Below are 72089 nucleotides of genomic sequence, written 5' to 3'. Positions count from 1 at the left end.
TGTGCCTGCTACAAAGAACATGTACCATGCAGATCACAAAGTGCAAATAATGTAAAGAAATCAGTGGGTTACTGCTTTTGAAAGACAGATCTTTGCTTTCTTGTAGTTTAGAAGTTAAAATCTTAACATAGAACAGTGCGTTACTGTCATCTAAGAGCTGCATGCGAACTGCAAAGTACAAATTAGAGCATTATCTTTTTTTCCTCCAGTCTTTGATTATCCTAATGTTGCAAAAAGTGTTCATTTGGATAGAAATCAATTCTGATTATTAAAGAGAACCCAAACCATGGTATTACGTTTTAAATTCTGAGTTTGTGTTTGTCCAGACCAATCACTATTAAACTTTACTGCCCACTAGTATGGTTGGCATGTGACTTCTAAACTTTTAGTCCTTTGTCTTATGTCACATTTCCTATACAGTGATTTACACATGTATAATTGTCTCTGTGTAGTCTGTGTGATGTAAAGTGCTCTGAAACTCTACACTGGATTGAGTGGCGCTGTCAATCAAATTAAATGCATCTGAGAGAGAGTGTGGGTATGGAGACTTGAGGGGCGCTGTTAAGGGTGGAATTGAGGGACTGTAACGGAGGTTGTCATTGGGGGTTACCAACAAACACTGTTGTACAGGGCACCACCAGCACTAAAGCCGGCCCTGCCCTCGAGGTCAGTCCGCCTCAACCCATTGATATCACTGTTGGCCCTGTTTCAGCAGTAGTAGCTGGAACTCACCATGGATTGGCAATGCAGGATTTGCACGCACACTAAAATAAGTTCCCAAACTTCACATTCTTTCTGCTTCATGCAGAAGCACTTTTAAAATGTGCTGCCAGCTTTGGGGCAAATGGAATTATGCAGCAAAAGAAGACAAAATTATACCGCAGTGATGACTAAATTATGTGAAATAAATGGCTGCAACGTAATGCAGTATATTTCCTTACACTTCATTATTTTGAAATTTTACACATGCTAACAATCTCTGGAAAGACTTTGCCTTGTTAGTACCAGAGTAACATACAAATACAGCAGTGAGAAAGGTGATTAGTCAACCTTTGCAAAGGGCCGTCCACTTCGCAGCAACACAAGTCACATTTTTTAGTAACTTGATCAGTTTGAGTTAAAAACAATTTATTAGTTAAAATTGTCAGATAATGTGACAGATGTTGTATTATGTGGCAAATATGGCAGAGTCATAAATATATTGAAAACTTTTGCAAACGAGGATATTTTTCCCATTTATGTTTGAACTGCTCTTGTGGAAAAAGGGAGAAGTGCTGATAACAGACTCTCCAAGGATCACAGACAAATGGCTTGCGATTTAATTTTTAAGCGTATTTGGAACATTCTGTGATTGGAAATAGGTCTATATACATATTGATGTGTATGCGCACAGTGCGGATGAAAGTAACATTGTAAAAGGGCTGAGTGGTGCTTTAATTAGAAGAGTGATGTAAAGAACTGGACTAGTGACTTAATTAGAGTCATATGTAGACAAAATAATAACAGAGAAGCTCAAAGTTGTGTGGTCATAATCAGCAATAACAGACTGGGCTTGAAAAAAGAGTCCCCATAATGAACACTGCTAATTTGAAAAGAAAATGTGCCCTCAAAGTGCAAGTGCCCTTTGACAATTGAGCGTTGCGTCCTAGTCATGTGTCACCCGCCACTTCACCACTTTCTCCATCGATCGATCAGTACATAGTGTTTGGCTTCTCCAGTGATCCCTCGCTTTGAGTGGAACACATGCTTTCTTTTGTTATTCTTCAGGCTTCAAAAGAGTCCTCTTTAAATGGCATTTCTGTTGTTGATCGCATCTTCCAAGAACTTGCAATGCAAGAAGACTCTATACTAGAGACAGTCACGTAGCCGTAAACACGTCTGGCCCTTTAAGAAGGGAGCTTCCACATGTTCCAGGGCTTTCTACTTCATGATTTGGTGCGAAACCTCTGGGTGCATCCTCTTGTTAGTAATTACCGTACAACCCCCCCCCACCATACTTCCTCCCAAGTTCTGGTTTAGTGTTATCCGATGGCCTATTCATGTCTAGCTGAACCTGAGCAATACTGTAGGCGATTGCTCCTTTCTCAAAACTGTGCCCCAACTGTCCTGAAAATGAGCGTGCACCTAGAGCCAAGTCTTTGTTAAATACGGTACAAGGGGGTGCAAGCGTGTGCCCTTGTTTACAGTATTAGAAAATCACTATTGGGGTACGCAGCAGAGGTGCTTTGCTACGGCAGGACACATGAAACTACTCCGCCACACCCCTGTTGAAATTAAAGAGGAAAGCTTCTAAATCAAGATAATCTTCACGATTGACATCAGACCATATTCCCTTCAGGCAAAAAATATTAGAAAAAAAAGTAAAAACCTTTCTAAAGGGGGGGGGGGGGTGCTGTGGCTCTACACATACCACGTTTGCATCTAATCCCAGAGAAAATACATCATTCCTCTTATGAGGAATTTGATGCTACTGTGTTTCATAGTATCTCTCCAAGGAAACAGAATGACGAAACACCTTTTAAAGTTTCTCGAGACATCAGCTTCTCTCATGTGGGAGACAGTCCTCCTTTTTCAAGATGACTGGCGGATCCTTCAAACCTCTGGAGGAGATCGATGATGTTCTGCAGCCTCTGAGTCCTAACGCGATTCCTCCTGGTGGAAGTGTGGTCAGAGAGTGAAGAAGTATTGAGAGCTAATGAAACCAGGGAACCCGGGGTCTGCTATAAAGGGAATGTCTGAACAATTAATCTAAAGTTTTTGTTTTTGTGTTCACTGATGCCACTGAAAGCATTATACTACCCAAAAGCTTGTGGCATTGGTGTTTTCTCTGCTGTGGTCGCGTTTTGCAGACATACTCGCACATTTGTATTTGCTGTTGTTACCAATTGAGATTTTTGGGACGTGTGCATCGTAGATACAACTTGAGCACAACTCCTATCACGCACAGCAAGGTATTTCGCAATCTCTGACATGCAGTCCTTGTAATATTTTTATTTAAATATTAGCGAATCATGCATGGCAACCGCACCTGCCCAGCAGCTCTGCATTGTTTATATCTGCGTGCACCAACATGTGGAGGCCTTCAAAAATGCACAGATTCTCAGGCATGCCAGAAGTTGTCGTGGGTCCGGGGGCCACAATGGGTAACCTGGTGCTCTTTAAGGTCATCATCTACTATTTATTGTGCTTTGAAAGTTCAAACAATTGAATATGTAATGAAAAATGGGCTTTAAAATTCACCATTTTGGTCTGTTGTTTTCCAAAATTTTCTTGGGGTGAGAAGCAGTCGGTGAGCTTGCTGGGCTCGCTCGCTACGCACTGGACTGGCAAATTTTGCCAGGGCTGCTTTCATCTCCCAGTTCTGCCCTGACACGTTATATTTAGCCCAGAATTCAATTGGACTGTATAATCACAGGAAATGAGATAAAAAAGATGCAAAAAGTAATGCCCCCTATGGCGAGAAAGGCAGTTCTGGCCGAAACGCGTCGGTGAGACAGACTGCGCTCTGTTAATAAATCCTAAAAACTTCTAAGTTCCAGAGTGCGGTTCCCTTTGATATAAAATTGATTTCCAGCCATTGGTTTGGCCAACACCTGCACCCGCTGTTAAGCGATACGGCTAAAACCACATTGCAAGAAAAATATGTATATATATGTATACCTTCCAGCACAAAAAAAGCAAAAGAAGCAATTTCCTTTTTCGATGTGTGATGCAAAATGCATCACGAATTGAAAGAGTAAATAACAAGGATCCATATATTTATGCTCATTGCACCATGGTTGATTGGCGTACCATTTGAGTGTAATCCCGGGGGCATATTAACAAGGGATGGCGATAAATAATGCAAAGTGTGCTTAGCGCTTTTTATTTATCGCTGTTTCTCTCTGGAATTTATCGCCCTGGTAGCGTGTTATTAACACGTTTCCCCAGGGCGATAAAAATTCCAGCGTTAGCGGAGAAATCGCAGTTTTGCAGGGAACATCTCTGGTTTTCCATCTATGTTCCCTGCAAAACGGCACTAACCTTGCTGATAAGACCCTGTGGTCGTATTAGCATTTTTCACCCCAATTCTAGGGATAGGTAAGTCTGCATTTTAGCAGACGTAAGTTTTTGGCGAAAACAGCGGTTTTCTCCAAAAACTAACGTCTGCTTAAATGCTGGGGTATCCTTGTAGATATCGCAATGTGCACATCAGCGATATTTTCAAGGTTGTACTACCCAGTGATGCCCACTTTGCATCTCATTAGAGATGCAAAGGGAGGCATTGGGCAAAAGGGTGTTAACATGCGCTAATGCATGACAGCACCCACTTGTAAATAGGGTGAAAATATTACCTCCGCTTTTTTGGCTTTAAAGCCAAAAAAGCGGAGGTAATGCCCTTGTTATTATGGCCGCAGGTTTTCTGATTTCAGTAAATCTAGGATTGCATCAAACATAGTAGATGCACAGGAATACTCATGCTTCACGAGGATGCACACGAACACCAATACACACATGGATGCACAGGAATACTTGTACTTCACGTGGATGCACAGGAACGCCAATGCTTCACGTGGATGCACAGGAAAGCCAATGCTTCACATGGATGCACAGGAATATTCATACTTTACTTGGATGCACAGGAACGCCAATGCTTCAGGTGGATGCATAGGAACTCCAATGTTTCACGTGGATGCACAGGGATGCCAATGCTTCACGTGGATGCACAGGAACACCAATGCTTCACGTAGATGCACAGGAATACTCATGGGTTATGTGGATGCACAGGAACACCAATGCTTCACATGGATGCACAGGAATGCCAATTGTTCAAGTGGATGCACAGGAATACTCATAATTCACGTGGAGGCACAGGAACGCCAATGCTTCACGTGATGCACAGGAATACTCATTCTTCACGTGAATGCACAGAAACGCCAATGCTTCACATGGATGCACAGAAATACTCATGCTTCACTTGGAAGCACAGGAATGCCAATGCTGGACGTGGATGCACAGGAATAACCAGTGCTTCACGTGGATTCACAGGAATACTCATGCTTGACGTGGATGCACAGGAATGCCAATGCTTCACGTGGATGCACATGAATACTCATGCTTCACATTGATGCACAGGAACACCAATGCTTCATATTGATACACAGGAATATTCATGCTTCACGTGGATGCACAGGAATGCCAATGCTTCACGTGTATGCACAGGAATGCCAATGCTTCACGTGGATACACAGGAACGCCAATGTTTCACGTGGATGTACATGAATACTCATGCTTCCCCTGGAGGCACAGGAACTCCAATGCTTCACTTGGATGCACAGGAATACTCATGCTTCACATGGATGCACAGGAATGCCAAAGATTAATGTGGATGCACAGGAACCCCAATGCTTCAAGTGGATGCACAGGAAGCCCAATGCTTCAAGTGGATGCACAGGAATACTCATGCTTTACGTGGATGCACAGGAATGCCAATTCTTAACATGGAGCCACAGGAATGCTAATTATTCACGTGGATGCACAGGAACGCCAATGCTTAAGGTGGATGCACAGGAACGCCAATGCTTTACATGGATGCACAGGAATGCTCATGCTTCACATTGATACACTGGAACGCCTATGCTTCGTGTGGATGCACAGGAACGCCAATGTTTCACGTGGATGCACAGGAACGCCAACGCTTAAAATGGATGCAAAGGAACACCAATGCATCACGTTGATGTACAGTAATACTCATGCTTCAAGTGGATGCACAGAAATACTCATGCTTCACGTGGATGTACATGAACACCAATGCTTCACATGGATGCACAGAAACACCAATTCTTCACGTGGATGCACAGGAAAACCAATGCTTAACATGGACGCAAAGGAACCCCAATGCATCACGTGGATGTACAGGAATACTCATGCTTCACGTGGATGCACAGGAATACTCATGCCTAAAATGGATGTACAGGAATACTCATGCTTCACTTGGATGCCCGGGAATGCCAATGCTTCATGGGGATGTACAGAAATACTCATGCTTCATGGGGATACAGAGGAATACTCATGCTTCACGAGGATCCACAGGAACGCCAATGCTTCACATGGATGCACAGGAAGGCCAATGCTTCACGTGGATGCACAGGAACGCCAGTGATTCACGTGGATACACAGGAATACTCATGCTTCACCTAGATGCACAGGAATGCCAATGCTCCAAATGGTGCACAGGAATGCCTATTCGTGGATGTACAGAGATACTCATGCTTCATGTGAATGCACAGGAATGCCAATGCTTCACATGGATGTACAGGAATACTCCTGCTTCACCTGGATGCACAGGAACGCCAATGATTCATGTGGATGCACAAGAATACTCATGCTACACGGGGATGTACAGGAATGTAAATGCTTCACGTGGATGCACAGGAATGCCAATTATTAACGTGGATGCACAGGAATGCCAATGTTTCATGTGGATGCACAGGATTGCCAATGCTTCACGTGAAAACACAGTAATACTCATGCTTCACGTGGATGCACAGGAATGCCAATGCTTCAAATGGATGCACAGGAATGCCAATGCTTCACGTGGATGCACATGAATGCCAGTGCTTCACGTGAAAACACAGGAATACTCATGCTTCACCTGGAGGCACAGGAATGCCAATGCTCCACTTGGTTGCACAGGAATGCTCATCCTTCCCATGGATGCACAGGAACGCCAATGCTTCATGTTGATGCACAGGAATACTCATGCTTTACGTAAATGCACAGGAATGTCAATGCTTTACATGGATAGACAGGAATATTCATGCTTCACATGGATGCACAGGAATGCCAATGCTTCATGTGGATGCACAAGAATACTCATGCTACACAGGGATGCAAAGGAATGCCAATACTTCAAGTGGATGCACAGGAATGCCAATGATTAATGTGGATGCACAGGAATGCCAATGCTTCATGTGGATGCACAGGAACACCAATGCTTCACGTGGATGCACTGGAACACCAATTCTTCATGTGGATGCACAGGAACGCCAACGCTTAACATGGATGCAAAGGAACACCAATGCATCACGTTGATGTACAGTAATACTCATGCTTCAAATGGATGCACAGAAATACCCATGCTTCACGTGGATGTACAGGAATGCCAATGCTTCTCGTGGATGTACAGGAATACTCATGCTTGACGTGGACGCACAGGAATGCTAATGCTTCACATGGATGCACAGGAATGCAAATGCTTCACGTGGATGCACATGAATGCCAGTGCTTCACGTGGAAACACAGGCATACTCATGCTTCACCTGGATGCACAGGAATGCCAATGCTCCACGTGGTTGCACAGGAATGCTCATCCTTCACATGGATGCACAGGAACGCCAATGCTTCACATGGATGCACAGGAATACTCATGCTTTACGTAAATGCACAGGAATGTCAATGCTTTACGTGGATGCACAGGAATATTCATGCTTCACGTGGATGAACAGGAATGCCAATGCTTCATGTGGATGCACAGGAATATTCATGCTTCACGTGGATGCACAGGAATGCCAATGCTTCACGTGTATGCACAGGAATGCCAATGCTTCAAGTGGATACACAGGAACGCCAATGTTTCACGTGGATGTACATGAATACTCATGCTTCCCCTGGAGGCACAGGAACTCCAATGCTTTACTTGGATGCACAGGAATACTCATGCTTCACATGGATGCACAGGAATGCCAAAGATTAACGTGGATGCACAGGAACCCCAATGCTTCAAGTGGATGCACAGGAACCCCAATGCTTCAAGTGGATGCACAGGAATACTCATGCTTTATGTGGATGCACAGGAATGCCAATTCTTAACATGGAGCCACAGGAATGCTAATTATTCACGTGGATGCACAGAAACGCCAATGCTTTACATGGATGCACAGGAATGCTCATGCTTCACATTGATACACAGGAACGCCTATGCTTCGTGTGGATGCACAGGAACGCCAATGTTTCACGTGGATGCACAGGAACGCCAACGCTTAACATGGATGCAAAGGAACACCAATGCATCACGTTGATGTACAGTAATACTCATGCTTCAAGTGGATGCACAGAAATACTCATGCTTCACGTGGATGTACATGAACACCAATGCTTCACATGGATGCACAGAAACACCAATTCTTCACGTGGATGCACAGGAAAACCAATGCTTAACATGGACGCAAAGGAACCCCAATGCATCACGTGGATGTACAGGAATACTCATGCTTCACGTGGATGCACAGGAATACTCATGCCTAAAATGGATGTACAGGAATACTCATGCTTCACTTGGATGCCCGGGAATGCCAATGCTTCATGGGGATGTACAGAAATACTCATGCTTCATGGGGATACAGAGGAATACTCATGCTTCACGAGGATCCACAGGAACGCCAATGCTTCACATGGATGCACAGGAAGGCCAATGCTTCACGTGGATGCACAGGAACGCCAGTGATTCACGTGGATACACAGGAATACTCATGCTTCACCTAGATGCACAGGAATGCCAATGCTCCAAATGGTGCACAGGAATGCCTATTCGTGGATGTACAGAGATACTCATGCTTCATGTGAATGCACAGGAATGCCAATGCTTCACATGGATGTACAGGAATACTCCTGCTTCACCTGGATGCACAGGAACGCCAATGATTCATGTGGATGCACAAGAATACTCATGCTACACGGGGATGTACAGGAATGTAAATGCTTCACGTGGATGCACAGGAATGCCAATTATTAACGTGGATGCACAGGAATGCCAATGTTTCATGTGGATGCACAGGATTGCCAATGCTTCACGTGAAAACACAGTAATACTCATGCTTCACGTGGATGCACAGGAATGCCAATGCTTCAAATGGATGCACAGGAATGCCAATGCTTCACGTGGATGCACATGAATGCCAGTGCTTCACGTGAAAACACAGGAATACTCATGCTTCACCTGGAGGCACAGGAATGCCAATGCTCCACTTGGTTGCACAGGAATGCTCATCCTTCCCATGGATGCACAGGAACGCCAATGCTTCATGTTGATGCACAGGAATACTCATGCTTTACGTAAATGCACAGGAATGTCAATGCTTTACATGGATAGACAGGAATATTCATGCTTCACATGGATGCACAGGAATGCCAATGCTTCATGTGGATGCACAAGAATACTCATGCTACACAGGGATGCAAAGGAATGCCAATACTTCAAGTGGATGCACAGGAATACCAATGATTAATGTGGATGCACAGGAATGCCAATGCTTCATGTGGATGCACAGGAACACCAATGCTTCACGTGGATGCACTGGAACACCAATTCTTCATGTGGATGCACAGGAACGCCAACGCTTAACATGGATGCAAAGGAACACCAATGCATCACGTTGATGTACAGTAATACTCATGCTTCAAATGGATGCACAGAAATACCCATGCTTCACGTGGATGTACAGGAATGCCAATGCTTCTCGTGGATGTACAGGAATACTCATGCTTGACGTGGACGCACAGGAATGCTAATGCTTCACATGGATGCACAGGAATGCAAATGCTTCACGTGGATGCACATGAATGCCAGTGCTTCACGTGGAAACACAGGCATACTCATGCTTCACCTGGATGCACAGGAATGCCAATGCTCCACGTGGTTGCACAGGAATGCTCATCCTTCACATGGATGCACAGGAACGCCAATGCTTCACATGGATGCACAGGAATACTCATGCTTTACGTAAATGCACAGGAATGTCAATGCTTTACGTGGATGCACAGGAATATTCATGCTTCACGTGGATGAACAGGAATGCCAATGCTTCATGTGGATGCACAGGAATATTCATGCTTCACGTGGATGCACAGGAATGCCAATGCTTCACGTGTATGCACAGGAATGCCAATGCTTCAAGTGGATACACAGGAACGCCAATGTTTCACGTGGATGTACATGAATACTCATGCTTCCCCTGGAGGCACAGGAACTCCAATGCTTTACTTGGATGCACAGGAATACTCATGCTTCACATGGATGCACAGGAATGCCAAAGATTAACGTGGATGCACAGGAACCCCAATGCTTCAAGTGGATGCACAGGAACCCCAATGCTTCAAGTGGATGCACAGGAATACTCATGCTTTACGTGGATGCACAGGAATGCCAATTCTTAACATGGAGCCACAGGAATGCTAATTATTCACGTGGATGCACAGAAACGCCAATGCTTTACATGGATGCACAGGAATGCTCATGCTTCACATTGATACACAGGAACGCCTATGCTTCGTGTGGATGCACAGGAACGCCAATGTTTCACGTGGATGCACAGGAACGCCAACGCTTAACATGGATGCAAAGGAACACCAATGCATCACGTTGATGTACAGTAATACTCATGCTTCAAGTGGATGCACAGAAATACTCATGCTTCACGTGGATGTACATGAACACCAATGCTTCACATGGATGCACAGAAACACCAATTCTTCACGTGGATGCACAGGAAAACCAATGCTTAACATGGACTCAAAGGAACCCCAATGCATCACGTGGATGTACAGGAATACTCATGCTTCACGTGGATGCACAGGAATACTCATGCCTAAAATGGATGTACAGGAATACTCATGCTTCACTTGGATGCCCGGGAATGCCAATGCTTCATGGGGATGTACAGAAATACTCATGCTTCATGGGGATACAGAGAAATACTCATGCTTCACGAGGATCCACAGGAACGCCAATGCTTCACATGGATGCATAGGAAGGCCAATGCATTACGTGGATGCACAGGAACGCCAGTGATTCACGTGGATACACAGGAATACTCATGCTTCACCTGGATGCACAGGAATGCCAATGCTCCACATGGTGCACAGGAATGCCTATTCTTCACGTGGATGTACAGAGATACTCATGCTTCATGTGAATGCACAGGAATGCCAATGCTTCACATGGATGTACAGGAATACTCCTGCTTCACCTGGATGCACAGGAACGCCAATGATTCATGTGGATGCACAAGAATACTCATGCTACACGGGGATGTACAGGAATGTAAATGCTTCACGTGGATGCACAGGAATGCCAATTATTAACGTGGATGCACAGGAATGCCAATGCTTCATGTGGATGCACAAGAATACTCATGCTACACAGGGATGTACAGGAATACTCATGCTACACAGGGATGTACAGGAATACTCATGCTTCACGTGGATGCACAGGAACGCCAATGCTTCACGTGGATACACAGGAACACCAATGCTTCACGTGGTTGCACAGGAATGCTCATGCTTCTCATGGAGGCACAGGAACACCAATGCTTCAGGTGGATGCACAGGAATGCCAATGCTTCACGTGAAAACACAGTAATACTCATGCTTCACGTGGATGCACAGGAATGCCAATGCTTCAAATGGATGCACAGGAATGCCAATGCTTCACGTGGATGCACATGAATGCCAGTGCTTCACGTGAAAACACAGGAATACTCATGCTTCACCTGGAGGCACAGGAATGCCAATGCTCCACTTGGTTGCACAGGAATGCTCATCCTTCCCATGGATGCACAGGAACGCCAATGCTTCACGTTGATGCACAGGAATACTCATGCTTTACGTAAATGCACAGGAATGTCAATGCTTTACATGGATAGACAGGAATATTCATGCTTCACATGGATGCACAGAAATGCCAATGCTTCATGTGGATGCACAAGAATACTCATGCTACACAGGGATGCAAAGGAATGCCAATACTTCAAGTGGATGCACAGGAATGCCAATGATTAATGTGGATGCACAGGAATGCCAATGCTTCATGTGGATGCACAGGAACACCAATGCTTCACGTGGATGCACTGGAACACCAATTCTTCATGTGGATGCACAGGAATGCCAACGCTTAACATGGATGCAAAGGAACACCAATGCATCACGTTGATGTACAGTAATACTCATGCTTCAAGTGGATGCACAGAAATACTCATGCTTCACGTGGATGTACAGGAATGCCAATGCTTCTCGTGGATGTACAGGAATACTCATGCTTGACGTGGATGCACAGGAATGCTAATGCTTCACATGGATGCACAGGAATGCAAATGCTTCACGTGGATGCACATGAATGCCAGTGCTTCACGTGGAAACACAGGCATACTCATGCTTCACCTGGATGCACAGGAATGCCAATGCTCCACGTGGTTGCACAGGAATGCTCATCCTTCACATGGATGCACAGGAACGCCAATGCTTCACATGGATGCACAGGAATACTCATGCTTTACGTAAATGCACAGGAATGTCAATGCTTTACGTGGATGCACAGGAATATTCATGCTTCACGTGGATGAACAGGAATGCCAATGCTTCATGTGGATGCACAGGAAAGCCAATGCTTCACGTGGATGCACAGAAATGCCAAAGCTTCACGTGGATGCACGGGAACGCTCTTGCTTCACGTGGATGCACAGGAATACTCATGCTTCACGTGGATGCACAGAAATGTCAATTCTTCACATGGATGTACAGGAATACTCCTGCTTCGCGTGGAGGCACAGGAATATCCATGCTTCAACTTGATGCACAGGAACGCCAATGCTTCTTGTGGATGCACAGTAATACTCATGCTTAATGTCGATGCATAGGAACACCAATGCTTCAAGTGGATGTACAGGAATACTCCTGCTTCGCGTGGATGCACAGCAATACTCATGCTTCAACTTGATGCACAGGAACGCCAATGCTTCTTGTGGATGCACAGTAATACCCATGATTCACGTGGATGCAAACGAATGCCAATGCTTAACGTGGATGCACAGGATCGCCAATGCTTCTTGTGGATGCACAGTAATACTCATGATTCACATGGATGCACAGGAATGCAAATGCTTAACGTGGATGCACAGGATCGCCAGTGCTTCAAGTGGATGCACAGGAATACTCATGCTTCACATGGATGCACAGGAATGGCAATTCTTCACATGGAGCCACAGGAACGACAATGATTAACGTGGATGCACAGGAAGGCCAATGCTTCAGGTGGATGCACAGACACACCAATACTTCACATGGATCCACAGGAACTCCAATGCTTCACGTGGATGCACAGGAATTCCAATGCTGGACGTGGATGCACACGAATAACCAGTGCTTCACGTGGATTCACAGGAATACTCATGCTTGACGTGGATGCACAGGAATACCAATGCTCCACGTGGATGCATATGAATACTCATGCTTCACATTGATGCACAGGAACACCAATGCTTCATATGGATACATAGGAATATTCATGCTTCACGTGGATGCACAGGAATGCCAATACTTCACGTGTATGCACAGGAACGCCAATGCTTCACTTGGATACACAGGAATGCCAATGTTTCACGTGGATGTACAGGAATACTCATGCTTCCCCTGGAGGCACAGGAACACCAATGCTTCACTTGGATGCACAGAAATACTCATGCTTCACATGGATGCACAGGAACCCCAATGCTTCAAGTGCATACACAGGAATACTCATGCTTTACGTGGATGCACAGGAATGCCAATTCTTAACATGGAGCCACAGGAATGCACAGGAATGCCAATTCTTAACATGGAGCCACAGGAATGCTAATTATTCACGTGGATGCACAGGAAGGCCAATGCTTAAGGTGGATGCACAGGAACGCCAATGCTTTACGTGGATGCACAGGAATGCTCATGCTTCACATTGATACACAGGAACGCCTATGCTTCGTGTGGATGCACAGGAACGCCAATGTTTCACGTGGATGCACAGGAACGCCAACGCTTAACATGGATGCAAAGGAACACCAATGCATCACGTTGATGTACAGTAATACTCATGCTTCAAGTGGATGCAAAGAAATACTCATGCTTCTCGTGGATGTACAGTAATACTCATGCTTGACGTGAATGCACAGGAATACTCATGCTTCTCGTGGATGTACAGGAATACTCATGCTTCACGTGGATGCACAGGAATGTCAATTCTTCACATTGATGTACAGGAATACTCGTGCTTCATGTGGATGCACAGGAACACTCATTCTTCATGTGGATGTACAAGAATACTCATGCTTCATGTTGATGCATAGGAACACCAATGCTTCAAGTGGATGTATAGGAATACTCCTGCTTCGCGTGGATGCACAGGAATACTCATGCTTCAACTTGATGCACTGGAACGCCAATGCTTCTTGTGGATGCACAGTAATACTCATGATTCACGTGGATGCAAACTAATGCCAATGCTTAACGTGGATGCACAGGATCGCCAATGCTTCTTGTGGATGCACAGTAATACTCATGATTCACATGGATGCACAGGAATGCAAATGCTTAACGTGGATGCACAGGATCGCCAATGCTTCAAGTGGATGCACAGGAATACTCATGCTTCACATGGATGCACAGGAATGGCAATTCTTCACATGGAGCCACATGAGCGACAATGATTCACGTGGATGCACAGGAAGGCTAATGCTTCAGGTGGATGCACAGACACACCAATACTTCACATGGATCCACAGGAACTCCAATGCTTCACGTGGATGCACAGGAATGCCAATGCTGGACGTGGATGCACAGGAATACCCAGTGCTTCAAGTGGATTCACAGGAATACTCATGCTTGAAGTGGATGCACAGGAATGCCAATGCTCCACTTGGATGCACATGAATACTCATGCTTCACATTGATGCACAGGAATGCCAATGCTTCATATGGATACACAGGAATATTCATGCTTCACGTGGATGCACAGGAATGCCAATGCTTCACGTGTATGCACAGGAACGCCAATGCTTCACGTGGATACACAGGAACACCAATGTTTCACGTGGATGTACAGGAATACTCATGCTTCCCCTGGAGGCACAGGAACGCCAATGGTTCACTTGGATGCACAGGAATACTCATGCTTCACATGGATGCACAGGAATGCCAAAGATTAACGTGGATGCACAGGAACCCCAATGCTTTAAGTGGATGCACAGGAATAATCATGTTTTACGTGGATGCACAGAAATGCCAATTCTTAACATGGAGCCACAGGAATGCTAATTATTCACGTGGATGCACAGGAACGCCAATGCTTAAGGTGGATGCACAGGAACGCCAATGCTTTACGTGGATGCACAGGAATGCTCATGCTTCACATTGATACACAGGAATGCCTATGCTTCGTGTGGATGCACAGGAACGCCAATGTTTCACGTGGATGCACAGGAATGCCAATGCTTCATGTGGATACACAGAAATACTCTTGCTTCACGAGGATGCACAGGAACGCCAATGCTTCACATGGATGCACAGGAATGCCAATGCTTCATGTGAATGCACAGGAACGCCAGTGCTTCACGTGGATACACAGGAATACTCATGCTTCACCTGGATGCACAGGAATGCCAATGCTCCACGTGGCTGCACAGGAATACTCATCCTTCACATGTATGCAAAGGAACGCTCTTGCTTCACGTGGATGCATAGGGATACTCATGCTTCACGTGGATGCACAGGAACGTCAATGCTTCATGTGGATGCACAGGAATGCCAATGCTTCAGATGGATGTACAGGAATACTCGTGCTTCATGTGGATGCACAGGAACACTCTTGCTTCACGTGGATTCACAGGAATACTCATGCTTCACTTGGATGCACAGGAACGCCAATGCTTCACGTGGATGCACAGGAATGCCAATGCTTGACATGGATGTACAGGAATACTCGTGCTTCATCTGGATGCACAGGAACACTCATGCTTTATGTGGATGTACAGGAATACTCATGCTTCATGTGGATGCACAGGAACACCAATGTTTCAAGTGGATGTACAGGAATACTTCTGCTTTGCGTGGATGCACAGGAATACTAATGCTTCACATGAATGTACAGGGATACTCATGCTTCTTGTGGATGCACGGAAACGCCAATGCTTCATGAGGATGCACAAGAATACTCATGTCTCACGTAGATGCACAGGAACGACAATGATTAACCTGGATGCACAGGAATGCCAATGCTTCACGTGGATGTACAGGAACACCAATGCTTCACGTGGATGCAGAAAAACACCAATTCTTCACGTGGGTGCACAGGAACACCAATGCTTAACATGGACGCAAAGGAACCCCAATGCATCACGTGGATGTACAGGAATACTCATGCTTCACGTGGATGCACAGGAATACTCATGCTTAACATGGATGTACAGGAATACTCATGCTTCACTTGGATGCCCAGGAATGCCAATGCTTCATGGGGATGTACAGATATACTCATGCTTCATGTGGATTCACAGGAATACTCATGCTTCACGAGGATCCACAGGAACGCCAATGCTTCACATGGATGCACAGGAAGGCCAATGCTTCACGTGGATGCACAGGAACGCCAGTGATTCACGTGGATACACAGGAATACTCATGCTTCACCTGGATGCACAGGAATGCCAATGCTCCACATGGTGCACAGGAACGCCTATTCTTCATGTGGATGTACAGAGATACTCATGCTTCATGTGAATGCACAGGAACACCAATGCTTCACATGGATGTACAGGAATACTTATGCTTCACCTGGATGCACAGGAACGCCAATGATTCATGTGGATGCACAAGAATACTCATGCTACACGGGGATGTACAGGAATGTAAATGCTTCACTTTGATGCACAGGAATGCCAATTATTAACGTGGATGCACAGGAATGCCAACGCTTCATGTGGATGCACAAGAATACACATGCTACACAGGGATGTACAGGAATACTCATGCTACACAGGGATGTACAGGAATACTCATGCTTCACGTGGATGCACAGGAATGCCAATGCTTCAGGTGGATGCACAGGAATACTCATGCTTCACGTGGATGCTCAGGAATACTCATGCTTCACGTGGATGCACAGGAATGCCAATGCTTCAGGAGGATGCACATGAATGCCAGTGCTTCACGTGAAAACACAGGAATACTCATGCTTCACCTTGATGCACAGGAATGACAATGCTTCTTGTGGATGCACAGTAATACTCATGCTTCAAATGGATGCACAGGAATGCCAATGCTTCAAATGGATGCACAGGAATGCCAATGCTTCACAAGGATGCACATGAATGCCAGTGCTTCACGTGAAAACACAGGAATACTCATGCTTCACCTGGAGGCACAGGAACGCCAATGCTTCACGTTGATGCACAGGAATACTCATGCTTTACGTAAATGCACAGGAATGTCAATGCTTTACATGGATAGACAGGAATATTCATGCTTCACGTGGATGCACAGGAATGCCAATGCTTCACGTGGATGCACAGAAACACCAATGCTTCATGTGGATGCACAAGAATACTCATGCTACACGGGGATGCAAAGGAATGCCAATACTTCAAGTGGATACACAGGAATGCCAATGATTAACGTGGATGCACAGGAATGCCAATGCTTCATGTGGATGCACAGGAACACCAATGCTTCATGTGGATGTACAGGAATACTCATGCTTCACTTGGATGCCCGGGAATGCCAATGCTTCATGGGGATGTACAGATATACTCATGCTTCATGTGGATTCACAGGAATACTCATGCTTCACGAGGATCCACAGGAACGCCAATGCTTCACATGGATGCACAGGAAGGCCAATGCTTCACGTGGATGCACAGGAACGCCAGTGATTCACGTGGATACACAGGAATACTCATGCTTCACCTGGATGCACAGGAATGCCAATGCTCCACATGGTGCACAGGAACGCCTATTCTTCACGTGGATGTACAGAGATACTCATGCTTCATGTGAATGCACAGGAACACCAATGCTTCACATGGATGTACAGGAATACTTATGCTTCACCTGGATGCACAGGAACGTCAATGATTCATGTGGATGCACAAGAATACTCATGCTACACGGGGATGTACAGGAATGTAAATGCTTCACTTTGATGCACAGGAATGCCAATTATTAACGTGGATGCACAGGAATGCCAACGCTTCATGTGGATGCACAAGAATACGCATGCTACACAGGGATGTACAGGAATACTCATGCTACACAGGGATGTACAGGAATACTCATGCTTCACGTGGATGCACAGGAATGCCAATGCTTCAGGTGGATGCACAGGAATACTCATGCTTTCCGTGGATGCAGAGGAATGCCAATGCTTCACATGGATGCACAGGAATGCCAATGCTTCATGTGGATGCACAAGAATACTCATGCTACACGGGGATGTACAGGAATACTCATGCTTCACGTGGATGCTCAGGAATACTCATGCTTCACGTGGATGCACAGGAATGCCAATGCTTCACGTGGATGCACATGAATGCCAGTGCTTCACGTGAAAACACAGGAATACTCATGCTTCACCTTGGTGCACAGGAATGCCAATGCTTCTTGTGGATGCACAGTAATACTCATGCTTCAAATGGATGCACAGGAATGCCAATGTTTCAAATGGATGCACAGGAATGCCAATGCTTCACAAGGATGCACATGAATGCCAGTGCTTCACGTGAAAACACAGGAATACTCATGCTTCACCTGGAGGCACAGGAACCCCAATGCTTCACGTTGATGCACAGGAATACTCATGATTTACGTAAATGCACAGGAATGTCAATGCTTTACATGGATAGACAGGAATATTCATGCTTCACGTGGATGCACAGGAATGCCAATGCTTCACGTGGATGCACAGAAACACCAATGCTTCATGTGGATGCACAAGAATACTCATGTTACACGGGGATGCAAAGGAATGCCAATACTTCAAGTGGATACACAGGAATGCCAATGATTAACATGGATGCACAGGAATGCCAATGCTTCATGTGGATGCACAGGAACACCAATGCTTCATGTGGATGCACTGGAACACCAATTCTTCATGTGGATGCACAGGAACGCCAACGCTTAACATGGATGCAAAGGAACACCAATGCATCACGTTGATGTACAGTAATACTCATGCTTCAAGTGGATGCACAGAAATACTCATGCTTCACGTGGATGTACAGGAATACTCATGCTTCACGTGGATGCACAGGAATGCCAATGCTTCACATGGATGCTCAGGAATACTCATGCTTCACGTGGATGCATAGGAATGCTAATGCTTCCCATGGATGCACAGGAATGCAAATGCTTCATGTGGATGCACATAAATGCCAGTGCTTCACGTGGAAACACAGGAATACTCATGCTTCACCTGGATGCACAGGAATGCCAATGCTCCACGTGGTTGCACAGGAATGCTCATCCTTCACATGGATGCACAGGAACGCCAATGCTTCACATGGATGCACAGGAATACTCATGCTTTACGTAAATGCACAGGAATGTCAATGCTTTACGTGGATGCACAGGAATATTCATGCTTCACGTGGATGAACAGGAATGCCAATGCTTCATGTGGATGCACAGGAAAGCCAATGCTTCACATGGATGCACAGAAATGCCAAAGCTTCACGTGGATGCACGGGAACGCTCTTGCTTCACGTGTATGCACAGGAATACTCATGCTTCACGTGGATGTACAAGAATACTCATGCTTCATGTCGATGCATAGGAACACCAATGCTTCAAGTGGATGTACAGAAATACTCCTGCTTCGCGTGGATGCACAGGAATACTCATGCTTCAACTTGATGCACAGGAACGCCAATGCTTCTTGTGGATGCACAGTAATACCCATGATTCACGTGGATGCAAACTAATGCCAATGCTTTACGTGGATGCACAGGAATGCTCATGCTTCACATTGATACACAGGAACGCCTATGCTTCGTGTGGATGCACAGGAATGCCAATGTTTCACGTGGAGGCACAGGAATGCCAATGCTTCATGTTGATACACAGAAATACTCATGCTTCACAAGGATGCACAGGAACGCCAATGCTTCACATGGATGCACAGAAATACCAATGCTTCACGTGGATACACAGGAATACTCATGCTTCGCCTGGATGCACAGGAATGCCAATGCTCCACATGGCTGCACAGGAATACTCATCCTTCACATGGATGCAAAGGAACGCTCTTGCTTCACGTGGATGCATAGGAATACTCATGCTTCACGTGGATGCACAGGAACGTCAATGCTTCACGTGGATGCACAGGAATGTCAATCCTTCACATGAATGTACAGGAATACTCGTGCTTCATGTGGATGCACAGGAACACTCATGCTTCATGTGGATGTACAAGAATACTCATGCTTCATGTGGATGCATAGGAATACCAATGCTTCAAGTGGATGTACAGGAATACTCCTGCTTTGCGTGGAGGCACAGGAATACTCATGCTTCAACTTGATGCACAGGAACGCCAATGCTTCTTGTGGATGCACAGTAATACTCATGATTCACGTGGATGCAAACTAATGCCAATGCTTAACGTGGATGTACAGGATCGCCAATGCTTCTTGTGGATGCACAGTAATACTCATGATTCACATGGATGTACAGGAATGCAAATGCTTAACGTGGATGCACAGGATCGCCAATGCTTCAAATGCATGCACAGGAATACTCATGCTTCACATGGATGCACAGGAATGACAATTCTTCACATGGAGCCACAGGAACGACAATGATTCATGTGGATGCACAGGAAGGCCAATGCTTCAGGTGGATGCACAGACACACCAATACTTCACATGGATCCACAGGAACTCCAATGCTTCACGTGGATGCACAGGAATGCCAATGCTGGACGTGGAAGCACAGGAATAACCAGTGCTTCACGTGGATTCACAGGAATACTCATGCTTGACGTGGATGCACAGGAATGCCAATGCTCCACGTGGATGCACATGAATACTCATGCTTCACATTGATGCACAGGAACACCAATGCTTCATATGGATACACAGGAATATTCATGCTTCATGTGGATGCACAGGAATGCCAATGCTTCACGTGTATTCACAGGAACGCCAATGCTTCACGTGGATACACAGGAACGCCAATGTTTCACGTGGATGTACAGTAATACTCATGCTTCCCCTGGAGGCACAGGAACGCCAATGCTTCACTTGGATGCACAGGAATACTCATGCTTCACATGGATGCACAGGAATGCCAAAGATTAACGTGGATGCACAGGAACCCCAATGCTTCAAGTGGATGCACAGGAATAGTCATGCTTTACGTGGATGCACAGAAATGCCAATTCTTAACATGGAGCCACAGGAATGCTAATTATTCACGTGGATGCACAGGAACGCCAATGCTTAAGGTGGATGCACAGGAACGCCAATGCTTTACGTGGATGCACAGGAATGCTCATGCTTCACATTGATACACAGGAACGCCTATGCTTCGTGTGGATGCACAGGAACACCAATGTTTCTTGTGGATGCACAGGAATGCCAATGCTTCATGTGGATACACAGAAATACTCTTGCTTCACGAGGATGCACAGGAACGCCAATGCTTCACATGGATGCACAGGAATGCCAATGCTTCATGTGGATGCACAGGAACGCCAGTGATTCACGTGGATACACAGGAATACTCATGCTTCACCTGGATGCACAGGAATGCCAATGCTCCACATGGCTGCACAGGAATACTCATCCTTCACATGGATGCAAAGGAACGCTCTTGCCTCAAGTGGATGCATAGGAATACTCATGCTTCACGTGGATGCACAGGAATGTCAATGCTTCACGTGGATGCACGGGAATGCCAATGCTTCAGATGGATGTACAGGAATACTCGTGCTTCATGTGGATGCACAGGAACACTCATGCTTTATGTGGATGTACAGGAATACTCATGCTTCATGTGGATGCACAGGAACACCAATGCTTCAAGTGGATGTACAGGAATACTCCTGCTTCACGTGGATGCACAGGAATACTCATGCGTCAACTTGCTGAACAGGAACACCAATGCTTCACGTGGATGTACAGGAATACTCATGCTTCATGTGAATGCACAGGAACACCAGTGCTTCACATGGATGTACAGGGTTACTCATGCTTCATGTGGATGCACAGAAACGCCAATGCTTCATGTGGATGCACGAGAATACTCATGCTTCACGTAGATGCACAGGAACGCCAATGATTAACATGGGTGCACAGGAATGCCAATGCTTCACGTGGATGTACAGGAACACCAATGCTTCACGTGGATGCACAGAAACACCAATTCTTCACGTGGATGCACAGGAACACCAATGCTTAACATGGACGCAAAGGAACCCCAATGCATCACGTGGATGTACAGGAATACTCATGCTTCACGTGGATGCACAGGAATACTCATGCTTAATATGGATGTACAGGAATACTCATGCTTCACTTGGATGCCCGGGAATGCCAATGCTTCATGGGGATGTACAGAAATACTCAGGCTTCATGTGGATACAGAGGAATACTCATGCTTCACGAGGATCCACAGGAACGCCAATGCTTCACATGGATGCACAGGAAGGCCAATGTTTCACGTTGATGCACAGGAACGCCAGTGATTCACATGGATACACAGGAATACTCATGCTTCACCTGCATGCACAGGAATGCCAATGCTCCACATGGTGCACAGGAATGCCTATTCTTCACGTGGATGTACAGAGATACTCATGCTTCATGTGAATGCACAGGAATGCCAATGCTTCACATGGATGTACAGGAATACTTATGCTTCTTATGGATGCACAGGAATACTCATGCTTCACGAGGATCCACAGGAACGCCAATGCTTCACATGGATGCACAGGAAGGCCAATGCTTCATGTGGATGCACAGGAACGCCAGTGATTCACGTGGATACACAGGAATACTCATGCTTCACCTGGATGCACAGGAATGCCAATGCTCCACATGGTGCACAGGAATGCCTATTCTTCACGTGGATGTACAGAGATACTCATGCTTCATGTGAATGCACAGGAACGCCAATGCTTCACATGGATGTACAGGAATACTTATGCTTCACTTGAATGCACAGGAACGCCAATGATTCATGTGGATGCACAAGAATACTCATGCTACACGGGGATGTACAGGAATGTAAATGCTTCACGTGGATGCACAGGAATGCCAAATATTAACGTGGATGCACAGGAATGCCAATGCTTCATGTGGATGCACAAGAATACTCATGCTACACGGGGATGCACAGGAATGCCAATGCTTCACTTGGATTCACATGAATGCCAGTGCTTCACATGAAAACACAGGAATACTCATGCTTCACGTGGATGCACAGGAATACTCATGCGTCAACTTGCTGAACAGGAACACCAATGCTTCACGTGGATGTACAGGAATACTCATGCTTCATGTGAATGCACAGGAACACCAGTGCTTCACATGGGTGTACAGGGATACTCATGCTTCATGTGGATGCACAGAAACGCCAATGCTTCATGTGGATGCACGAGAATACTCATGCTTCACGTAGATGCACAGGAACGCCAATGATTAACGTGGGTGCACAGGAATGCCAATGCTTCACGTGGATGTACAGGAACACCAATGCTTCACGTGGATGCACAGAAACACCAATTCTTCACGTGGATGCACAGGAACACCAATGCTTAACATGGACGCAAAGGAACCCCAATGCATCACGTGGATGTACAGGAATACTCATGCTTCACGTGGATGCACAGGAATACTCATGCTTAATATGGATGTACAGGAATACTCATGCTTCACTTGGATGCCCGGGAATGCCAATGCTTCATGGGGATGTACAGAAATACTCAGGCTTCATGTGGATACAGAGGAATACTCATGCTTCACGAGGATCCACAGGAACGCCAATGCTTCACATGGATGCACAGGAAGGCCAATGTTTCACGTTGATGCACAGGAACGCCAGTGATTCACATGGATACACAGGAATACTCATGCTTCACCTGCATGCACAGGAATGCCAATGCTCCACATGGTGCACAGGAATGCCTATTCTTCACGTGGATGTACAGAGATACTCATGCTTCATGTGAATGCACAGGAATGCCAATGCTTCACATGGATGTACAGGAATACTTATGCTTCTTATGGATGCACAGGAATACTCATGCTTCACGAGGATCCACAGGAACGCCAATGCTTCACATGGATGCACAGGAAGGCCAATGCTTCATGTGGATGCACAGGAACGCCAGTGATTCACGTGGATACACAGGAATACTCATGCTTCACCTGGATGCACAGGAATGCCAATGCTCCACATGGTGCACAGGAATGCCTATTCTTCACGTGGATGTACAGAGATACTCATGCTTCATGTGAATGCACAGGAACGCCAATGCTTCACATGGATGTACAGGAATACTTATGCTTCACTTGAATGCACAGGAACGCCAATGATTCATGTGGATGCACAAGAATACTCATGCTACACGGGGATGTACAGGAATGTAAATGCTTCACGTGGATGCACAGGAATGCCAAATATTAACGTGGATGCACAGGAATGCCAATGCTTCATGTGGATGCACAAGAATACTCATGCTACACGGGGATGCACAGGAATGCCAATGCTTCACTTGGATTCACATGAATGCCAGTGCTTCACGTGAAAACACAGGAATACTCATGCTTCACGTGGATGCACAGGAATGCCAATGCTTCACATGGATGCACAGGAATGCCAATGCTTCACGTGGATGTATAGGAATATTCATGCTTCACGTGGATGCACAGGAATGCCAATGCTTCAAATGGATGCACAGGAATGCCAATGCTTCACGTGGATACACAGGAACGCCAATGCTTCACGTGAAAACACAGGAATACTCATGCTTCACCTGGAGGCACAGGAATGCCAATGCTCCACTTGGTTGCTCAGGAATGCTCATCCTTCCCATGGATGAACAGGAACGCCAATGCTTCACGTTGATGCACAGGAATACTCATGCTTTACGTAAATGCACAGGAATGTCAATGCTTTACATGGATAGACAGGAATATTCATGCTTCACGTGGATGCACAGAAACACCAATGCTTCATGTGGATGCACAAGAATACTCATGCTACACGGGGATGCAAAGGAATGCCAATACTTCAAGTGGATGCACAGGAATGCCAATGATTAACGTGGATGCACAGGAATGCCAATGCTTCATGTGGATGCATAGGAACACCAATGCTTCATGTGGATGCACTGGAACACCAATTCTTCATGTGGATGCACAGGAACGCCAACGCTTAACATGGATGCCAAGGAACACCAATACATCACGTTGATGTACAGTAATACTCATGCTTCAAGTGGATGCACAGAAATACTCATGCTTCACGTGGATGTACAGGAATACTCATGCTTGACGTGGATGCACAGGAATGCTAATGCTTCACATGGATGCACAGGAATGCAAATGCTTCATGTGGATGCACATGAATGCCAGTGCTTCACGTGGAAACACAGGAATACTCATGCTTCACCTGGATGCACAGGAATGCCAATGCTCCACGTGGTTGCACAGGAATGCTCATCCTTCACATGGATGCACAGGAACGCCAATGCTTCACATGGATGCACAGGAATTCTCATGCTTTACGTAAATGCACAGGAATGTCAATGCTTTACGTGGATGCACAGGAATATTCATGCTTCACGTGGATGAACAAGAATGCCAATGCTTCATGTGGATGCACAGGAAAGCCAATGCTTCACGTGGATGCACAGAAATGCCAAAGCTTCACGTGGATGCACGGGAACGCTCTTGCTTCACGTGGATGCACAGGAATACTCATGCTTCACGTGGATGCACAGGAATGTCAATTTTTCACATGGATGTACAGGAATACTCGTGCTTCATGTGGATGCATAGGAACACTCATGCTTCATGTGGATGTACAAGAATACTCATGCTTCATGTCGATGCATAGGAACACCAATGCTTCAAGTGGATGTACAGGAATACTCCTGCTTTGCGTGGATGCACAGCAATACTCATGCTTCAACTTGATGCACAGGAACGCCAATGCTTCTTGTGGATGCAGAGTAATACCCATGATTCACGTGGATGCAAACGAATGCCAATGCTTAACGTGGATGCACAGGATCGCCAATGCTTCTTGTGGATGCACAGTAATACTCATGATTCACATGGATGCACAGGAATGCAAATGCTTAACGTGGATGCAAAGGATCGCCAATGCTTCAAGTGGATGCACAGGAATACTCATGCTTCACATGGATGCACAGGAATGGCAATTCTTCACATGGAGCTACAGGAACGACAATGATTCACGTGGATGCACAGGAAGGCCAATGCTTCAGGTGGATGCACAGACACACCAATACTTCACATGGATCCACAGGGACTCCAATGCTTCACGTGGATGCACAGGAATGCCAATGCTGGACGTGGATGCACAGGAATACCCAGTGCTTCACGTGGATTCACAGGAATACTCATGCTTGACGTGGATGCACAGGAATGCCAATGCTCCACGTGGATGCACATGAATACTCATGCTTCACATTGATGCACAGGAACGCCAATGCTTCATATAGATGCACAGGAATATTCATGCTTCACGTGGATGCACAGGAATGCCAATGCTTCACGTGTATGCACAGGAACACCAATGCTTCACATGGATACACAGGAACGCCAATGCTTCATGTGGATGTACAGGAATACTCATGCTTCCCCTGGAGGTACAGGAATGCCAATGCTTCACTTGGATGCACAGGAATACTTATGCTTCACATGGATGCACAGGAATGCCAAAGCTTCACGTGGATGCACGGGAACGCTCTTGCTTCACGTGGATGCACAGGAATACTCATGCTTCACGTGGATGCACAGGAATGTCAATTTTTCACATGGATGTACAGGAATACTCGTGCTTCATGTGGATGCACAGGAACACTCATGCTTAACATGGATATACAGGAATACTCATGCTTCACTTGGATGCCCGGGAATGCCAATGCTTCATGGGGATGTACAGAAATACTCATGCTTCATGTGGATACAGAGGAATACTCATGCTTCACGAGGATCCACAGGAACGCCAATGCTTCACATGGATGCACAGGAAGGCCAATGTTTCACGTGGATGCACAGGAACGCCAGTGATTCACATGGATACACAGGAATACTCATGCTTCACCTGGATGCACAGGAATGCCAATGCTCCACATGGTGCACAGGAATGCCTATTCTTCACGTGGATGTACAGAGAGACTCATGCTTCATGTGAATGCACAGGAACGCCAATGCTTCACATGGATGTACAGGAATACTTATGCTTCTTATGGATGCACAGGAATACTCATGCTTCACGAGGATCCACAGGAACGCCAATGCTTCACATGGATGCACAGGAAGGCCAATGCTTCATGTGGATGCACAGGAACGCCAGTGATTCACGTGGATACACAGGAATACTCATGCTTCACCTGGATGCACAGGAATGCCAATGCTCCACATGGTGCACAGGAATGCCTATTCTTCACGTGGATGTACAGAGATACTCATGCTTCATGTGAATGCACAGGAACGCCAATGCTTCACATGGATGTACAGGAATACTTATGCTTCACTTGAATGCACAGGAACGCCAATGATTCATGGGGATGCACAAGAATACTCATGCTACACGGGGATGTACAGGAATGTAAATGCTTCACGTGGTGCACAGGAATGCCAAATATTAACGTGGATGCACTGGAATGCCAATGCTTCATGTGGATGCACAAGAATACTCATGCTACACGGGGATGCACAGGAATGCCAATGCTTCACGTGGATGCACATGAATGCCAGTGCTTCACGTGAAAACACAGGAATACTCATGCTTCACGTGGATGCACAGGAATGCCAATGCTTCACATGTATTGGCATTTATATATAGCGCACTACTTACCCGTAGGGTCCCAAGGCGCTTTGACCGCTGCAATACCCTTCCTGGCTTCCCTGAGAGATGGTCCCTTAATGGGTATCTCCAGGGTGAGACCAGGCATCCCCGGCGGTCTGGTGGGGCCGTTAGTGAAGATGAGGCAAGCTAATGCCCAGAGTTGCCGAGTGTGATCGCTGATCAGAGTGGGCACCGAGGCGAGAGAATTATCGAGTCCGCTGACCCTGGTCCAGAAACCTGCCGCGGCGGAAATCGAACCCTGGTCCCGGGCCGTCCTCTGCTCTCTGGTCTGCCGCCTCTAACCAGTGAGCCACACTACTTCACCGATGGATGCACAGGAATGCCAATGCTTCACGTGGATGCATAGGAATACTCATGCTTCACGTGGATGCACAGGAATGCCAATGCTTCAAATGGATGCACAGGAATGCCAATGCTTCACGTGGATACACAGGAACGCCAATGCTTCACGTGAAAACACAGGAATACTCATGCTTCACCTGGAGGCACAGGAATGCCAATGCTCCACTTGGTTGCACAGGAATGCTCATCCTTCCCATGGATGCACAGGAACGCCAATGCTTCACGTTGATGCACAGGAATACTCATGCTTTACGTAAATGCACAGGAATGTCAATGCTTTACATGGATAGACAGGAATATTCATGCTTCACGTGGATGCACAGAAACACCAATGCTTCATGTGGATGCACAAGAATACTCATGCTACACGGGGATGCAAAGGAATGCCAATACTTCAAGTGGATGCAAAGGAATGCCAATGATTAACGTGGATGCACAGGAATGCCAATGCTTCATGTGGATGCACAGGAACACCAATGCTTCATGTGGATGCACTGGAACACCAATTCTTCATGTGGATACACAGGAACGCCAACGCTTAACATGGATGCCAAGGAACATCAATACATCACGTTGATGTACAGTAATACTCATGCTTCAAGTGGATGCACAGAAATACTCATGCTTCACGTGGATGTACAGGAATACTCATGCTTGACGTGGATGCAGAGGAATGCTAATGCTTCACATGGATGCACAGGAATGCAAATGCTTCATGTGGATGCACATGAATGCCAGTGCTTCACGTGGAAACACAGGAATACTCATGCTTCACCTGGATGCACAGGAATGCGAATGTTCCACGTGGTTGCACAGGAATGCTCATCCTTCACATGGATGCACAGGAACGCCAATGCTTCACATGGATGCACAGGAATACTCATGCTTTACGTAAATGCACAGGAATGTCAATGCTTTACGTGAATGCACAGGAATATTCATGCTTCACGTGGATGAACAGGAATGCCAATGCTTCATGTGGATGCAAAGGAAAGCCAATGCTTCACGTGGATGCACAGAAATGCCAAAGCTTCACGTGGATGCACGGGAACGCTCTTGCTTCACGTGGATGCACAGGAATACTCATGCTTCACGTGGATGCACAGGAATGTCAATTTTTCACATGGATGTACAGGAATACTCGTGCTTCATGTGGATGCATAGGAACACTCATGCTTCATGTGGATGTACAAGAATACTCATGCTTCATGTCGATGCATAGGAACACCAATGCTTCAAGTGGATGTACAGGAACACTCATGCTTCATGTGGATGTACAAGAATACTCATGCTTCAACTTGATGCACAGGAACGCCAATGCTTCTTGTGGATGCACAGTAATACCCATGATTCACGTGGATGCAAACGAATGCCAATGCTTAACGTGGATGCACAGGATCGCCAATGCTTCTTATGGATGCACAGTAATACTCATGATTCACATGGATGCACAGGAATGCAAATGCTTAACGTGGATGCAAAGGATCGCCAATGCTTCAAGTGGATGCACAGGAATACTCATGCTTCACATGGATGCACTGGAATGGCAATTCTTCACATGGAGCTACAGGAACGACAATGATTCACGTGGATGCACAGGAAGGACAATGCTTCAGGTGGATGCACAGACACACCAATACTTCACATGGATCCACAGGAACTCCAATGCTTCACGTGGATGCACAGGAATGCCAATGCTGGACGTGGATGCACAGGAATACCCAGTGCTTCACGTGGATTCACAGGAATACTCATGCTTGACGTGGATGCACAGGAATGCCAATGCTCCACGTGGATGCACATGAATACTCATGCTTCACATTGATGCACAGGAACGCCAATGCTTCATATAGATGCACAGGAATATTCATGCTTCACGTGGATGCACAGGAATGCCAATGCTTCATGTGTATGCACAGGAACACCAATGCTTCACATGGATACACAGGAATTCCAATGCTTCACGTGGATGTACAGGAATACTCATGCTTCCCCTGGAGGCACAGGAATGCCAATGCTTCACTTGGATGCACAGGAATACTCATGCTTCACATAGATGCACAGGAATGCCAAAGATTAACGTGGATAAACAAGAACCCCAATGCTTCAAGTGGATGCACAGGAATACTCATGCTTTACGTGGATGCACAGGAATGCCAATTCTTAAGGTGGATGCACAGGAACGCCAATGCTTTACGTGGATGCACAGGAATGCTCATGCTTCACATTGATCCACAGGAATGCCTATGCTTCGTGTGGATGCACAGGAACGCCAATGTTTCAGGTGGATGCACAGGAATGCCAATGCTTCATGTGGATACACAGAAATACTCATGCTTCATGAGGATGCACAGGAACGCCAATGCTTCACATGGATGCACAGGAATACCAATGCTTCACGTGGATGCACAGGAACACCAGTGCTTCATGTGGATACACAGGAATACTCATGCTTCACCTGGATGCACAGGAATGCCAATGCTCCACATGGCTGCACAGGAATACTCATCCTTCACATGGATGCAAAGGAACGCTCTTGCTTCACGTGGATGCATAGGAATACTCATGCTTCACGTGGATGCACAGGAACGTCAATGCTTCACGTGGATGCACAGGAATGCCAATGCTTCACATGGATGTACAGGAATACTCGTGCTTCATGTGGATGCACAGGAACGCTCTTGCTTCACGTGGATGTAAAGGTGTACTCATGCTTCACTTGGATGCACAGGAACTCCAATGCTTCACGTGGATGCACAGGAATGCCAATGCTTGACATGGATGTACAGGAATACCCGTGCTTCATCTGGATGCACAGGAACACTCATGCTTTATGTGGATGTACAGGAATACTCATGCTTCATGTGGATGCACAGGAACACCAATGCTTCAAGTGGATGTACAGGAATACTCCTGCTTCGCATGGATGCACAGGAATATTCATGCTTCAACTTGCTGCACAGGAACGCCAATGCTTCTTGTGGATGCACAGTAATACCCATGATTCACGTGGATGCAAACTAATGCCAATGCTTTACGTGGATGCACAGGATCGCCAATGCTTCTTGTGGATGCAGACTAATACTCATGACTCACGTGGATGCACAGGAATGCCAATGCTTAACGTGGATGCACAGGATCACCAATGCTTCAAGGGGATTCACAGCAATACTCATGCTTCACATGGATGCACAGGAATGGCAATTCTTCACATTGAGCCACAGGAACGACAATGATTCACATGGATGCACAGGAAGGCCAATGCTTCATGTGGATGCACAGAAACACCAATTCTTCAGATAGATGCACAGGAACGCCAATGCTTCACGTGGATGCACAGGAATGCCAATGCTGGACGTGGATGCACAGGAATAACCAGTGCTTCACGTGGATTCACAGGAATACTCATACTTCACGTGGATGCACAGGAATGCCAATGCTCCACGTGGATGCACAGGAATACTCATGCTTCACATGGATGCACAGGAACGCCAATGCTTCACATGGATGCACCGGAATATTCATGCTTCATGTGAATGCACAGGAATGCCAATGCTTCACGTGTATGCACAGGAACGCCAATGCTTCACGTGGATACACAGGAACACCAATGCTTCACGTGGTTGCACAGGAATGCTCATGCTTCTCATGGAGGCACAGGAACACCAATGCTTCACGTGGATGCACAGGAATACTCATGCTTCACATGGATGCACAGGAATGCCAGTGTTTAACGTGGATGCACAGGAACCCCAATGCTTCAAGTTGATTCACAGGAATACTCATGCTTCACGTGGATGCACCGGAATGCCAATTCTTCACATGGAGCCACAGGAATGCTAATTATTCACGTGGATGCACCGGAACGCCAATGCTTAAGGTGGATGCACAGGAACGCCAATGCTTTACATGGATGTACAGGAATGCTCATGCTTCACATGGATACACAGGAACACCTATGCTTTGTGTGGATGCACAGGAAAGCCAATGTTTCACGTGGATGCACATAAATGCCAATGCTTCACCTGGATGCACAGGAACACCCATGCTTCACAAGGATGCACAGGAATGCTCATGCTCCACGTGGTTGCACAGGAATGCCAATGCTCCACGTGGATGCACATGAATACTCATGCTTCACATTGATGCACAGGAACGCCAATGCTTCATATAGATGCACAGGAATATTCATGCTTCACGTGGATGCACAGGAATGCCAATGCTTCATGTGTATGCACAGGAACACCAATGCTTCACATGGATACACAGGAATTCCAATGCTTCACGTGGATGTACAGGAATACTCATGCTTCCCCTGGAGGCACAGGAATGCCAATGCTTCACTTGGATGCACAGGAATACTCATGCTTCACATAGATGCACAGGAATGCCAAAGATTAACGTGGATGCACAAGAACCCCAATGCTTCAAGTGGATGCACAGGAATACTCATGCTTTACGTGGATGCACAGGAATGCCAATTCTTAAGGTGGATGCACAGGAACGCCAATGCTTTACGTGGATGCACAGGAATGCTCATGCTTCACATTGATACACAGGAACGCCTATGCTTCGTGTGGATGCACAGGAACGCCAATGTTTCAGGTGGATGCACAGGAATGCCAATGCTTCATGTGGATACACAGAAATACTCATGCTTCATGAGGATGCACAGGAACGCCAATGCTTCACATGGATGCACAGGAATACCAATGCTTCACGTGGATGCACAGGAACACCAGTGCTTCATGTGGATACACAGGAATACTCATGCTTCACCTGGATGCACAGGAATGCCAATGCTCCACATGGCTGCACAGGAATACTCATCCTTCACATGGATGCAAAGGAACGCTCTTGCTTCACGTGGATGCATAGGAATACTCATGCTTCACGTGGATGCACAGGAACGTCAATGCTTCACGTGGATGCACAGGAATGCCAATGCTTCACATGGATGTACAGGAATACTCGTGCTTCATGTGGATGCACAGGAACGCTCTTGCTTCACGTGGATGTACAGGTGTACTCATGCTTCACTTGGATGCACAGGAACTCCAATGCTTCACGTGGATGCACAGGAATGCCAATGCTTGACATGGATGTACAGGAATACCCGTGCTTCATCTGGATGCACAGGAACACTCATGCTTTATGTGGATGTACAGGAATACTCATGCTTCATGTGGATGCACAGGAACACCAATGCTTCAAGTGGATGTACAGGAATACTCCTGCTTCGCATGGATGCACAGGAATATTCATGCTTCAACTTGCTGCACAGGAACACCAATGCTTCACGTGGATGCAGACTAATACTCATGACTCACGTGGATGCACAGGAATGCCAATGCTTAACGTGGATGCACAGGATCACCAATGCTTCAAGGGGATTCACAGCAATACTCATGCTTCACATGGATGCACAGGAATGGCAATTCTTCACATTGAGCCACAGGAACGACAATGATTCACATGGATGCACAGGAAGGCCAATGCTTCATGTGGATGCACAGAAACACCAATTCTTCAGATAGATGCACAGGAACGCCAATGCTTCACGTGGATGCACAGGAATGCCAATGCTGGACGTGGATGCACAGGAATAACCAGTGCTTCACGTGGATTCACAGGAATACTCATACTTCACGTGGATGCACAGGAATGCCAATGCTCCACGTGGATGCACAGGAATACTCATGCTTCATGTGAATGCACAGGAATGCCAATGCTTCACGTGTATGCACAGGAACGCCAATGCTTCACGTGGATACACAGGAACACCAATGCTTCACGTGGTTGCACAGGAATGCTCATGCTTCTCATGGAGGCACAGGAACACCAATGCTTCACGTGGATGCACAGGAATACTCATGCTTCACATGGATGCACAGGAATGCCAGTGTTTAACGTGGATGCACAGGAACCCCAATGCTTCAAGTTGATTCACAGGAATACTCATGCTTCACGTGGATGCACCGGAATGCCAATTCTTCACATGGAGCCACAGGAATGCTAATTATTCACGTGGATGCACCGGAACGCCAATGCTTAAGGTGGATGCACAGGAACGCCAATGCTTTACATGGATGTACAGGAATGCTCATGCTTCACATGGATACACAGGAACACCTATGCTTTGTGTGGATGCACAGGAAAGCCAATGTTTCACGTGGATGCACATAAATGCCAATGCTTCACCTGGATGCACAGGAACACCCATGCTTCACAAGGATGCACAGGAATGCTCATGCTTCATGTGGATGCACAGGAACGCCAAAGGATCATGTGGATGCAAAGGAATGCCAATGTTTCACCTGGTGCCACAGGAACACCAATGCTGCACATGGATGCACGGGAACACCAATACTTCACGTCGATGCACAGGAACGCCATTGCTTCATATGGATGCACAGGAATGCCAATGCTTTACGTGAATGCACAGGAACACCAATGCTTTACGTGGATGCACAGGGATGCCAATGCTTCACGTGGATACACAGGTATGCCAATGCTTCACGTGGATGCACAGGAATACTCATGTTTCCCGTGGATACACAGGAACGTCAATGCTTCATGTGGATGCACAGAACTGTCAATGCTTCACTTGGATGTACAGGAACACCAATGCTTCACGTGGATGCACAGGAACGCCAATGCTTCACATGGATGCACAGGAATGCCAATGCTTCACGTGGATTCACAGAAACGCCAATGCTTCCTGTGGACGCACAGGAACGTCAATGCTTCAGCCATCGAATGCCTGCTACTATGAATTCTAAAGCAAAGTGGCACAAGCCCATGTGCTGCATTACATTTATTCACAAAGTCATGCATATCGACCCTTACTTAGTCTTGTAAATCTTATTTAAGCCTTTACCTTGTTGATGAAAGGACAAGGCTAAGGTCATCTTGGCACTGGGTTCAATCCTGCACCGCGGCTAGACATCCTGCAAATCTGGACAAGCCACTCAACCTTCCCCTGGATGTACAGTTCGTTCTTTTGCAAAGTGTTCCAACGCCCTCAGGTCACGTCTGCACAGTATGAAACTGTGAGAAACAAACACTGCAATGATTCCAACCTGAAAGACGTCCACTCACCTTGACAGGGAGCAGGAAAGGCTTGTAATCCTGAGCCTACTAGACTGAAGGAACTTGGACTTTTTCAAACACTAACTTGTGTTTGTCCAATGCATTAGAATCTGAGGTGATCAGTCTGAGGCACTGCACATGGCCACTGTCCTCCAATAAACCCATGGACATCTACCTTAATTAAAGATCCAATGCATCCAAATCAAAGGGGGCACCTGTGCTCCTCTTGGTATGATACTTACGCCTCTTGTTGATGGTGTTTTATCACAGAATCTCTGCACTCAATGTGACTCGCACTTTTCTGTCTTATGAAGCCAAAGGAATGCTAATTATTCACGTGGATGCACAGGAACGCCAATGCTTAAGGTGGATGCACAGGAACGCCAATGCTTAAGGTGGATGCACAGGAACGCCAATGCTTTACGTGGTTGCACAGGAATGCTTATGCTTCACATTGATACACAGGAACGCCTATGCTACGTGTGGATGCACTGGAACGCCAATCTTTCACGTGGATGCACAGGAATGCCAATGCTTCATGTGGATACACAGGAATACTCATGCTTCACGAGGATGCACAGGAACGCCCATGCTTCACATGGATGCACAGGAATGCCAATGCTTCACGTGGATGCACAGGAACGCCAGTGCTTCACTTGGATACACAGGAATACTCATGCTTCACATGGATGCACAGGAATGCCAATGCTCCACGTGGATGCACAGAAATACTCATGCTTCACATGGATGCACAGGAACGCCAATGCTTCACATGGATGCACAGGAATGCCAATGCTTCAGTGGATGCACAGGAATGCCACTGCTTCACATGGATACACAGGAATACTCATGCTTCACGTGGATGCACAGGAATGCCAATGCTCCACATAAGTGCACAGGAATACTCATCCTTCACATGGATGCAAAGGAACCTCTTGCTTCACGTGGATGCATAGGAATACTCATGCTTCACGTGGATGCACAGGAACGTCAATGCTTCACATGGATGCACAGGAATGCCAATGCTTCACATGGATGTACAGGAATACTCGTGCTTCATGTGGATGCACAGGAACACTCTTGCTTCACGTGGATGCACAGGAATGCTCATGCTTCACTTGGATGCACAGGAACACCAATGCTTCACGTGGATACACAGGAACACCAATGCTTCACGTGGTTGCACAGGAATGCTCATGCTTCTCATGGAGGCAGAGGAACACCAATGCTTCACGTGGATGCACAGGAATACTCATGCTTCACATGGATGCACAGGAATGCCATTGTTTAACGTGGATGCACAGGAACCCCAATGCTTCAAGTTGATTCACAGGAATACTCATGCTTCACGTGGATGCACCGGAATGCCAATTCTTCACATGGAGCCACAGGAATGCTAATTATTCACGTGGATGCACAGGAACGCCAATGCTTAAGGTGGATGCACAGGAACGCCAATGCTTTACATGGATGTACAGGAATGCTCATGCTTCACATGGATACACAGGAACACCTATGCTTTGTGTGGATGCACAGGAAAGCCAATGTTTCACATGGATGCACATAAATGCCAATGCTTCACCTGGATGCACAGGAACACCCATGCTTCACAAGGATGCACAGGAATGCTCATGCTTCATGTGGATGCACAGGAATGCCAATGCTTCACTTGGATGCACAGGAACGCCAGTGCTTCACTAGGATACACAGGAATACTCATGCTTCACATGGATGCACAGGAATGCCAATGCTCCACGTGGATGCACAGAAATACTCATGCTTCACATGGATGCACAGGAACGCCAATGCTTCACATGGATGCACAGGAATGCCAATGCTTCAGGTAGATGCACAGGAATGCCACTGCTTCACGTGGATACACAGGAATGCCAATGCTCCACGTAAGTGCACAGGAATACTCATCCTTCACATGGATGCAAAGGAACCTCTTGCTTCACGTGGATGCACAGGAACGTCAATGCTTCACATGGATGCACAGGAATGCCAATGCTTCACATGGATGTACAGGAATACTCGTGCTTCATGTGGATGCACAGGAACGCTCTTGCTTCACGTGGATGCACAGGAAGGCTCATGCTTCACTTGGATGCACAGGAACACCAATGCTTCACGTGGATACACAGGAACACCAATGCTTCACGTGGTTGCACAGGAATGCTCATGCTTCTCATGGAGGCACAGGAACACCAATGCTTCACGTGGATGCACAGGAATACTCATGCTTCACATGGATGCACAGGAATGCCAGTGTTTAACGTGGATGCACAGGAACCCCAATGCTTCAAGTTGATTCACAGGAATACTCATGCTTCACGTGGATGCACCGGAATGCCAATTCTTCACATGGAGCCACAGGAATGCTAATTATTCACGTGGATGCACATGAACGCCAATGCTTAAGGTGCATGCACAGGAACGCCAATGCTTTACATGGATGTACAGGAATGCTCATGCTTCACATGGATACACAGGAACACCTATGCTTTGTGTGGATGCACAGGAAAGCCAATGTTTCACGTGGATGCACATAAATGCCAATGCTTCAACTGGATGCACAGGAACACCCATGCTTCACAAGGATGCACAGGAATGCTCATGCTTCATGTGGATGCACAGGAACGCCAAAGGATCATGTGGATGCACAGGAATGCCAATGTTTCACCTGGTGCCACAGGAACACCAATGCTGCACATGGATGCACGGGAACACCAATACTTCACGTCGATGCGCAGGAACGCCATTGCTTCATGTGGATGCACAGGAATGCCAATGCTTTACGTGAATGCACAGGAACACCAATGCTTTACGTGGATGCACAGGGATGCCAATGCTTCACGTGGATACACAGGTACGCCAATGCTTCACGTGGATGCACAGGAATACTCATGTTTCCCGTGGATACACAAGAACATCAATGCTTCATGTGGATGCACAGAACTGTCAATGCTTCACTTGGATGTACAGGAACACCAATGCTTCACGTGGATGCACAGGAACGCCAATGCTTCACATGGATGCACAGGAATGCCAATGCTTCACGTGGATTCACAGAAACGCCAATGCTTCCTGTGGACGCACAGGAACGTCAATGCTTCAGCCATCGAATGCCTGCTACTATGAATTCTAAAGCAAGGTGGCACAAGCCCATGTGCTGCATTACATTTATTCACAAAGTCATGCATATCGACCCTTACTTAGTCTTGTAAATCTTCTTTAAGCCTTTACCTTGTTGATGAAAGGACAAGGCTAAGGTCATCTTGGCACTGGGTTCAATCCTGCACCGCGGCTAGACATCCTGCAAATCTGGACAAGCCACTCAACCTTCCCCTGGATGTACAGTTCATTCTTTTGCAAAGTGTTCCAACGCCCTCAGGTCACGTCTGCACAGTATGAAACTGTGAGAAACAAACACTGCAATGATTCCAACTTGAAAGACATCCACTCACCTTGACAGGGAACAGGAAAGGCTTGTAATCCTGAGCCTACTAGACTGAAGGAACTTGGACTTTTTCAAACACTAACTTGTGTTTGTCCAATGCATTAGAATCTGAGGTGATCAGTCTGAGGCACTGCACATGGCCACTGTCCTCCAATAAACCCATGGACATCTACCTTAATTAAAGATCCAATGCATCCAAATCAAAGGGGGCACCTGTGCTCCTCTTGTTATGATATTTACGCCTCTTGTTGATGGTGTTTCATCACAGAATCTCTGCACTCAATGTGACTCGCACGTTTCTGTCTTATGAAGCCACAGGAATGCTAATTATTCACGTGGATGCACAGGAACGCCAATGCTTAAGGTGGATGCACAGGAACGCCAATGCTGAAGGTGGATGCACAGGAACGCCAATGCTAAAGGTGGATGCACAGGACCACCAATGCTTTACGTGGTTGCACAGGAATGCTTATGCTTCACATTGATACACAGGAACGCCTATGCTACGTGTGGATGCACTGGAACGCCAATCTTTCACTTGGATGCACAGGAATGCCAATGCTTCATGTGGATACACAGGAATACTCATGCTTCACGAGGATGCACAGGAACGCCCATGGTTCACATGGATGCACAGGAATGCCAATGCTTCACGTGGATGCACAGGAACGCCAGTGCTTCACTTGGATACACAGGAATACTCATGCTTCACATGGATGCACAGGAATGCCAATGCTCCACGTGGATGCACAGAAATACTCATGCTTCACATGGATGCACAGGAACGCCAATGCTTCACATGGATGCACAGGAATGCCAATGCTTCACGTGGATGCACAGGAATGCCACTGCTTCACATGGATACACAGGAATACTCATGCTTCACGTGGATGCACAGGAATGCCAATGCTCCACGTAAGTGCACAGGAATACTCATCCTTCACATGGATGCAAAGGAACCTCTTGCTTCACGTGGATGCATAGGAATACTCATGCTTCACGTGGATGCACAGGAACGTCAATGCTTCACATGGATGCACAGGAATGCCAATGCTTCACATGGATGTACAGGAATACTCGTGCTTCATGTGGATGCACAGGAACGCTCTTGCTTCACGTGGATGCACAGGAATGCTCATGCTTCACTTGGATGCACAGGAATGGCAATTCTTCACATTGAGCCACAGGATCATGTCATATCTGCCTCTTCTTGATGATGTTTCCTCACAGAATTTCTGCACTCAATGTGACTCGCACTTTTCTGTCTTTTGAGTGACTGTTTACTAACTAATGTTTCATTCATAACCAGTTTCAGAGTTCTACAAATAAAAATAGCATATTAACCCACAGGGCGCCTTGACTCATAAGGCATAGTTTGTATGCTCAGACTCAATGCAGCTCCTACTCAGCCCTTTATCACTCTCAGGTCGATGCACTGCATTCCATTCCACAGGAGCAACATGAAAGTCACACTGCACAGTGCAGATTTTACTTCGGTTGTATAAAAACGTACTGTTATGCTTCTCTGCAACTCGCAAGGGGACCTATAAGTACTCCTTGGAACTCAAACAGCTTTGAAAATATCAAGATTCCCTGAGCTTTTTATTGATGAGAATAAAAGCAGAATTGCAAGTGTTCCATTCCTTGCACAGAACTTCCCTTTAACCTGAAATAATCTTCACTGCACCACCGGTTGAACACATACATTTGGAGAAATATCTAAAATAGTTCCTAATAAGAACATGGGTTCTTGCAATTATGCAAAGAGAAGTATTCTCAGGGTCAAAGGAACTGCTTCCAGAGAAAAACAAAAACAACTCTGAGGCAAAGAATCACATTTAGAAATATTAGTCATGCTTTACAAAAATAACAAAGGGCAAGGTTCTAACTCCAGAACCAATCACTGACTTTGAAAGAATTGAAGAAGCAATTAATGAAAGAAAATGGGAAAGGATATTTAATAAAATACCTTTCATATTGCACTTGCTGCAACTTTTGCCAGTGGTAAACTGGACAATTCCTCTCTGGTGGCCCTGAAGGCTGAGATGGCTGCCAGATGCGACATATGCCAAAGGCCAGATGCAAAGAATCGTCTGACTGCATCAGAGTAAACTCCCCTGACACTGAACAATGTGCTCTGAAAAAAGAATAATTTCCAACTCACTCCAAACCTGTCCCAGCAACAATACAACAACCCTGATTATTGGAGGGTAATGGAAGGTTTGAAAAAGGAAGAGTTGAAGGTTTAGGAAAATACATAATGCTATATAGAGAATCTGGAATGAGACAAAGATAATTATACATGTAAAAGATGAATAGATATGAATTATAGATGGAATAAAGTAACATCTGCTGAACATGATAAGGCTCTTACAGTTCATAAAACTAAAAGTCTAGTTTTATTGTTTAAAGTGCACCTTCCTTGATGCTCCATGACCTGATTTTAAACTTGGCTGCGGACATTATGGCTTCAGTTGTAATGAGCAAATTCTTTATTTACACTGGAATTGTTGTTTCCCACGCAGGATAAGGACACTCAAACTGCGGATCTTAAGAAATGACAGCTATGTGCATGCGTGTGCGTGTTTGAAGCTATGTGCATGCGTGTGAGTGTTTGCAGCGATGTGCATGCGTGTGCATGTTAGCAGCTATGTGCATGCGTGTGCATGTTAGCAGCTATGTGCATGCGTGTGCATGTTTGCAGCTATGTGCATGTGTGTGTGTGTTTACAGCTATGTGCATGTGTGCGGTTGTTGTGTTACTCTCTGTTATAACTTAATTGTTGCCATTCCTTTTCCTTAGCTTTGTCTTCCCTACAGCTCAGCCAGGATGAGTGCTGGAGTGCCTGGCGATGAATGGAATGCTGAATGTTTAGTGATGCCATAGAATGCAGGGGGGCCTAGTGATGTCATAGAATGTATGGTGCCTGGTGATGTCATAGAATGCATGGGTGCCTGGTGATGCCATAGAATGCATGGTGCCTGGTGATGTCATAGAATGTATGGTGCCTGGTGATGTCATAGAATGTATAGGTGCCTAGTGATGTCATAGAATGCATGGGTGCCTGGTGATGCCATAGAATGCATGGTGCCTAGTGATGTCATAGAATGTATGGGTGTCTAGTGATGTCATAGAATGCATGGTGCCTGGTGATGTCATAGAATGTATGGGTGCCTAGTGATGTCATAGAATGTGTGGGTGCCTGGTGATGTCATAGAATGCATGGTGCCTGGTGATGTCATAGAATGTATGGGTGCCTGGTGATGTCATAGAATGCATGGCGCCTGGTGATGTCATTGAATGTGTGGGTGCCTAGTGATGCCATAGAATGCATGGTGCCTGGTGATGTCATAGAATGTATGGGTGCCTAGTGATGTCATAGAATGCATGGCGCCTGGTGATGTCATTGAATGTGTGGGTGCCTAGTGATGCCATATTCTTCGCTATCGGAGAAATTATTCTGAGACCAAAACTTTTGTTGCACAGTCCATGGACCTCACGAAAAAACTAGAACAGCGTAACTATCCACGTAAGGTCGTGAATAATGCAAGAAAGAGGGCGCTCAATACCCCCAGAGACACCTTACTTGAGCATAATACCAGGGAGAGAAAAGACTGCTTACCGGTGGTTATGACTTTCGAACCTATGGCCACGAAGATCAGGCAGTCAATTCGAAAACACTGGGGTTTGTTAAGTAATAAAGAGTTTACCATGCCCCCCCCAGATTAGCTTTCAAAAGGTCAGGGAATCTAAAGGACAGACTTGTCCATACTCGGGACCGAGTACCTTTGAGAAGTGATACTACGGCGATACCTAAGGGACATTACCCGTGTGGTACATGTTCAGTGTCCTCACCTCCCTAAGCGCCTTGAGACCCTCTGGGTATGTAGCGCGCTATATAAATTCTTTGACTTGACTTGACTTGACCAGCAAATGCAGTGGTGTTACGTTATCCACTTGAAGAGAATGGTTCCTAAACCAATTCAGCAACTGTAACACTAATGTGGTTTATAGGCTGCCATGCAGTTGTGGTTTACAGTACATTGGACTTACCACAAGAAAAGTAAAAGTACGCATACAGGAACATCTAAGTACCATCAGGGCTGGGAAGTTGACCACCAAGTTAGTCCAACACTGTTACAGAGAGAAACACAGCTTCACATGGACAGTGCTGGAAACTGTAAAGGGAAACCCTACTAATGTCGAGTCAATCCTGATCACAAAAGAAGCAAAATGGATTTTCAGAGAGAGCAGTGATAAACAGGGCCTTAATGAAATTATAGAGTGGAACAAGGTTAAATAACTGGTCATCCACCTAGTATGCTCGTCTATCCTGATTTGGCTCCCCACAGCCAATGCTGTCGGCTGTATTTAAATAGAACTGCTCTGTGGCCACCATTATTGGATATTAGCATCACCTGTGCTACACTCTATGTACATATTATGTTACATTACTGATGTTCTACCCCAATCCTATGTCTAGTGTGTTTTAAACTCTTCTGTTTTCCCTAGGTTATTCAGATACAGTTTCACTATGTTTTTCACCACTCTGTAATGGCTCCCATTGTGGTTATGGTTTTCCCTTCAGCCTTATGAGTATTTATACAGTTGAGGGAAATTGATGTATGAGGGCGAGTACTCTGTTATAAGTGAGGAGGATGACTCGATTTATCCTTCAATTTTACCATATCCCTTACGCGAGTATTTGGTAAAAGCCTCCTTATAACTTTTACTGAATCGATTCCACACACTCAGGTTTGTTGTGCCTTTCCAGTATGGCGCCCGTTTCTGTTAGTGAAGTCCTGTACACTCTGTAACCCACATCACGTGACGGGGGATCCGCCGATCACGTGACCGTGGTGCGCGACGCGGGATTACCTGGCTGGGACCTTTAAATGGTGTACTCCGGCTCCCGCTAGTCGTTCCTGGGATGATACAACGCCCAGTTTCCTCGTCTGTACGGTAAGGAGAGGGCTCTGGGTCACCGGCGCCGCTGCCGGCTTGAGGCATGCACCACGGAGGTAATTTCATATTAGCTTGTAGATCTTGGCTCATTTCACATAACTGCTCTCCGTTTGGCAAGGATGCCATTGACCCGTTGTAAGTTTTTTAGACGGGGTGCTAAGTTTTTTAGACGGGGCGCTAGTTTATCTCATCCCACTTCCCACAGGTTATACATAGTTTGATCGGTATGACCGCCATAGAAACAGCAAAAGGGGCGCCATACATGTATTGATACTGGGCAATAAATAATAATAAATATGTATGATGTGCAAATGTTCCACGTGTTTACCCTATACAAATAAGATAACGACTTTTAACAAAGCACAGGTAGCAGGTCACCTTTTGCACAGACATCAATGAGTGCTATCTTTCAGCCAGACAGCATTGACATGGCAGAATAGAGAGGTTTTCCATTATTCTCTGTGGATGCTCTTGTTGGGGGTTGAATATATATGTATGCATCGGGGTGACATTATTGCTCTAATGGGGTGGCAGCACATGCATAGAATGGCATTTTCAAGAGCTGGCCATTATAGACCCTTGATACTGATTACATGCAAATACCTTACAGGTTGATGTGACAACCGACTGTCCGGTGGAGTACCCCTCCTTTTCAGCTGGTACAAGGGAGCATAGCTGAATAAGGGTAATTGTTTTTGAAAATGTAAACTAACATTGAATAGTCTTTGCTATAAGAAGCACAGACATTTGGTTGGTTTAGAATATGACCTGGTCGTGATTTTAGTTTTTTCTTCTGTTTATTTTTTCAACTCGGCAGCTTCCTGTCTAAAAGATGTTGGAAGGGGGTGCAGTAACAGAGTATTGACCCTGATGAATCTGCCATAAAGGTTTCTGGGCAGTGAAACATGTTGGTCACAGGTAGTGGTATGCAACTTTAAGCTACCCTCCTTTTTATTTCAACTTCACACACCCGATTCATAAATAAAAGTAGTACGAGTGGTGTGGTTGTTGATTTTATCGTTCACTCTGTCTTGTTTGTCCAAGGAGTCACGCTCTCAATCTCCTTGATTTGCACCCTCTATCCTTTTCCTTGTCTCACTTATTCACCAAATTCTGGAATAGGAACGGCCGCCTATGATGAGAAAGGGGCCAAGTCTCTGGTAAACATCTGACCAGATTGCCCCGTGGGTGTTCGCCCGTGAGGTGCCTTCCTCTCCGCCACACTTTTTTTCACTTATTATTTTGGTATACGTGTGGTTCTGTGTATGGTCCTAAACAGGGCTGACATTTTTTGGGTTGCGCCGAGCTGAAAATTTATGAACCCCCCACAATTAGCAAAAACGAAAGACTAGAATGTCTGGTTCAGGACGGTAGGGCATTAGAGACAACAGACACCTTAATGCAGAAATAATACCGGGTGTTTTTCCCAAATTCTACTTCCTGAGAATTTAGGTGGATCAAAGTCGCATGCCTGCTAGATAATTTCTAACACCAGTCCCGGGTTTTGGGAATCTTTTGGATTGCATAGAATGTATGGGTGCCTAGTGATGTCATAGAATGCATGGCGCCTGGTGATGTCATTGAATGTGTGGGTGCCTAGTGATGCCATAGAATGCATGGTGCCTGGTGATGTCATAGAATGTGTGGGTGCCTGGTGATGTCATAGAATGTATGGGTGCCTAGTGATGTCATAGAATGCATGCCGCCTGGTGATGTCATTGAATGTGTGGGTGCCTAGTGATGTCATAGAATGCATGGTGCCTGGTGATGTCATAGAATGTGTGGGTGCCTAGTGATGTTATAGAATGTGTGGGTGCCTGGTGATGTCATAGAATGCATGGTGCCTAGTGATGTCATAGAATGTATGGGTGCCTAGTGATGTCATAGAATGCATGGGTGCCTGGTGATGTCATAGAATGCATGGGTGCCTGGTGATGCCATAGAATGTATGGGTGCCTAGTGATGTCATAGAATGTGTGGATGCCTGGTGATGTCATAGAATGCATGGTGCCTGGTGATGTCATAGAATGTATGGGTGCCTAGTGATGCCATAGAATGCATGGTGCCTGGTGATGTCATAGAATGTATGGGTGCCTAGTGATGTCATAGAATGCAAGGTGCCTGGTGATGTCATAGAATGTATGGGTGCCTAGTGATGTCATAGAATGTGTGGGTGCCTGGTGATGTCATAGAATGCATGGTGCCTGGTGATGTCATAGAATGTATGGGTGCCTAGTGATGTCATAGAATGCATGGGTGCCTGGTGATGTCATAGAATGCATGGGTGCCTGGTGATGTCATAGAATGCATGGGTGCCTGGTGATGTCATAGAATGTATGGGTGCCTGGTGATGCCATAGAATGCCTGGGTGCCTGGTGATGTCATAGAATGTGTGTGTGCCTGGTGATGTCATCAAATGTGTCTGTGCCTGGTGATGCCATAGAATGCATGGGTGCCTGGTGATGTCATATAATGCGTGGGTGCCTAGTGATGTCATCTAATTTGTGGGTGCCTGGTGTTGTCATAGAATGTGTGGGTGCCTGGTTAAAGAGTTTTATATAGTGCTGGCTAGACCCGAAGGTATCAGAGTGCTTTCCATAAGGTTCCACAAAATTACACGGTACATTAGAATCAGGTAACATCAGTTGCTGGAAAAATATTTCAAGAGTATAAATGCAAGGAAGCGTAAGGGGCAAATCAGATCAAATCAAATCAGATCAGTTATCTTTATTTAGATATAACACATATATCTTTAAAAGAAGGTTACAAAATTCACATTGTGTATCAATAAATAAGATTAAAAAATCTTGAAGAATAAAAACATGGTCAGTTGACAGTCATTATAAAAATGGAAATTGTCTTCTCTTAAGCCTCTTTAAATAAAATAGAGTAGCTTGAAGCATGATGTATAGGGAAAAAAGTTGTCTCTTCCTCCCTTTTATATTATACTCGGCATCAATGGTATCCTACTTTTAGGAAGCAGCCGACATTCCTGAGGTTACTGGTCGTTTTATTTTAACCTCCCTAAGAGTTGGAAAGTGGGAGGGGCACTTTAGCAGGGCCTCTTTTGATTGAAATTACGGTATGCTTGCAGAATGAAGTTTATGAGTCTTATGTTTAGGGATGTGTTTTCCGGATTTAAAGCTACCATGATAGCTTGCCTGCAAGTCCTGGCACCCAGCCTATTCCATTCTGGTTTTAGTCTCCGCCTGCGTTCTGAATTAAAAGCTGGGCAGAGGCAGATCACATGCGACATAGTTTCAGCTGTTTTGCCACACCCTCTACAAGTTAAATCTTCAGCGGTGCCTCGCCAGGAGGGTAAATCTTTCAGGAATCGCCAGTCGCCCATTCTAATGGCGATAAGACTGCGTTTTAGATGGAGTGAATATGTACAGGCCAGATAGGAGGCGGGGGTTAGCCGTCTATAAGAGTTTACAAGAGCCCAGGCGTGATTGCGTTTCAAAAAGAGTGCTTTATCCATGATACTTGATCTCATTCTCACACCCTTTTTGATCCCTATTTTGAATGCTGTCTGACTAGGATTCAGGGCCCACAAATCACTTGCTGACATTTGCTGAATGGCGTCTTTAAAGAGACGGCCGTATGTTCCACCTGGATTTTTCTGGGTTATTTCTTCCCAGACTAGGGATTCTAATGTATTGGGGTCCGCTTGTCTTAGTTTGTGACAGAGATTAAGATATGCCCCGATGTTGGAGGCATTGTAGTTTATCAGTCCCATCTCCAGTCTTATCTGTGCAGCAGATGCGGATTTTGGCAGCTGGAGAACCTTTTTATAAATTTTGGTTGTGTGCTGGTTCAAGGCTGTATTCATTTTCCCCCCAAATAACTCTATGCCATACGATAGAGTAGGGCCAATTTTTGCTCTCATCACCTCCAAAAGAGGCGATAGGGTTGGGCCTGAGAGATTTTTTGCAAGCTTGCCTAGTGATACCGCAAGGGTTATTGCTTTGACTGCGATCTCGTTACGCTGCTTTCTAAGGGGCAAGGAAGGTGGGGTAGGGGAAGATAGGACAGGGAGACGAAAGGAAATCTGCCCGAGTCTGGCTGGGAAGGTGACGGCTAAGGGGGAAGTCCACAGCCCATCTCCTCTTTAGCTATTATGTAGCTCCGCCGGACCTGGGCCAAGTAGCCAGTTCTCGGTTAAGAAGCAAAACATTTTAAACAGTATAGGAAGACGAGAAAAGTGGTGTGTAGAAGGGGTGGGGAAATGGAAAAAGGGGTAGGGGAAGAAAACGACAGAGAGACGAAGGAAAGTCTGCCCAAGGTCCGGCTGTGTAGGTTATGGTCGCGGGGGAAATCCACAGCCCAACTCCTCTTTATCTAGCAGGTAGCTCCACCGGGCAACTAGATATGTCTCAACAGTCAGAGGAAGATCCCAAAGTTAATGTCAAGGTGGTTGAGCCAGGGTGGGAGGTTGAGCACCTCTAGCCTCACTAGAGTGACCTCGATGTGCCAGTCTAGGGAGTCCAGTGTGGGTGGAGGGGTTTCAAGGGTGAGAAATGGAAAAATAGAAGGTAGGAGCCTAGGAGTTTAGTCCATTTGTATGGAGGCCAAGACGAGGTCAGGCACACAGGTAGTTTGAGGTCCCTCAATTGCTTCATCCTGATGATCGTGACTCCCACGGCTGCCATGTTGGAGTCAAGCATTCCCTTGAGCAAATGGATTCTCCCCTCCTTGCTTCCCCAGAGGGGAAGCTCGTGAAAGGATTGTTTGTGCCCCATATGAGAGGTACTAGATGCTGAGTTTAGTAGAGGGGGTGAGGGGAGGACGGACAGTGTGTACTTGGGTGGTGTTGTTATAGAATGTATGGGTGCCTGGTGATATGCTGAGTGTCACTTGGAGTACGCAGGCTGACCAGCAGGGAGGTGGCCCCGGATTGGGCTATCCACTATTTACCATCATCTACTTACTTACCTGAAACTTATCTTGTAACTAAGCTTGAATAAACCTACCTTTGATTATACACCTCGGCTAATGGACTTTCAATTACAACACTCTCCTTGTGGGGAATTGGGAGTGATAACACACTCATACTGTTGGGATTTGATTGCAATGTGGGGACCTGTACCCAGGTTCCCACAGGGCAACATCTTTAAAATGATTAAAAAATGACTTCGAGAACATATGTGTCCATTTTTTTACAACATGTTTCTTTAAATTGTATTGTTAGGAGTCGGACCTGAATTTCATCAAGTGTGTTTATATGTTTGCTCAGCTCTGCCCCTATAGACAGGAGATGGTAGTGCAGTCTTAAACACACCTGTATTTTTCCAAATTTGTTCAATGAAAGTTATCTTTTTTTCTAATTATTAAAATAAAAGTTTGTTTACATAAAGCAATTGAATTTAGACTAATTATGTCTGAAAATTGTTTGTGGTTTTATAAATATTGCTAAAAACAATTAGGGTCAGGTTCAAGTCCCGGAATACTTCACTATTGCCATTTGATCCTAATCTGTCATTGCACTGCGCTGAGATCGGATGCAAAAGGATCTGATCATTTTTTGCAAATAACTTTGAGACATCTATGCCTGTTGTTACATTTCAATGATTGTATCAGGAATACCAACTCTTTATGTTGTCTTGCCTTTGTTTAAGTACTATTATGCACTATGAAATACGTTTAATTAGATGATGGCTAGATGAGTGAGTGTTTACCGCTAAGTGCTACATTCATGGATACAGTGAACAGAAGCAATGTTATGCCCACAGCATTGGGAAGTATATTTTTAACAGCAGCGGGATGTTCTTTTAAAATTAGTGAACGTCTTAGAAGATATATGTATAAATATTGTGATAATATTTATTTTTAGTGATTTAAAGAGCAGTATAAGGTGCATGTTAGACGGACCGGGAGGGTCGGCCGAGGATAAGGGGAGAGGTCTCCGGGGAGAGCCGTCTCCAGCGATCGTACAGACAAGTAACTTCCCCCCCCACCGACGGACACCACACAAGGGTAAGGTTCAACGATACTTTATAGGCAATTCTTTAAGTACGATGGATTTGTACAAGGAGGTCTGGACTCAGGGGTCCCCTCGATTCTGGTCTCTGGTTTGGGAAAAGGGTAGCGGGACAGTCTTGTTACCAAAAAGTGGAAATAGCTCTCAATCCTCGAGCTCGGCGTTCTAGATGATCGGGCCGCGGCGGAGCCAGCAGGTCCCGAGATGGACGAAGGAAACGACGGTCCGCGGCGGAGCCAGCAGGTCCCGATGAGATGATGGTTGCAAACGGTCCGCGGCCACGCCAGCAGGTCCCGACGACGATGAAGGATTTGGAAGGTTACGAAGGTTGCGGCAGCGCCGGCAGGCAAGACGAAGGTGCACGAGGCAGAGCTATGGCAGCGCCAGTAGTCCGTCAAGGATGAGTTCTTCTTTGCGTCTCTCGACTCCAAGATGCAACTACCCTCCTGCTCTGGGCTGCCCCAGTTATAGGGCTGATGTTCTTTGATGTCCGGACCCTCGCACCTGGAGGTCGGGAGGTCCGGGATGAGGGTGTCCCGACACCCAGCAGGGGGGTGGAGCCAGCGCCCGAGGAGGCGATGGCCGAGCGGCACTTGGCGGGGGAGAGCCATCGACACCTCTTTCTCCCATTGACTTACCAAGTAGCCCGCTCACCTCCTGGGTGGATGGTGGTGCCGGGATGTCTGAGGCCTGGCTAGGCCCAGGGTTGAGGTCGATCGGGGGCCAGGCGGCCTCGTGGTGGAGTGTCCAAGATGGCGTCCCGGAGGGCGCGTGGGCCAGCAGTGGATCGGGCCCACGAGGTCGATATGTTCGAAGGCAGAGGTCCTGAGGGGACGGAGGGTGTGCAATGGTGGTGGGTGGTACTTGTGTGACCGGGCTCGGGCCTGGTCGGGCCGGGGGAGAGCGGCCCTTCATGTGGCCTGTCCAACAGTGCAGAGAATAGAGTGGATACAAGATCACCCGCAGAGACGGCACCAACGGTGTCGGTGGAGGAATCGCCACTGTCCACAAGAACAGCATCAGGGTTTCGACCAGCACCGACGACACCCTCAGCACCGCCAAACACATGCACTTCCAGATCCACACAGACCCCAACACCACCCTCAGAGGCATCCTCGTCTACAGACCCCCTGGCTCCCGACCCCAGTTCAGCAAGTCCATCGCCGACTTGATCAGCATGCACGCCCTGACCTCCCCGACTACATCCTCCTCAGAGACCTGAACTTTCACCTTGAGAACAACAATGACAGCAACTCCACCACCCTGATCAACAATCTCGCCAACCTCGTACTGAGGCAGCTCGTCATTACGCCTACCCATCTAGCCGTCTGAAACTGAACTCTGATAAAACAGAAGTCCTTATCTTAGGTACCTCCCCTCTGCATGGGACGATTCTTGGTGGCCAGAAGCCCCTGGAAAAGCACCCATCCCGACAGACCACGCACGTAACCTGGGCGTCATCCTGGATTCCTCACTTTCGATGTACAAACAAGTCAACGCCGTCTCTTCATCCTGCTTCAACATTCTTCGCATGCTCAAAAAAACATTTAGTTGGATCCCCACCGAAACTAGGAAAACGGTCACCCACGCCCTGGTCACGAGCCGGCTGGACTACGGAAACACCCTCTACGCCGGCACTACCGCTAAACTCCAGAAAAAACTCCAACGAATCCAAAACGCCTCAGCCAGGCTCATATTAGACATCCCGCGTAAAGAACATATCTCTGGTCACCTGAAAAACCTCCACTGGCTACCCGTCAATAAGAGGATCACCTTCCGTCTCCTAACCCACGCACACAAAGCACTCTACGAAATCGGACCAGAATGCCTCAACACACGACTGTCCTTCTACTCCCCCTCCCGCCAGCTACGATCATCCAACCAAGCCCTTGCCACTGTACCCCGCATCAACAAAACCACCATGGGAGGTAGATCCTTCTCCTACCTGGCAGCTAAAACCTGGAACTCCCTTCCCACTCACCTTCGCCTTACTCAGAATCACCTAGCATTCAGAGAGCAACTTAAAACATGGATATTTGACAAGTAATTCCCCTCCCCTCCTCAAGCGCCTTGAGACCCTCTGGGTATGTAGAGCGCTATATAAATTCTTTGACTTGACTGACTTGACCGGACACACGCTCAACCCCGTCTTCTCAAGCTCCCACGTCTCCTTCATCCAATTACCACCAAACTCCTCTGGACCGACCACCACTGTATCCACTTCACCTTCCAGAAACCCACCACACAGCACCGCACCAAACAGATCCCCCGCTGCTGCTGGAGCAAAATCAGCGAAGACCAACTACACGCAAACCTTGCTCTCAGCCGACCCACTGTGCCCCCAATATCGACGATGACGCTCGCAACCTCAGACACTGGATCGACGGCTGAGCCAACACCCTTGAACCCGCTGAAGAAACCCATCCCCAGAAACACCAGCAAGAGAGCTAGCTGGTTCACCCCAGAACTCCTAGCCTCCAAGTGAACCTGCCAGAAACTAGAGAAAAAATGGCACAATGAAAAGATACTGGACAGCCTCGCAGCCGAAAAAGACGCCATATGCAAACACCATCAACTCATCAGGTCAGCCAAGAGGACCTCCTTCAAAGACCACCTCGACAACAACTCACACAACAGCAAGGAGCTCTTCAACATCCTAAAGGAAATCTCCAACCACAGCTCAAACACCAACGACATCCCGCCATTGCAAGCCTTGTGCGACTCCCTCGCCACCTTCCTCCACTACAAGATCACTGACATCCACGACAGCTTCAACGCCCAGACAGCCACAACAGACATCAACACTCCAGACTCTCCGCACACCATCGACCATGACCCCCTGTAAGCCTGGACCAACATAAACATCAATAACACCATCAAGACCATAAGCACTATCCACTCTGGGTCCCTGTCAGACCCACTTCCGCACCACATCTTCAACAAAGCCAGCAGCTCCATCGCACTCCACCTGTGCAACATCATCAATCTCTCCTTCGAGACCACGACCTTCCCAGAGAACTGAAAACACGCCAAGACCAACGCCCTACTCAAAAAACCCAAGGCGGACCCGAGAGACCTCAAGAACCTCCGGCCAATCTCCCTGCATCCGTTCCCAGCCAAGGTCATCGAGAAGATCGTCAACAGACTGCTAACCCGATACCGTGACAAAAACAGCATCCTGGACACATCCCAGTCAGGGTACCGCAGCAAGCACAGCACCAAGACTGCCCTCATCGCCGCCACCGATGACATCAGGACCCTGCTGGAGAACAGTGAGACTGCAACCCTCATCCTCCTGGACCTCTCCGCCGCATTCAACATTTTCTGCCACTGTACACTACGCACATGCCTCCACGACGCAGGGATCTGAGACAAGGCCCTTGAATGAACCACTTACTTCCTCTCCGGCAGAACCCAGAGCGTCCGCCTCCCCATTCCGATCCTAAGCCTCCAAGATTATCTGCGGTGTACCCCAGGGATCATCCCTCAGCCCGACACTGTTCAACATCGGCATGGCCACGCTCACACAAGTCGACCGACAGCACGATCTCAACATAATCTCCTATGCCTCCGATGTGGAGAAGTGTGGCTCACTGGTTAGAAGCGGCAGACCCTGAAGCAGAGATCAGTCCCGGGGCCAGGGTTCAATTTCCGACGCGGCAGGGTCTTGGGCTTAATGTCCGCGGACTCGATAATTCTCTCACCTCGGCGCCTACTCTAATCATGGGTCCCACACTGCAATTCTGGGCAATAGCTTGCTTAATCTCCACAATGGCCCCTACAATGCTGGGATGCCGGGCTTCACCTTGGGGGTGCCCAGGAGGGGCATCTCACAGGGAGAGCCAGGAAGGGTTCCACAGCATTATACAGCACCGGGACACCCTGTTGCTGGGGCAGCTGTGCGCTTTACAAGTATACTACATTTACATTTACATTTACATATGCCGACGACACTCAACTGATCCTCTTCCTCACCAAGGACCCCCTCACTGCCAAATCCAACCTCCACGAAGAAATGAAGGACGTCGTTAACTGGATGAAGATCAGCCGACTGAAGCTGAACACGGATAAGATGGAGGTCTTCATCCTCGATTCCAACCCTCCAGCCTGGGACGACTCCTGGTGGCCTATGGCACTGGGAGCAGCACCGACACCCACCTACCATGCACACAACTCCGAGTCATCCTCGACTCAACACTGTCCATGACCAAGCAAGTCAACGCAGTCTTCACATCCTGCTTCACCACCCTCTGCATGCCCCGCAAGATCTACAGGTGGATGCCGACAGATCCAAGAAGAACAGTCACCCAGGCCCTTGTTAGTAGCAGACTTGACTATCGAAAGGCCCTCTACGTGGGGGCCTCGGCCAAGCTCATCAAACAACTGCAACGCATTCAAAACGCATCTGCACTTCTGATCCTCAACGAACCACGCCACAGCCACATCACCCCCCACCTGAGAAACCTGCTCTGGCTCTCCGTCAACAAGAAGATTTCCTTCAAGCTCCTCATCCATGCACACAAGGCACTCCACAAGACCGGCCCAGCCTACTTCAACAGAAAACTCTTCTTCTACATCCCCAACCGCCAGCTCCGCTCGGCCGACCTCGCCCTCGCCAAAGTCCCTTGCATCCGAAGACCAACCACCGGTGGCTGATCCTTCTCCCACCTCACCACCAACACCTAGAACACCCTCCCACTGAGCCTACGACAGACCTAAGACCTGCTAACCTTCAGGCGGCTACTCAAGACCTGGCTGTTCGACCAGTAGCGCCCCCCTCCTTTTTCCCCCAGCACCTTGAGATCCTCACGGGTAAGTAGTGCTCTTTACAAATTCTTGATTGATTGATTGATTGATTGATTGGGCAGCAATAGTGTGTGACGAGGGACAGTGTGGGATGCTAAATTGTCCATTTTTTTAAGTTGTCTGATACCTTTACTGTAGGTTATCTTTCCTAGTGAATACTGAGTTAAACAGAATAGTTGAATTCCTGTCTTTATGTCTATAGCTTAGAATTGTGCAAATTATTGGTTTCTTGTTATAGGAACCTGTTTGATTAGATGAACTTAAACAAAATGAGATATGTTGGTTGGCTGAGGAAAGAGAATTTGCTGGTTGCAAACTCGGGGGCACATTAGGATACCGGGCAGATCGACACCGCCCGTATGGCAGGGGCGATCCACCCAACAAAAACCTCTGTCTGCTACTAATTTCCCCCAGCCACATTACCATGGTGGGGGGATCCCTGTGGATGGGAAGACCGTCCGCCGGTTGTCCGCCGGTAGGCAATTCGCCAGATTGCCTACCGGGCGGAAAAGCAGTTTACATGGTGGTGGTGTCTGTTAGACACTGCCAGCCAAATTACTATGAGGGCGGAAACAATCCTTTCCATGGCAGCATTGCTGTAACGGAAAGGCATGCAGGAATAGCTTGTGGGGTCCCGTTGCGGGCCCCCAGGGACTCTGGAGGGTGGGGGTGCACATGGGGGGTACCTATGGTACCCCCCTGCAGTTCCATGCACAACATGGCAGGCACAGCGTGTGCCTGCCATGTTGTGCATGGAAGTGCACCACATGCCTTCCTGGCATTGTGGTGGGCGGGGCTGAGTGCACCGCCTGCCACAATGTTAGGAATGCAGGATGCGCCTGCCACAGTGGCGGGCGCATCCTAATGGCACCCACGGGACCCCCACCCTTATGGTGGGCGGTCCCTTTTTACGACGGGATGGCGGGTGGACAAAGTCCGCCCGCCATCCTAATGTGCCCCCAGGTGTCTAGTCCCAAGACACACAATTAATTAGTGCTCAAACAATTTATCAATGAATAAAGTAACAGATATCTAAAATGTATCAGATATTTAATGTTTTGTTGGGATCCATTAGAAGTCAAACGAAAATTTCCACAAGAACCATATTCTTTGCTTAGACTCACGACCTTTACAAATGACCTATTTTCTTCAATGGCATCCAGTTTCACACAAGACCCCATGCATTTCTGGTCCCCCTAATCAGGGGTAACTACTAACAAACAATATTCTGAACATTAGTACAGAACATGGGTACCATGTGCACATCACCGCATATCCTCATGTCCTCAATCAACTCTATTAAAAAAGAAAATTGCATTTATGCGCACCCTTACATATACAACATATACAGGATCATAACGTGCACAGAATCAAATGAATGAATGATAACCGAATCATAAATGACTGTCACACCTTGTGCGAATGCAGAACACGACAGTGCCTGTTAAATAAAAAACTACAGGCAGCAAGAACTGGAAGCCCCCAAGAAGGGGTTAGAGGCTTGGAGCAACAAATGGCTGTACCTGGAACCGGAGCAATCCGGACAAAGGGGGAAGAAGTTAAGGAAGATGAACCTATTAAACAGGGCACAAATTCTACTTTCATTTTCTAAATGACCAAGTCTGAGGCGGATAGGTTCAAAAGATCTGAGACAGGTTGGCTTTATAGAAAAAATAAATGGAAAAGAAATTACAAGAGTATTGTTTTACTCGGACCTGGTAAAATCGGCCATTGATAAAGCGGCCAGTGAGATACTTCAGGAAGGTATAAGGCTAATCCCAGAGAGTGAACTAAAGGGAAACCCCCAACTAGGAAGTAGTTTCCTAATGTGCCATGCAGGCCTTGGTAGGAGACAGGTGAATCTACTGAGGGATAATGAAGAAGAGGGTAGCGTCCTGTTTATAGTGATAAACAGCCCAGTAAATGATCACTCCTGGGGCAACTGGAGCCAAAGTAGAAGCGTCGCAGGCCCCTCCAAAAAGTATATGGAGGTAATGGATGAAGGTGGTCTAAGTGAAGTGGAATAGGAAGAGAGGGTGTCGCATGGCCTAAGTCTCCTATCTTGGAACATCAATGGCTTAGGAAATGAGCAAATAAAGAAACCAGTTAACAATGTGGAAATTGCTTGTTTACAAGAGACTTGGCTATGCGACGAAACCCTAATTTTCGATGGTTACCTCCAACTAAATCGCCCAGCAAAGAAAAAAAGATTTGGATGCCCTGCTGGGGGGATCATGACCCATCTATCGACAAAAGTAGTAAGAAAAGCAATTAGACTAACTGCGAAATGTAAATGTCTATTGTTGTGTAGAGTAACCATGCTGACCCAGGATAAGAAATATGGAAATGTAATTGTTATAAATGTTTATATGCATTGGGCAAATGTTGTAGAGTATGGAACTGAGATGGGGAATTTTAAAGAGGATATAGACTTCCTATGCGAAAAGTATGATTCAGACATATTTCTCACTATGGGGGATTTTAATCATAAGCTGATTCCAAAGGAGGTTGACCATTGGCACAAGGAACTACTGGACGCTTACAGAATAAACCATGCCAAGATTCCAGCTTGTGAAACCACGAGGCAGGACAGGTATCTCGTAAATATTCTAGGGACGAAGGGTCTCCTCTACCTAAATAGCATATTTAAAGCAGATTGCCCTGCAAAGAAATCTTTTAAAATAGGTTCACAAAACTGCCCAATTGATTTTGTATTTATATTCGCCTGGAATTTTCCTTTAGTATGAGAATTCAAGATACCCCAAAGTGAAGGCAGCAATCACAACCCGTTGCTATTGAATATATTTGGGGAACTAGGGAATATAGACAGAAAGTGATCCCACAACAAGTTGATTACCCCAAACGAGCATCAACAAGGCTGACGGAAGATTATTTGGAAAAACGAAAAAAAATTCCAGAATAAGATAGAACTGGGGGTTTTAGGGAGTAAAAATCTGGAATGGTATGAGAAGAAGATAGACCAAGTAGTACAATGCCTCAAAAAATAACTTAAAAAAGAGAAAAGAAAAGAGGCAATAAACCTGGTTAACCGACCTAAATGGTTCTCGTCGACTGCCAAAAGAAATAAAGGAGATAAGATCAGTGACAAGAAGCCAAAGGAAAAAGTTTAACGAGAGAGACAAAGTATTGCATTCATAAAAGTGCTTAATCATGTAAGTAGATCCAGTAGTCGTTGGTATTCTTAAGTAGGTATTTATTGGTTAAAATAGGTAAAAAGGAAGGTAAGAAGGAGGCCCCACCGGGAGCAGCATCCAGCTGCTCAGCCCACTCAATCAAACTGACCACACATTCAAACCATGCACACAGGAACATTCCAATGACATCACACACAGGCTGAGCAGCAGGGAAGAGATGATCAGGATATAACACATCTCCCTCTTTTAAAACAATGAAAACAAAAGAGAGAAAGTGAAACTAAATACAGTATGTCCTGATGATGACAAAATCAGGATTTCAAATAAGCAGTCAACATAGAAAATGAATAACTGTAAATAATATCATGAAATCAGCAGTCAACCTAGAAAATGAATAACTGTAAATAATATCATGAAATAGCAATATATCATCATAAAAAATGAAGAGAGGAATAATGTCTTCTCGCACAAAACCAGAGAGGAATCACATAACAACCATCCCCCATCTCAAACAAAAACCCAAAATATCACCAATCATGCCAGTTGGCCAGACTGTCATGAAAAGCAATAAAAGGGAATCAAACTAAACAAAATGGCGTCCCAATAGAATAACAAATTTAGGACATAGGAGTTACCACGCTATCCAAAACACACTTAAATAAAGTATAAAGAACAAAGCGCATAACACCTAGTGCATGGGGTACATGGCTACCTAACGACTCTCTATAACTGAACACCTCTAACTGAATAGAACACTTGCGTGGTTCAGGAAAATAAAACATGAATAAACAGAACTGAGGACTCTGCAGCCTCATATAATTTCATCACAAAGAAATGGAGCACCTCAAACCATGAGCACGTATGTGGCTCCGCAACATATGCATCCTAAAAATCCAAACTGGAGAACTAAACTTCAGAAAATACAATTAGACAGATGGAGCGCCTCAAACAATGAGCACCAATGTGGCTCCGCACAATATGCATACTAAAAATTCAAAATACACACTAGCATTGAACTCCTCAAAGTTCAAGAAAATACACACCAACATTGAACTCCACAAAGTTCAGCAATAAATGTAGACTCTGCACGACTAATCGCAGTAAAGTGTGAACTCCTCTATTTAAAATAGAGCACCATTAAATTAGTGGTTCATCAAAAATCAGCATCAATGAATATCAACAACTTAATGAACACCTCAAATTAATTGAGCACAAATGTGGTTCATTTCCATAAATAAATTCAAACATTGCCACAACTCAGCTTAGCAAAACCTGACCATTAAAATCGACCTTTAAAGCAAACAGTATAAATAAATTAATTCATCAATTTCAGCACATAACAGCTCCGTGTAGTAAAAGTAAATAAGTAAATCACTCAGAACACAAATAAACTAATTCATCAATTTCAGCACATAACAGTTCCATAAATCTTTCAGAACACAACATGTACATCAATATATATGTAAATAGCGACTGATGGAAAATAAGAAAATAAAATAATAAAAGTAGTCACCGTTGTCATGCTAGACGTTGTGAATAGTGAAACCTGAATAAATAAACAGTACCTTGTCTCTTTGAAATAAAACGAAAACATCCCAGAGACTTGTTGAATGCAGGGTTTCAAAAATAATAAAGCGTGTCAGTCGGTGTGACACGAGGGTGAAATGCGATGGGTTTTAAAAAGAACATAGCGTGCCAGTCGCTGTGACACAATGGTGAAATACGATGACAGAACCATAGCATTAGGACGGAAACGCTGTAGAAATGAAAGCGTTCGATTTATGACGACAGCACGCAGACATCAGGCTGTCACGTCTTCGCTAGATGGCTCACGGCGAAAATGTGCTTGAACAAAGGCGGTGACTCATTGAGTGAGATCACGGAAGTAGAACGCGAGGAGAGCTTCAATTTGCCAACTCCTCGAATCCCTCGGAAGACGTCATCAAACAGCTTGAAGCAGGGGAAGGGCAAGGATCGCTGCAGACCAACCGACTATTCAACCGTCATCCCCAACTGGACGGTGAGTATCTGAGTTTTAAATGGCAAACGAAGGAAGTTTACTAAATGTAACAGCTCCGTTAAGTTGAGCGTGCAGGCGCGCAGGCACCCAATTATCTCTAAAACACTGCTCTGATTATTTCCTTAATTTAGCGAAATCAGATGCTTTGGTGTGGATAAAGGTCGCAGCGTGTACACCATGCTTGCAGACAATTAGTTGAAAAGACACCTTTCTTTACATAAAAGCGCCGCCCATATGTTTCACAGATACAATCCACTTATCTTCAGAGGTTATAGACAATATGCAAGCAGCCGCCTCAAACAAATTGCTGAAAGGTTCACATCTTTGCCCTTGAAATATAAATAGTCATTTTAAATTGCAGAAAGGTTCACATCTTTGTCCTTGAAATATAAATAGTCATTTTAAGTTGCTGAAAGGTTCACATCTTTGCCCTTGAAATATAAATAGTCATTTTAAGTTGGGCTCTGAACATCTTGACGCTCTTGTAAATAAATCTGCCATTATAAAATTCAGTAAGCTACACAAAGTCCAACGCTTGAAACATACCTTCATAGATGTTTCCTGTAGGCTGTCAGATGTGACATGACACCGGTGGGGCATCAAAAGCGTTGTTTGTCTTCTTTTAAACATTTTATTTCTCATCTCTGTAGTTCCATGTTTCAAATGTAGTTCCTGCACACGTAGTTCTTCTTGCCTCGTCGCCATTATTGCATTCATAAAAGTACTTAATCATGTAAGTAGATCCAGTAGTCGTTGGTATTCTTAAGTAGGTATTTATTGGTTAAAATAGGTAAAAAGGAAGGTAAGAAGGAGGCCCCACCGGGAGCAGCATCCAGCTGCTCAGCCCACTCAATCAAACTGACCACACATTCAAACCATGCACACAGGAACATTCCAATGACATCACACACACAGGCTGAGCAGCAGGGAAAGAGATGATCAGGATATAACACAAAGCTATCTTAATAAATTGAAAAATGAGTATAAAAAGATGATTAACGATGCAAAAAGGTTGTACAAAGAAAAATGTTGGGTGAATCAAAAAACCTAAGGCAGTTTTGGAAGCTGGTAAAAGCAGCGTCTGTTCCCTCGGCAGGCGCACTGAACTGTGTAGTTAGTGAGGCAGCCTGGATAAAGTATCTGAAGGAACTGTATGAAATCCGAGGTGACCCTGTAGCGGGAGAACCCCAGACTTGGCAAGCACCAACAGAAGAATTTAGTTCAGACTTCACCGAACAGAATGTAGAAAGTATAATATTGAAACTGAAACTAACACGAGCAGCTGGGCCAGACAATCTCCCGGCAATAATACTGAAGTCAGAAATAAAGTGGTGGGCGAAATTCTTTTCCCAATTGTTCCAAATAATATTAGCAAAAGGGAGAATGCCAGGGAACTGGAAGGGTGCTGTAATCAGGCCAATCCACAAAAAGGGGAGCATAGAGGTGCCACAAATTATAGGCTGATCAATCTCGTGGATAAAGGAGAAAAAGTTTTTTCAAAGATAGTCCTGAATCGGTTAAATGATTGGATAGAGGAGTTCTCAATAGTTCCCACTGAACAGGGGGGCTTTAGAAAAGGGTACTCTACGATCGATCACTGTTTTTCCCTATGGTCAATGGCACGAAAGTCTACTGAACAAAATAGTAAGCTTTGCTGTGGCTTCGTAGACTTTCGTGCAGCATTTGACTCAGTAGATCGGAACTGTCTTTGGGAAACTCTTGTAAATAATATTATCCCCAAAGATTTGCTGGCCATAATAAAAGAATTGCATCGAGACGACTGGGCACAAATAATTAAGGATACTGAGGGGTCATTAACGCCAAAAATACCTATCGGAAATCGCCTGAGACAGGGCTGTGTTTTGGCACCTCAGTTGTTCTCTATAGTTCTAGCCGATTTACCGGCCTGCTTGGAAGTTGAAAGAAGCGTAAGTCCAAGAATGGATGGAAAAAAAGTGCCCTGTCTATTGTATGCTGATGATTTGGTGATATTAGATCAGACTGAATTGAGCCTCCAAAGAAAGTTGAATTCTTTTAGACAATACTGTGTAAGGAAATTTTTAACAGTAAACCTGGAAAAGAATAAAATCTTATGTTTTGGGAAAAAAGACATTAAGTTTAATTGGTATTTAGATGACCTAAAATTGGAACCTGTCAATGAATATCGCTATCTTGGGATGTGGTTTGATAAATCCCCAAAGTGAAACACGCATCTTGTGGCCCAGAAAGCGAAAGCCATAACATAGATCGCTAGCCTGAAAATCTTTAACCGCGATTATGGTGAAATGTCTCACCGACCGCTATTAAAGGCATTCAGCGCAATGATTCCCCCACAGGTACTCTATGGTACAGAAGTCCTTTATTTAAGCAGTAAAGGTGTCTGGGACCTGGAGGAAGGGAAGTGTCTGAAAACCTTGTTGTCCCCGCCACGATCATCAGTGATCCAAGCAATAAGATCTGAGCTAGGAACAATAGCCTGGAGGGTTCAATCCCAAATGGCTTTGCTTAGATTTTGGAAATGGCTGGACAAATAGAGTCAAGTCAAGTCAAGTCATAAAATTTGTATAGCGCACTACATACCCAGAGGGTTTCAAGGCGCTTAGGAGGGGAGGAGGATTATTTGTCAAATATCCACGTTTTAAGCTGCTTTCTGAACGCTAGGTGGTTCTGGGTGAGGCGAAGGTAAGCGGGGAGTGAGTTCCATGTCTTAGCAGCCAGGTATGAAAAGGATCTGCCTCCCATGGTGGTCTTGTTAATGCGAGGTACCGTGGCGAGGGCTTGGCTGGAAGAACGTAGTTGGCGGGAGGGGGTGTAGAAGGACAGTCGAGAGTTGAGGCAATCTGGTCCGATGTCGTAGAGTGATTTGTGTGCGTGGGTAAGCAGACGGAAAGTGATCCTCTTATTGACGGGTAGCCAGTGGAGGTCTTTAAGGTGATCAGAGATGTGTTCGTTGCGTGGGATGTCTAATATGAGCCTTGCTGAGGCGTTTTGGATTCGTTGGAGTTTCTTCTGGAGTTTAGCGGTGGTGCCTGCGTAGAGGGTGTTTCCGTAGTCCAGTCGGCTCGTGACCAGAGCGTGGGTGACTGTTTTCCTTGTTTCGGAGGGAATCCAGCGAAATGTTTTTCTGAGCATGCGAAGAATGTTGAAGCAGGAAGAGGATACAGCGCTGACTTGTCTGTTCATTGAGAGTGAGGAGTCCAGGATGACGCCAAGGTTCCGTGCGTGGTCTGTCGGGATGGGTGCTTTTCCAAGGGCTTCCGGCCACCAAGAGTCGTCCCATGCAGAGGGGGATGTACCTAAGATGAGGACTTCTGTTTTGTCTGAGTTCAGTTTCAGACGGCTTTGTTTCATCCATTCAGCAACTTCTTTCATTCCTTCGTGTAGGTTAGTTTTGGCGGTGCTGGGGTCATTGGTGAGAGAAAGGATCAGTTGGGTGTCGTCCGCGTAAGAGATGATGTTGAGGTTGTGTTGGCGTGCGATGGCCGCGAGGGGGCTCATGTATACGTTGAAGAGGGTGGGACTGAGTGAGGATCCTTGGGGTACGCCGCAAATGACTTCAGAGGCCTCGGACTTGAATGGAGGAAGGCGGACTCTCTGGGTTCTTCCGGTGAGGAACGAGGTGATCCATTCAAGTGCTTTTCCTTGAATTCCGATGTTATTGAGGCGTTGTAGAAGGGTGCTGTGGCAGACTGTATCGAATGCTGCCGAGAGGTCGAGGAGGATGAGGGCGACTGTGTCTCCATTGTCCAGTAGAGTTCGAATGTCGTCTGTTGCTGCGATGAGGGCGGTCTCAGTGCTGTGTTTTGCTCGGAAGCCAGATTGTGAGGGGTTGAGGGATTTGTTGGTTTCGAGGAAGGCGGCGAGCTGGTTGTTGACGGCTTTCTCGATGACTTTGGCCGGGAATGGAAGAAGCGAGATGGGGCGGTAATTTTTGAGTTCGGTGGGGCCCGCTGTTGGTTTTTTCAGAAGGGCGGTGAGTTCAGCGTGTTTCCAGTCTTCAGGGAAGGTAGCGGAGTTGAAGGAGCAGTTGATGACGTCTCGGAGGTGCGGTGCTATGACGGAGTCTGCTTTGTTGAAGATGTGGTGAGGGCATGGGTCTGTGGGGGATCCTGAGTGGATGGAGTTCATCAGGCGGATGGTGTCCTCAGTGGAGATTGGGTTCCAAGCGTTAAGGGTGTTCGCGGGGGGAAGAGGGTCGGCAGATGGTAGGGTGGGTTGGTTTCCGGGTTGGTTGTCAAAGCTGTTGTGGATGTCTGCAATCTTGTTGTGGAAAAAAGAGGCTAGGGAGTCGCAGAGGGTTTGAGAGGGGGTGATGTCGTTGGAGTTGGCTGAGGGATTGGAGAATTCCTTGACGATGTTGCTAAGGAGGACAAAAACGAATAGGAAAAAAATTGAACAGGCATGTGAGTGTTTAAAGGTTGAGATTAGCCAAGAATCCCTGCAAGTAGAATGCACTAAAAGTGACTTGAAGTACCAGAGGCAAGTAGTATCAAGAAGATCAGATATGGAATATTTGGCCAAGAAAAAATCCGTACCGTTCATGATGGAATCCTGGTCTAATGAAAATTGGTTCCCCTACCTGGATGTTCTACCGAACCATTGTTATAGGCAGGAGATTCTAAGATTGCGAACTGGTATAAACCCGGAGTTGGTAAACGTAGAATCAAAAACAAAAATTTTGGACCACAAAGGGTGCTGTAAGTGCTGTCTGGGCACAAAAGGTGATATGTTGCACATCCTGTTAGACTGCACATTAATTTTGGAGCAGCGCAAACTATGTCTTTGCTCAATATATTTAAAATATGATACAAGGACGCAAACAAAGGTGATCAACTTACTAACAGAAATGCCCATATTTGAAATTGAAATCACACTAGGGAACTATATAAACGTAATACAAAGATTCTTAAAAACATTTGAGCAATAATTTTTAGAAATGTTTGATAAATAGATGAATTACAGAGGTTTTATGAGTGACAACGTATGTTTTAAGTGTATAAAATCTTTAAAGGACAGGCCAGCCCAAAGAAACTCTGCCGCTACTGTTACCCATTCGAAGCAATGTGTTTAACTTGTGAATTTTATATAAATGGTTTTGTAGAATGTTATAACCGCAAATATTTTTAGTACGGTTTAAAGACTATGGTCTAAATAAACATGATCTTGACTGATTGACTGACTGATAAATAGTAACTTTGCCTATCCCACACCGTCTTGTCATCGTATTGATAGAGACACCTAAGAAAGCCAGTATCAACCGTTCGTTCACGAAATGTGGGATCAGTTTTGAGGCAAAATTAAATTTAAATTCAAACAAGTGGAAGCTAACTGGCACATGCATCATTGTGAACATTTGCAATTCCCTAATTGCAAGAAATAAGGAATTGCAAAAAAGGAAACACAAAAACCGATGCATGAAGAAAATTGCAAAATAATGGGGAATCGTAGTAAAACGATATCGCAAATAGCGAGATCTGAAATTGCAAACTCGCTTTTTGCAATTTTGCTAATTGCTAAATCGCTAATAGCGGAGTCGCACAATTGATGTATCTTGATAACCTCACTACAGCAGACAAAGTCTCATTCAGTGCACAGTCATAGTGAGAGGAGGGAGCTGAACAGGAGTGAAAGTAACATTTAGAACAACACCTGACCATTTCACAAAATGGATACAGCAACAGGAGAGAACAGCCAAAGTGCCAGGAATAGGAAAAATAGAAAGGAAATAGACGCACTAATCGAGGGTGTGGTAAACAGCCATGTCAAGCTGTTTAGAAAATTGTCATTGAAAGAGGCAGAGCAGGAAAAACGCAAAATATGGATCTGGATCCAAAATAAAGTGAACACTGTTAAGGTCATACACCATACCATCGATGACTTTAAAAAAAAGATGGTACGACTTGCGCAGTCGTGCAAAGGAACGCATTGCAGACTGGCTTAAGGCACCCAGGAAGACAGGAGGGGGAACCCCGACACAGACTGCCAACACACCCAGGTGGACATGGTGGAGTTGAGAATCCAGCCTGAAGTTGTTGTTGGGGTGACGAAGCCAGTCACCTCTGGTGGGACAAACACATCTGAAGGTAAGATGCATGCATTTGGCAAAATGTCATTAATTTGAAAGGTATTACATCAGCTTAGTTTAGCACACATGTCCATAATAAAAATTTTGGTTAAAAATCAAAGTGCATTATGGGAGATGTAGGCAGGTCAGATAGGTACTATGGCAAACACACACATATGAATAACCGAACTCAAAATTAGTGTAATAGCAAAATATTTATTTATAGTGAAATCATGATTTCTGTGACATGACATCACAAACAGAAATGAATGCTGTTTTACACTGTTTAACTCACAGATGCAAAATGTGAAGATTTAGAGGACAGTGACTGACTTGACACACTGGAAACTACCGCAATAGAAGCGACGGACACACCTGTGGTGCCACTAAATCAGTCATGTGCCCCTACCACACACTGGGCAACTGTCCCACCACTGGTGACAATGGAATCTGAGGACGAGGCACATATAACACCAGTAGCCAGCCAGGCGCAAGACACACCCATGCCAACTCCTCAAACACAGCTCCGCAGCAGCACTTCCCGAGGCCGGCGGCGTAGAGTGAGGTCACTAATCGCACAGCTGTAGGACCAAAATAATGATGCCTAGGGTGGTCTTGAGGGACAGATGCTCCGGGTGCAGCACCTGCAGGCAAAAAACACACGTTTAGTGCAGGCACAAATTGGAAAGATGGCAGCCAATGTTGCAGTATTGACGGATTGTGTGAAAGAACTGACCAGGGTGATGCAGGATGGACATGTGCCACAGACAAGACACCATCGCCAACTGATGCAGCGCATGAACGTGCATGCAAAATCCAATGGTAGGATGGCCACAGCCACTGCACTGCTGGCACGCAGGTCTGTGACCATGCAAACTGAGATGTCCCATTGGAGTAGGGATGTGGCAAAGGCACTGGGCCAGGTGACCAATGCAGCGGAAATGATGCAAGCTGCCACAATGGAGTCAAATATTGCCACGCTGGAAGAGGGTAGTGTGGAGGCCTCAAACATGAGCAGTCTGTATATACCGGAAGGCGCAAGACACGCAGCAGTACCCTCTCCGCTGCCAACATGGGGGATGAAGATGCAGCATCTGAAAGGTGCCTCGGTGTGCGTGGGAGGAAGCGATGGACTGCCATGTACACTGACATACAGATATGGTGAGGTAACCATTTACGGACACAACACTTTTGACTGACTTTCAAGTCATGATTTGATTTAAAGACATTTATGTACATTACTGCTATTCCTGTGCTACTGGGCACATAAGCTGTGTGCTTCAACACTCAAGTCATTATTTTCTAAGATAAACACACTTTGCAGCAATATCCGTGTTTTGTCTTATCATTACTCACCTCAGAAATAATTTTGTGGTATTTCCATGCGTCTCCTGCGCCCTTCTGCTGTGCTTGCACCATGTGCTGCACTCCGGTGTGGCCCTTGCTGGTTGTTGTGCTCCGAGTCGCTTGCAGACACCTCAATTGCTATGCCTCCACTTGTGGCAATATTGTGTAGCATGGCGCATGCTGCTGCTATCTTGCAGCATTGTTCAGGGCTGTATTGTAAGGTGCCACTGGTTTTATGGACTAAACCTACACACTCCGGTGACCACCGTCACCCGACCCCACCCGCACAGCTCATGACAGAACTCCATCTGTCTGGATTAACTCTTCAAATACTCGTATTTGTAAGTTTCTTGTTTAATTTATTCAATGTGTTTTAATTAACTTGTTCGTTTTTTGTAAACTCTAGTTACACATGTTACGGAAAAACCAACAACAGTCATCTACTGTTTTTTGATGTCTAAACTAGACATATAATTTCCTATCTAAACAAAAACCAAAATGAATACAAAAATATCATAAATTAAGTTAAAATCTCTTCCAGTCCCAATGCATTTCGGGAATGATCCCTTCGTCAGGGGCACTGTAGAAATAAAACATGCAAAAACATATATTTTAACCAACATTCAGCACACAAATATTGCAAAACAAAGCTGTATCAATTAATTCCAAATGAGAAGGGTTATCCATATCCCACTGGTGTTGGTGCAAAGTATAAAGTGAATAATGAAAAAGTGATGAGATGCCAAAAACAGAAGATGAACAGAAATAAATGAACATGAGCTTGTAGGACCCCCTGAGCAGGCCTAGGGGGTCAGGGTACTTCTACTCTGCCCCCTTTTTGAGTTCTACACGTTTGTTTTTCTGCTTTCCTGTGCCTCAGTCTACCGAGGGACAAGATGGCTGCCAACAATTTCTGTTTTGGAGTGTTGACAGACGTTGGCAGCCAATCAGCATGCAGCTCGCGCACGCTAAGGTCTGCGCACGTGCAAGGACAGTGCAAGGATGGTGCACGCACGGACACGCACAGTGTCCCGCCTATAGATATATAATTTGAAAAAAGTCAATTTTCTCAACAATTACTGAAGGTATTTTCACCAAATATACAAAAGGCACTTCTGCATACCTGCTCTACCATTTTGCCAAGTTTGCAGTAATTCCATTCAGCCGTTCGGGCTATAACTGTGTCTAAAGTTCCTATGGAAAATTGCATTTGACTCAATTTCACATTCAATTTTCCCTTACACTACTGAGGGATTTACACCAAACATACAAAAGGCACTACTGCATACCAGTCCCTACCATTTTGCCAAATCTGGTGTAATTCCGTTCAGCCGTTCGAGCTGTAGCCTTGTCAGAATGTCCCTATGGAAATTAACACGGGGAAAACACGTTTTGGGACCCCCCCTTTTTTCTCAGCCCCCGCTTGACGAATCCCCCCGAACCTTTCAGGGAAGAAGCGGAGCGCAGCGAGGCAAATTTAAGGAAAATTACAGGCAGATCCCTCAATCGGTGCCAAAGTTATTCCCAATAGAATGTTCGGCATTTCCTATGGTAACCAGGTCCTAATTATATATACCTACTGGCTATCGCCAGTAGGTAATATATAGATATAGGTATACTATATCTAAGTAAGGGGTGATTACACCATCTTACCCCGGTTGCTATTGCAGACCTGTGGTGTCAGTTTGGAGGGCCAGCCAGGGGTGGCATAATATATGCTGCAGCCCCGGGTAGGCCTTGGATGCACCTATGCCCTTGGTACCTATGGTACACTGTATAGGGACTCACAGAGGTGACTCAATACCCAATCCTTTATGTACCTAAAGTACATGGTTACAATTTAGAGAGAGAACAGCGGGGCTGTGGGTCTGATTAGCAGGGCCACAACGAGTTTAAAGTAAAAAAAACAGAAAATCACAGCAAAAAATGGGGGTGACCATAGGAAGCAGACCCTAATCACCTACAGCAATATTAATCCAACTCCAATTTTCCTCCCATGACTGCTTTTCCTGCTGCCAACAGTGGCCTGGGTGAGGCCACCTATTGCTCGAAGTTGAGTTTGAAGTATGTAGCCAGTTCTTGTAAGTGTTGGGCACATGGGGGCATATGTGTGAAGCCCATTTCCTGTTCGCTAACGGGCCGAATCTCAGAATCGGCCCGTTTGTGAACGGGAAAATGCCTTTTGGGATGTTTCATCCCAAAAGGCCCTCGCAAAATAGGGAATTACAACATTTGCGATTCCTTATTTAGCAAACGGATTTAAGGAATCACAAAGTGCGATCCCTTAAATGCGATGTAAAAAGCACCCAAGTTGTGTGATTTCTCTTTAAGAAATCCCAAATTACCACCAACTTCAAGTTGGTGGTAATTTGCAATTTGTTTGAAAAATGCACTTTTTGCATTTTTTCAAAGTGCCATGTGGCGCACATACATGCCCTTAGAGCATGTATGTGTGCCACATGTGCACACAAGCACATTTCAGAGGTGCAACAGGGTGTCCTTTTGACACCCTGGCATCCCTGAAATTGCATTCTCAATTTGCGAGTCTCTAATTGAGAATCGCAAATTGAGAAAGTCTTCCTATTCATTCCTATGGGCCTCCAGGCCCATAGGAATGAATGGGGAGGTATTCCTTAATTGCGAATCGCAATTTGCAATTAAGGAATATGTAGGATTCACAAAATTATTTGCAAATCCTACATACATAGCGTTTTGCGATTCTCAAATAGCGTTTTTAAAAAAAACGCTATTTGAGAATCGCAAATGTATCCTTTAATACATATACCCTATGGTGGCGCCTGCAAGTGCCACGTGTTGAGCCACCAAATGAGTCTGGATCTGTTGCATTGTAGGCCAAGGGTCAAAACATTACCAATCATTCAGCAAACGGCAATACACACAGACTTTACAAAATGCGTGCGTAACAGAGAGTGTTTAATTCCCTTCTCACTTTTACCATTCTTTGCTAAAATTATGAAACCAACCCACAAATCATATCAATTTGAATGATTTGCTTCACAGTACTCAATCGGGTTTAAGGGCCTCTTACTCCACGGATTAAGCCCTGTTCCTCGATACCAAAACCTTGGGAAGGTGTGCGGATGAAGGACAAACAGCCGCTTTGTTGTTAGTCGACCTTGGCGCTGCTTTTGTATAACCAACTCCTTCAGTCGTTAGGTCAGTGGCGGTCTGGGGTAAAGCATTGGGTTGGATGACCTATTTCCTTTTAAATCTGAGCTTTCAAGTAGCCCAGCATCCGCATAGGTCTGACGGCATTCCTCTCACACAAGGGGTTCCACAGGGCTCCATATTGAGCCCTATTCTATTCAATCTCTATATTGGTCCCCTGGCAGAAATTGTGGAAATACAGTGTCAAAATCAAGTCATATGTGGATGATACACAGCTCACAGTAACTCTATCGCAGGACGCCGAGGCGACTGAGACAGTTTCCTCTGTGCATGGAAGAGCTAGCCTCCTTGATGAACAACAACTGCCTGAAACTCAATAGCACCAACACAGAAGTAATGATAGTCAGGGAAAACACCTTCTATCTGGGCATCAGCCTGGTGGCCTGAGGCCCTGGATCAAACCCCTGTCCAGAAAGTGAAAACCCAAAACCTAGGGGTGTGGTTTGATCAAGAGTCAAATTAGGAATGTAGCTGCAAGTGTTTAGGAATCCTCAAAGTGCTAAGGAAGATCCTGGAACTACTACGTATAACGGCCAGGAAAACAGAGGTACATGCTCTAGTCACGTCCCAAATAGACTATGCTAGCATCCTTTCCTTGGGAGCCACCAAAGGAAGTCTAACTAAACTCCAACGCATTTAAAAGGCTCCTGCGCGCTTGGTCCTCAATTTCCTGAGAGGAGCATCTACCTCAAAAGCTCTGACTTCTCTTCACAGGTATTCAGTGGAGAAGAGGAATACCTATAAAGCCATGTCTTACTGCAATAGAATCTGGATAAACAAAGGTCCTCGCTACTTGGGATATATGATAACACCCTACACCCCTTCACGCAATCTAAGATCTGTAGGGACTCACCTTGTAAAGGTGCCAAGAGTACAGAGGGCCAGGATGAGAGCCCGGCCCATTAGCTATCGAGTGGCCAAAAAGTGGAATGTCTTGTCGCCCAATCTGAGATCAGAACCTACGGAAGGGATGGTCCGCAAGGGACTTAAAACCTGGCTTTTTTGTACTCAAACAGGGACTGTTTAGCCTGCCTTACTCTACTGTCTTGTTTATCTCACTTTCTGGCTTATTTTCCTTTTTTTTCTTACTCATTTCTCCCTTCTTTTGTGGGTTTGGGAGTCCCAGCACGGAGACACACTGGTGGGTGTAACCGGGCACTTTATATATGGTAAATAAATAAATAAATAACTCAGCAGTGTATCAGCAATCAAGCAATATGAATGTTAACCTGGAAGCTATAATGCCAATCGAGGAAAAAAACAAACAATAAACAAAAGAAATAAAAGAGAATAAAAAAGCCTCCTATTATGCTAAGACCAGTCCTGTCGATAGAATTGATATATTAGATGGAAGTAAAATGAGCCAGACCACCAATTGTGAGCGGTCGCATGCTGTGATTCTGATTTTCATTTTCCCTTGTTGTTCCAATGTTTAACATGCCACCTGGGCACTTTATAATGTACACAACATGTTCAGTGAGATGCATTTTGGTGTCTAACAGGCACATGCATCAACCTTAAAAATATTTGCAAAAATTGCGAATCGCTAAACTATACTATGTGCGATCCCAAAGTGCTCTGCAGCAATGCATGAACGCAAATATAGCGAAAACCAATGATTTCGCAAAATTAAAGAATCTCAAAATATTCAGAGAATAAATTTGCGATTCTTTAATTGCGTCTACCAAGTAGCGAATCGCAATTAAAGAATCGCAAATAAATTCATGAAAAATCGCAAATTGCGATTTTACAAGAAATCACAA

This window comes from Lissotriton vulgaris, chromosome 1_1, assembly GCF_964263255.1.
Source record: "Lissotriton vulgaris chromosome 1_1, aLisVul1.2, whole genome shotgun sequence".
Taxonomy (NCBI): Eukaryota; Metazoa; Chordata; class Amphibia; order Caudata; family Salamandridae; genus Lissotriton; species Lissotriton vulgaris.
Note: the sequence above shows the minus strand (reverse complement) of the source record.